At 38.9% G+C, this 72,089-nt stretch overlaps 1 long non-coding RNA gene across 1 annotated transcript; it reads left to right on the plus strand.

Moving 5' to 3' along the window:
* The first annotated feature begins 20,153 nt into the window (after positions 1-20,153).
* Positions 20,154-48,747, plus strand: LOC141580435 (uncharacterized). Its single transcript, XR_012512634.1, has 3 exons — positions 20,154-20,309; positions 28,045-28,211; positions 48,649-48,747. It is a non-coding gene; the product is annotated as an uncharacterized LOC141580435 (long non-coding RNA).
* Positions 48,748-72,089: the final 23,342 nt, after the last annotated feature.

The raw sequence follows: 72,089 nt of genomic DNA on the forward strand, positions 1-72,089 counted from the left end.
TGTTGTTGTTGTTGTTGTTGTTGTTGTTGTGGTTGTGGTTGTTGTTGTTTTTGAGACGGAGTTTCGCTCTTGTTACCCAGGCTGGAGTGCAATGGCACGATCTCGGCTCACCGCAACCTCTGCCTCCTGGGTTCAGGCAATTATCCTGCCTCAGCCTCCTCAGTAGCTGGGATTACAGGCACGCACCACCATGCCCAGCTAATTTTTTGTATTTTTAGTAGAGAGGGGATTTCACCATGTTGACCAGGATGGTCTCGATCTCTTGACCTCGTGATCCACCCGCCTCAGCCTCCCAAAGTGCTGAGATTACAGGCTTGAGACACCACGCCCGGCCGTCGTTGTTGTTTTTAAGGGAAAAAAAAAAGGAAAGAAAGAAAGAAAAAAGAATAATTAAAAAGAATGAAGGAGAGGAAGAAAGAGGAAGAGGGAGAGAGAACGGGAGTGTTGCTTTATTGCCCAGGCTAGAATGCAGTCTAAAAACGGGTATTGAAAACATCTTTTATGCCAGTAGTTTTGCTTAATAATGGAGACAGGAAAAAAATGAGGAAAGAAAATAACAAACAAGCAGCCAACCAATAATTCATTTAAACCTGTAAGTAGGTATGATGTGGTACTGATAAGAGTGTATATTTTTGTGTATTTAAAATGGAGAGTTCTATAAATGTTTATTAAGTTTACTTGTTCCGGATGTGAGTTCAAGTCCTGGATATCCTTGTTAATTTTCTGTCTCGTTGATCTGTCTAATATTGATGTTGAAGTCTCCCCCTATTATTGTGTGGGAGTCTGTCTCTTTATAAGTCTTACGTAATCTGGGTGTTCCTGTATTGGGTGCGTATATATTTAGGATCGTTAGCTCTTCTCGTTGCATTGATCCTTTGACCATTATGTAATGTCCTTCTTTGCCTCTTTTGATCTTTGTTGCTTTAAAGTTTATTTTATCAGAGGCGAGATTTGCAACTCCTGCTTTTTATTAATTAACTTATTTTTGCTCTCAAGTTGGTTGGTAAATCTTTCTCCATCCATTTATGTTGAGTCTTTGTGTATCCCTGCATGTGAGATGGGTCTGGATGCAGCATACCGATGGATTTTGCATTTCATTGTTAAAGGACACAAAAGCTCATGCTCTCTGTCATTCCCGAATGTGTAATTAGGTTTTGGCCAGGAGCAGAGGCTCATACCTGTAATCCCAGGACTTTGGAAGGCTGAGATGGGAGGATCACTTGAAGCTCAGAGTTTGAGGCCAGCCTGGCCAACATGGTGAGACCCCATCTCCACACACACACACACAAATATTAGTTGGGCATGGTAGCATTCACCTGTAATCCCAGCTACTCAGGAGGCTAAGGTGGGAGGACTGCTTGATCCTGGGAGTAAGAGGCTGCAGTGGGCTATGATTATACCACTGCACTGTAGGCTGAACAACACAGGAAGTCCCTATCTATCTCTTAAAAAAGAAAAAAAAAAAAAAAAAGGGCTGGAGTTTGAGTTTGTGTTTTTGTTGTTGTTACTGTTGTTGTTGTTGTCATCTTTTTTTTAGTCGGAGTTTCACTCTTGTTACCCAGGCTGTAGTGCAATGGCACGATCTCGGCTCACCGCAACGTCCGCCTCCTGGGTTCAGGCAATTGTCCTGCCTCAGCCTCCTGAGTAGCTGGGATTACAGGCATGTGCCACCATGCCCAGCTATTTTTTTATATTTTTTAGTAGAGACGGGGTTTCACCATGTTGACCAGGATGGTCTCAATCTCTTGACCTCGTGATCCACCCGCCTTGGCTTCCCAAAGTGCTGGGGTTACAGGCGTGAGCCACCGGGCCCAGCCTCGTTACTGTTGTTTTTTGAGATGGAGTGTCATGCTCTGCCCGGGCTGGAGTGCGGTGGTTCAATCTCAGCTCATTGCAACTCCACCTCCTGTGTTCAAGTGATTCTCCCACCTCAGCCTCCCAAGTAGCTGGGATTACAGGTGTGCACCCCCACACCTGGCTCATTTTTATATTTTCAGTAGAGATGGGATTTCACCATGTTGGCCAGGCTGGTCTCAAACTCCTGACCTCAGGAGATCCACCGGCCTCGGCCTCCCAAAGTGATGGGATTACAGGTGTGGGTCACTGCGTTCAGTCGATTTAGTGTTTTGGCTGGGTTGGGTCTGGCAGGTGTATGGTTAATAAACCAGGTCTAAATATTTCCAGGAAACTGGTGGGTCAGGCATGCACTGACAGCAATGTTGTGGATGGTGATACTGGCTGTGAACATGGAAGAAAACAAGGTCTGGTCTCCTTTTTTCACCCAGATGGTGTTGATGAGCTGACCTAGGAGATAACAGGACAGGTACATGAGACCCCGTGTACATCCTGGGAAAGGCGGTGGCAACTGCTTGGGACCCCAGCCCACCTGGCCAGTGGCTCTTCCATGTTCCTTACAGCTTTTGAGAGGTTCGCTAATCAAAGGAGGATGAATCAAGGAAAGTACAGGGCTGGGGCACAATTTTGTTAAACATGACAAGGAATATGCCTTGGTTCAAGAAAACCCATGGCTCAGCACGGTGGTTTACACCTGTAATCTCAGCACTTTAGAAGGTGGAGGTGAGAAGATCACCAGAGGTCAGGAGTTCGAGGCCATCACGGCCAACATAGAAACCCCATCTCTACTAAAAATACAGAAATTAGCCAGGTGCGGTGGCACATGCCTGTAGTCCCAGCTACTCAAGAGGCTGAGGCCTGAGAATCCCGGGAGGTGGAGGTTGCAGTGAGCCGAGACCACACCATTGTACTCCAGCCTGGGTGACAGAGTGAGACTCCATCTAAGAAATAAAATGAGAAAATCCGATCCTTCTGCCACGCATGGGGGTGCATGCCTGTAATCCCAGCACTTTGGGAGGCTGAGGTGGGCACATCACTTGAGGTCAGGAGTTCAAGATCAGCCTGGCTAACATGGCAAAACCTTGGCTCTACTAAAAATACAAAAATGAACCGGGTATGGTTGCATGTGCCTGTAATCCCAGCTAATTGGGAGACCGAGGCAGGAGAATCACTTGAACCCTGAAGGTGGAGCTAGCAGTGAGCTTAGATCACGCCACTGCACTTAAGCCTGGGGCCAGAGAAGACTCCATCTCAAAAGAAAAAAGAAAAGGCAATGCAACCCCTACTAGTCTTCTCTATAAGCAGGCTCAGAGTGATGGCCGTGGAGTTTTTGGTCAGCCAGGGGATTGAACACAATGGAATGTCTTCTTTTTTTTTTTTTTTTTTTTTTTTTTTTTTTGAGACGGAGTTTTCGCTCTTGTTTACCCAGGCTGGAGTGCAATGGCGCCATCTCAGCTCACCGCAACCTCTGCCTCCTGGGTTCAGGCAATTCTCCTGCCTCAGCCTCCTGAGTAGCTGGGATTACAGGCACGTGCCACCATGCCCAGCTAATTTTTTGTATTTTTTAGTAGAGACGGGGTTTCACCATGCTGACCAGAATGGTCTCGATCTCTTGACCTCGTGATCCACCCGCCTCAGCCTCCCAAAGTGCTGGGATTACAGGCTTGAGCCACTGCGCCCGGCTTGGAATGTCTTCTAATACAGGTAACTATTATAAGCAATAAAACAGGTTGGGTTTGGCAGCTCTCATCTGTAATCCCAGCACTTTGGGAGGCTGAGGCTGGAGGATCGTTTGAGTCCAGCTGTTTGAGATCAGCCCAGGCAGGAGGGTGAAAGCCCATCTCTACAAAAAATAAGTTAGTCTTACATGGTGGTGCACCTGTGGTCCCAGCTACTGGGAGACTGAAGCAGGAGGACTGCTTGAGCCTGAGAGGTGGAGGCTGCAGTGAGCCACAATTGCACCTGGATGCAGTGAGCCTGGATGACAGACTGAGACCCTGTCTTCAAAAAAGAAAAAAAAAAAATCGTTTGTAAGGATAATACAGACTGAGTACAGTGGCTCACCGCTATAATATCCAGACTTCCAGACTTTGGGAGGCTAAGGCAGGGGGACTGCTTGAAGCCAGGTGTTTGAGACCAGCGTGCATAACATAGAGGGACCCAGTCTCTACAAAAAACACAAAAAAATTAGCCAGGCATGTTGGCATGTTCTTGTAGCCAGCTACTCACGAGGCTGAAGGGGGAGGATCGTTTGAATCCAGGGAAGGTGGAGGCTGCAGTGAGCCATTATGTCACTTCTGCACTCCAGCCTGGGTGCAGTAGTACAGTCAGAACTCAGCACAGCCTGCACCTCCACAGAGCGAGACCCTCTCTCAAAAAAAAAAAAAAAAAAAAAAAAAAAAGCTGGGGCTCATGCCTGTAATCCCATCACTTTGGGAGGCTGCGGTGGGCAGATCATGAGGTCAGGAGATCGAGACCATCCTCCCCAACATGGTGAAACTCCATCTCTACTAATAATACAAAAAAAAAAAGGTGGGCATGGTGGTACACACCTGTAGTCCTAGCTACTTGGGAGGCTGAGGCAGGAGAACTACTTGAACCCAGGAGGCAGAGATTGCAGTGAGCCAAGACTGAACCACTGCACTATAGTCTGGGATTACAGGTGTGTGCCACCAGGCCTGGCTAATTTTTGTATTTTAGTAGAGATGGGGTTTCACCATGTTAACCAGGCTGGTCTCCAACTCCTGATCTCAGGTGATCCTCCCACTTTAGCCTCCCAAAGTGCTGGGATTGCAGGTGTGAGCCACTGTGCCCAGTCTGATTTTTTTCAAGTATTTAAAAATATAAAACCAATAAACATTCTTGGGCAGCTCATGAGCTGTATAAAAACAGATGGTGAGCTGGGCGCAGTGGCTCAAGCCTGTAATCCCAGCACTTTGGGAGGCCGAGGTGGGTGGATCACGAGGTTGAGAGATCGAGACCATCCTGGTCAACATGGTGAAACCCTGTCTCTACTAAAAATACAAAAAATTAGCTGGGCATGGTGGCACATGCCTGTAATCCCAGCTACTGAGGAGGCTGAGGCAGGAGAATTGCCTGAACCCAGGAGGCGGAGGTTGCGGTGAGCCGAGACAGCGCCATTGCACTCCAGCCTGGGTAACAAGAGTGAAACTCCGTCTCAAAAAAAAAAAAAACAAAAAAAAAAAAACAGATGGTGGGATCTCTATGTCTCCTGTGTAGATACTATATGCCATGGTTTCCAGAGCCCTGGCTAGATGTTTGTTTGTTTGAGACAGGGTCTCCCTCTGTTGGCCAGGCTGATGCAATGGTGTGATCTCAGCTCACTGCAACCTCCACCTCCAACGTTCAAGCAATTCATGTGCCTCAGCCTCCCTAGTAGCTGGGATTACAGGCACTACCACACCCAGATAATTTTTTTGTATTTTTAGTAGAGATGTGGTTTCAGTACGTTGGGCAGGTGCTCTCAAGCTCCTGGCCTCAGGTGATCATCCTACCTTGGCTTCCCAAAGTACTGGGATCACAGGTATAGGTGATTCTGGCTAAGTACATTTAAATACTAAGTACATTTAAGTACTAAGCCCTGGCTAGGTACCATTAAGGTATAATGGCATATGGAGGCTGAGGTGGGAGGATCACTGGATGCCAGGAGATCAAGGCTAGTCTGAGTAACATACCAACCAGAGAGATCTTATCTTTACAAAAAAAAAAAAATTATATTAACTGGGCATGTTGGTTATAGTGTGCACCTATAGTACTAACTACTTGGGAGGCTGAGGCAGGAGGATCCCTTGAGCCCAGCAGTTCAAGGTTTCAGTGAACTGTGATCACGCCACTGAATTCCAGCTCTGAGACAGAGCAAGACACTCTTTCTAAAAATAGTAAAAAATGTTTTATTTTCTTGAGACAGAGTCTGGCTACATCACCCAGGCTGGAGTGCAGTGGTACAATCTCAGTTCACTGCAACCTCTGCCTCTTGGGTTCAAACAGTTCTCCAGTCTCGGCCCCCTGAGGAGCTGGGATTATAGGCGTGTGCCACTGGGTTTGGCTCATTTTTGTATTTTTAGTAGACACCAGGTTTCACCACGTCAGCCAGGCTGGCCTCCAACTCCTGACCTCAAATGATACACCCATCTTGGCCTCTCAAAGTGCTGAGATTACAGGTGTGAGCCACTGCGCCTGACCTTGTGAAAATGTTAGTGGCATTTTGATTATAATTGAATACTTTTTAAAAAATCAAATGCGCATACATATGATTGTTTTTGGCAGGACTAGGGGCCAGGACTTTTTTCTAATTCCTTCACCTTGTATTCTAGGGCCTTGCAAACATTAGGTGCTTAGCAAATGCAATAGAAGGCACTCAGACAGTGATTGATGTGTAGTGCATACTTGTCTTCATTAGGAAGAAAGAGACAGACAGGAAGAACAAGGGAAAATTCAGGGCAATTGATCAGGTCGACACCATCATTGCTAAAATCAGAGGAGACCAGGCTGTGTGTGGTTGCTCATGCCTGTAATTTCAGCACTTTAGGAGTCTGAGGCAGGTGGATCACTTGATGTCAGGAGTTCAAGACCAGCCTGGACAACATGGCAAAACCTCATCTCTACTGAAAATACAAAACTTAGCCAGGCATGGTGTGGCAGGCCCCTGTAATCCCAGCTACTAAGGAGGCTGAGGCAGGAGAATCAGTTGAACCCGGGAGGTGTAAGTTGCAGTTAGATGAGATTACACCACTGCACTCCAGCCTGAGGGACATTGCAAGACTCCACCAAAAAAAAAAAAAAAAAAATCAGAGAAGACCAAGATACCTGCAGATAATGCACTGTGTCACTTTCCCTGTGCATTTTTCCTGCCTCTTGGTAGACAGCTCCTAACATCACCATGAGAGCCTGGTGAAGGAGGTGTGGATACTGGGGTTGCTACAGTTTATTGAACCATTTTTTCTCCCAGAGATGCTAATCTTCTGTCAGATTCCTTTGAGTGTTTTTCCGATCCCTGCTGCGGGCAGTTTACCCTCAGGGCACTTCTCCATGGAGCCACCAGCTGGCTCCATTGCTGCATAAGTGAAACTGACTCAAGATTAGAAAGTAGTGTTCCATTGTCTTTGAGCTGGGTGGGGTGGGTCAAACCTGTAATCCCAGTACTTAGGGAGGCTGAGATGGGTAGTTCACTTGAGGCCAGTAGTTCGAGACCAGCCTGGCAACATGGTGAAACCCTATATGGTGAAACCCTAATTTTTATACTAAAAATATAAAAAATAGCCAGGCATAATGATTCACGCCTATAATCCCAGCTACTCGGGAGGCTGAGACAGCATTGGTTGGGAAGCAGAGGTTGCAGTGAGCCAAGATCGGGACACTGCCCTTTAGCCTGGGTAACAAAGCGAGACTCCAGTTTTTTTTTAAAAAAAAAACAGTATTCCTAAGGACTGAGAGGGGAAACTGAGGCATGCAGACTGGAGTTGGGGTGGGGCTTGGGCTTGGCAAGAGAATGGGTTCAAGTAACATGTGAAGGACTCTCAGAAAGTCACAGCAACTTCAAAATCATTTATTCTACCTCCCACTTCCACATTTTCCAGATATAGAAACCAAAGCTGAGAGCGGGAGATAACTATCCCAAAAGCACCACGTCGGTGGGGAGCCGGGTTGCCAGAGAAAACATAGGACATCCAGTGAAGTGTGAGTTTTGGACTCTTCGTGTATGTCTCAAATAATGCACGAGACTTAAACTAAAACCTTATTTACTCTTTGTCTTCGAAGGTAACTGTGCATCTGTATGATGCTTTGCTAAGTCTGACAACCCTCATGAGGGTAAAATGAAGATTAGGGAAATAATTAAATGTAATAAGCAAACATGCAAAATAAAGACAACTCTGTTCCCATTGTACAGACAAGAGAATTGCACATTAGGGAGGTGGCTTGCCCCAAGGCCACACTCACAAGCGTCAGAGTCAGGATTTGAACCTGGTCCTGATTCCAGAGGTCCCAATTTCACTGTTGTGGCCAGGAACATCTCATAGTCCGCCATGTGCGTGCATGTTCTGTCTTGAATATAACCCTCTCCCCATCGTGTAAGTGGACCATTCCCCTCCCTGACATTGAAGAACCCCATATTCAGCAGGTGCCTCCTGACCCAGCAGACCCCCATGAGCCCAGATCCCTGAGACCTGGTGGCTGCCATTATGACATTCCCCGACTGCATCTTAGGACCCAAGTCTGACCCCCTGCAGGATCTGCAGCTGTGTTACAGGAAAGGGGACCCGATCCAGACCCCAAGGGAGGGTTCTTGAATCTCGTGCAAGAAACAACTCGGGGTGAGTACATAAAGTGAAAACACATTTTTTTTTTTTGTTTGTTTGGTTGGTGGTTTTTTTTGTTTGTTTGTTTTTCAGATGGAGTCTCACTCTGTTGCCCAGGCTAGATAGAGGGCAGTGGTGTGATCTTGGCTCACTACAACCTACTCCTCTGGGGTTCAAGTGATTTTTCTGCTTCAGTCTCCTAAGTAGCTGGGATCACAGGTGCTTGCCACCACACCTGGCTAATTTTTATATTTTTAGTAGAGATGGGGTTTCACCATGTTGGCCAGGCTGCTCTCAAACTCTTGACCTCAGGTGATCCGCCTCCCTCAGCCTCCCAAAGTGCTGGGGTTACAGGTGTGAGCCACAGAGCAAGTTTATGCTTTCCTAGACAAGCAAGTTTTTTAGGAAAGTAAAGATAGAATGGTTACTCCATAGAGCAGCCCAGAGGGCACTGGTGCCCATCTTTAGGGTTATTTCTTCATGACATGCTGAATGGGGGGGTAGATTATTCATGACTCCCCTTTTTTAGATCATACAGGGCAACTTTCTGATGTTGCCATGGCATTTATAAACTGTCAAGGCACTGGTGGCAATGTGGCAGCGAGGACGACCAGAGGTCACTCTCCTGGCCATCTTGGTTTTGATGGGTTTTGGATTGGCTTCTTTACTGCAGCCTGTTTTATCGACAATGTCTCTGTGACCTGTATCTTGTGCTGACCTCCTATGTCATCCTGTGACTTAGAATGCCTTCCCCGCCTGGGAACGCAGCCCAGTAGGTCTCAGCCTCCTTTTACCCATCTCCTATTCAAGATGCAGTTGCTGTGGTTCACACACCTCTGGCAGCTGGGCTCCTTGGGATCTCCTGACATTCTGTGCCCTCTGTGCCCTCCTCCCTCACTGCCATCGCTGTCTTCCTGAGCCTCCTCCTTCTGAATTTCTTCATCACCAAGAAGAGGAATCACTGTTAGGTTTGGCTTTTGGGAAAGGGATGGACCAGGCAGGCAGTAGGGAGGGAGACACAGGCCCTGGCATGGGCGATGGGGAGGGGAGAGCTGAGTGGGAGCCGGTGGGTCTGTCTTTGTTCTTGTCTCTGTGAGTTGCCCATTGTGCAGATCTGCCCCGCTCCTTCCCCATCACAATGGATGGGGACTCCTCTCTCTAGTGTTCAGGCCCCGGGCCCTGGGTCAGATCAATGCCTTTTTCTCCTGCACTCCGTTAGTCAGAAGATGTGCTTGGCATCACCTTGAAAATGCATCCAGAAGCAAGGCCCTGGCTCACTCCCTACTTCTGTCCCAGCCTCTCTGCCCTTCCAGCCACAGGAGACCTGTGTGAGCTGAATCCATTGCACCCTCCTCTGCTCAGACCCACAGCGGCCCCATTTTTCTCGATCTGAGCCAAAGGCCCCAGAGTGGCCCACCAGGCTCACCCTGGGCTGCCTCATTGCCTCCAGCCTCACCTTCCACCAGTCTCCCTCCGTTTTCCACCTACCATTCTTCCCCATCCTCACACCTGCCTGATGTTCACACATCCCTCCAGGCATCTGCTTTAGCTGTTCCCTCCACCTGGACCACCCTCCTTCCAGAAGACCATTGTCCCCTCCAGCACCCCCTGCAGTCAGGGCTGCCTCCCTCACCACCATCCAGCAAGGACATGGCCCGCCCATCCCTCTCCTCCCAGCAGCTCCCTTCCTTGGCCTGTCCTGGGTTTGTTTTTGCTTTTCCCCAGCACTTCGCACTTCCTAAAGGGCCCTGCAGGAGGCTCCTGGCAGGGGCCGATGGCCTCGCTCTCCTTAGACTGGAAGCTCCACAGCAGCACGGGCCACTCCCTGTGGCAGACTCAGTATCTAGTTAGTGCTCCTCATGCAGAAGGTGCTGGATCAGTGTTTGAGAACTACAGAAGATAGGAGGGTGGAGAGAAGGGAGGGAGAGATGAAGGGAAGAAAGGAGGGAGGGGAAAAAGGAGAGGAGGGGACGAGTGAAGAGGAGGGAGGCAAGGACACATAGGAAAGGGGAGGACAGATGGAGGGAAGGAAAGAGTTGAAGGAGGAAGAGAAGGAATGAGGGAGAGAAGGAAGAGAGGGGGGAGGGAGGAAAGGAAAAAAGGGAAGAAAGAAAGGGCGGGAGAGCAGAAGAAAGGAGTAGGGAAGAAAGGAAAGAAAGGCGGGAGAGAGGGAGGGAGGCAAGGGGCATGAAGGGAAGGAGTTTATTTCCTCTCTATGCCCAGCTGTCCCAATGTCCATCTGTCACTTGGACTGTTTCTCCAGCCTCCTGCGTGGCCTCCTTCAGGCATGGTGGCTCACACCTGTAATCCCAGCACTTTGGGAGGTGGAGGCAGGCGGATCACCTGAGATCAGGAGTTCAAAAGCAGCCTGGCCAACATGGCAAAATGCTATTTCTATTAAAAACTACAAAGATTATCTAAGCATGGTGGCAGGCACCTATCATCTCAGCTACTCCAGAATCTCAGGCAGGAGAACCGCTTGAACACAGGAGGCGGAGGTTGCAGTGAGCTGAGATTGCATCACTACACTCCAGCCTGGTAAGAGCAAGACTCCATCTCAAAAAATAAAAATTCTTCTCCAGGCAGCTGCCTTCTGATGATGCCCCCCTCACCCAGTGAAGCACAGGAGACCCCAAATTCCTGCCTGACCCGAAAGTGCCAAGTGACCCTTCCCACACACTCCTCTGGCCGCACTGTGTCCTCTGAGTCATGCTGTTCCCTGTCTCAAAGCCTCCCCTCCCTCTTCCCAGCCCCATCCTCTGCCTTCCTGGTGTCCACCTCCTGGTCATTTTATGTGTAGCTCAGGCTGTAATCCCAGCACTTTAGGAGGCCTAGGGCAGAGGATCACTTGAGCTCAAGAGCTTGAGGCCAGCCAGAGCAACATAGTGAGATCTCCCCCCTCCCCAAACCCCACCAAAAATGTGAAAGGAAGAAAAAAAGATGTAGCTCAGGCATTACTCACCTCCAGGTAGCCTTTCTGATAGTGCCATCCACAGGTGGGCTCAGGTGCAGCCTCTGTTCTCTGGGCATCAGAAGCTGCCTCCCTGGGGAAACGCTCCTGGGTCAGCTCCTGCAGGAGTCCAGACACAGGATAACGGTGGATGGATCTCTGAGGGTCAGAGATGCGGAGAGGCAGGCAGCTTTGGGACACACTTGGTGAGATCAGTGGGATTTTCTGCAGGGTGACTGTCAGGGTGCAGGGGATAATTCTGGACCAGCTGTGTCTTCATCTCTCTCTCCCCTCCAATCCCAGGAGAGCAAATGAGGCAGAAGGACTTGAGGGCCCGGCTCAGCAGCTCCATCCTCAGGAACTTGAGGACTATCAAGTTCCATGGCTGGTGAGGTCTGCTGTTCTGAGAGTTCCAGGCTTTTACCGATGTGGGGAGGAGGGTTCAGGTGCAGGTGGGCTGCAGAGGTAGAATCCAGGGTCTGAGTGGCCATATTGGCCAAGCTGGTCTTGAACTCCGAATGTTAAATGATTTGTCCGTCTCAGCCTACCAAAGTGCTGGGATTACAGGTGTGTGTCACCATGAACTGGCTAATTTGGGCATTTTCAGTAGAGAGGTGGTTTTGCTATGTCGTCCTTGCTGGTCTTGAACTCCTGGAGTCACATGATGCACCTGCATCAGCTTCCCCTTGTGCTGGGATTACAGGCATGAACCACCATGGCCATGCTTTCTTTTTTGAGACAGGATCTTATGCTGGCACCCAAGCTGGACTGAAGGTGTGTGCCACTATGAACTGGCTAATTTTTGTATTTCCAGTAGAGAGGTGGTTTTGCTTTGTCATCCTTGCTGGTCTTGAACTCCTGGAGTCACGCAATGCACCTGCCTCAGCTTCCCCTTGTGCTGGGATTACAGGCATCAACTGACGTGCCCAGCTAGTTTTTTTTTCTTTTTGAGGAATTACCGAACTATGTGAAACACAGGATGCACCGATTTTGTTCCCTGTACAGTATTTAAAGATTGTGGTTTCTCTCTCACCTTGCCAACACTTGTTAATTAACATTTGTTGGATTATATCCTTTCTAGTGTGTGTGCGGGAGTATGTCATAGTTTCAGTTTAGATGGCCATAGTCATGATAGTGATCATCTTTTTATGTGCTTGTTTTCCATTAACATGTATTTTTGGCAAAGCGTGTGTATGTCATTGTGTATGACATTGAGTATGTCATACAGTTAAGATGGCCCTAATGATAATGATATTACCCATCTCTTATGTGCCTGTTTTACATTTCAGTGTTTTATTGGCGGAGTGTGGGTTCAGCTGTTTCTCCATTTAGTAATTTGGTTGTTTTTGTTGTTGATTTATACAAATAACACATCGTGGCTAACAGACTGTTAGACATGTAATGCACAAATATTTTCTTCCTTTCTGTGGGTTGTGTTCCCCCTATCTTTTTTTTTTTTTTTTTTTTTTTTTTTTTTTTCATGAGATGGACAGAGTCTAGCTCTGTTTCCCTGGCTGGAGTGCAGTAGTGTGATCTCGGCTCATGGCAACCTCTACCTCCTGGTTTCAGATGATTCTCCTGCCTCAGCCTGCCAAGTAGCTGACATTACATACTCCCAGTACCATGCCCAGCCAATTTTCTGTATTTATTTATTGATTTTTGAGATGGTGTATTACTGTTGCTGTGTCACCCAGGCAGGAGTGCATTAGTGCAATATCGGCTCACTGCAACTTCCACCTCCAGGGTTCATGCGATTCTTCTCCCTGAGCCTTCTGACTAGCTGGGATTACAGACCTGTGCCACCACGCCCGGCAAATTTTTTGTATTTTTTATAGAGATGTTGTTTCTCCACAATGGTCAGGCTGGTCTCAAACTCTCAACCTCAGTTGATTTGCTTGCCTCAACTCCCCATAGTGCTGGGATTACAGGCGTGAGCCACTGCACCTGCCACTCCTAGGTATTTTGGTTTTCTTTCTTTTTTATTTTGAGATAGGTCTTGCTCTGTCTGCCGGGCTGGAGTGCAGTGGCCTGACAACTACTCACTGGAACCTCTGCCTCCTGGGTTCAAGCAATTCTTGTGCCTCAGCCTCCCAAGTAACTGAGATTACAGGTACCGGGGTTTCACCATGTTGGGCAAGCTGGTATCGAACTCCTGACCTCAAGCGATCTTTCTGCTTCGGCCTCCCAAAATGCTGGGATTACAGGCATGAGCTGCCATGCCCAGCCTTTCTTTTTTGAGACGGGGTCTTGTGCTGTCTCCCAGGCCGGAGTGCAGTGGTGTAATCTCGGCTTACTGCAACCTCCACATTCTGGGCTCAAGCAATCCTCCTGTGTCAGCCTCTCCAGTAGCTGTGACTACAGGTGTGTGCCACCATGCCTGGCTAATTTTTGTATTTTTAGTTGAGATGGGGTTTTGCTAAGTCGTCCTGGGTTATCGTCAACTGCTGGACTCAACGTGATTTACCTGTCTCGGCCTCCCAATGTGCTGTGGTTGCAGGCATCAGCTATTGTGCCCAGACTATTTTTCACTTGTGAGTAAATACGAAACTATGTTAAAAATAGGCTGCACCATTTTATATTCACATGTGGTATTTAAGTATGGTGATTTCTCTCTGACCTTGCTAACACTTGTTATTTTCTATTTATTTGGATTATAGCCTTTTGAGTGTGTGTTAAAGGAGTTTATCATTGTGGTTTCCATGTAGATTGCCATAATGAGAGTTATATTGATCATCCTGTTATGTGCTTGTTTTCCATTTGCATGTCATATTGTTGAAGTGTGTGTTCAGCTGTTTTTAGATTTTGTAATTTGGTTGCTTTTGTTGTTGAGTCAGACAAATTATACACTGTGGTTAACAGACTGTTGTTAGATATATAATGCACTGTGTGCTGTCTTTTCACTTTCTTTTTTTAATTTGAGATGGAGTCTTGCACTTTTACCCAGGCTAAAGTGCAGTGGTGCGATCTCGGCTCACTGCAACCTCCCACTCTTGGGTTCACATGACTCTTGTGTCTCACCTTTCGAGTAGCTGAGATTACAGGCTCCTGTTAACATGCCCAGCTAAGTTTTTGTATTTTTTTTTTTCTTTTGGAGATGGAGTCTCGCTCTGACACCCAGGCCTGGAGTGTAGTAGCACAATCGGCTTACTGCAACTTCCACCTCCCAAGTTCAAGTGATTCCTCAGGTGAGCACCACCACGCCCAGTTAATTTTTGTATTTTCAGTAGAGACGAGGTTTCTCTATGTTGGTAAGGCTGGTCTCAAACTCCCAACCTGAGGTACATGCTCGTCTCAGTCTGCCAAAGTGCTGGATTATAGGCGTGAGCCACTACACTCCTCCAGTCCCAGGCATTATGGTTTTCTTTTCTTTTCTTTCTTTTTCTTTCTTTCTTTTTTTTTTTTTTTTTTTTTTTTTTTTTGGTGCGATCTTGCCTCTCTGTTGGCCAGGCTGGAGTGCAGTGGCCTGATATCAGCTCACTGGAACCTCAGTCTCTTGGGTTCAAGCAATTCTCCTGCCTCAGCCTCCAAAGTAGCTGGGATTACAGGTGCATACCACCACACCCGGATAATTTTCATATTTTTAGTAGAGACCGGGTTTTGCCATGCTGGCCAAGGTGGTTTTTAACTGCTGACTTCAAGAGATCCTTCTGCCTCCACCCCTCAAAGTGCTGGGATTACAGGTGTGAGTCACCATGTTTGGCCTTTCCATTTTGAGATGAGGTCTTGTGCTGTCTCCTAGGCTGCAGTGCAGTGATGCAATCTCAGCTTACTGCAGCCTCCACATTCTGGGCTCACGCAATCCTCCTGTCTCAGCCTCCCATGTAGCTGGGACTACAGGTGTGTGCCACCATGCCTGGTTAATTTTTGTATTTCTAGTAGAGGTTGGGTTTTGCTGTGTCATCCTGGCTAGCTTTTAACTCCCGGGCTCATGTAATCCACCTGTCTCTGTCTCCCAGTGTGCTGTGATTATAGGCATTAGCTATCATGCCCGGCGTATTTTTAACTTTTTGAGGAATCAGCAAACTGTGTTAAAAATAGGCTGCAGTAGAGAAATGCAAATCAACACTACATTGAGATACCATCTCACGCCAGTTAGAATGGCCATCGTTAAAAAATCTAGAGACGACAGATGCTGGAGAGGATGTGGAGAAATAGGAACACTTTTACACTGTTGGTGGGAGTGCAAATTAGTTCAACCATTGTGGAAGACAGTGTGCCAATTCCTCAAGGACCTAGAAATAGAAATTCCATTTGACCTAGCAATCCCATTACTGAGTATATATCCAAAGGATTATAAATGGTTCTATTACAAGGACATGTGCACACGAATGTTCATTGCAGCATGGTTTACAATAGCAAAGACTTGGAACCAACCCAAATGCCCAACGATGATAGACTGGACAGGGAAAATGTGGCACATATACATAGAAAATGACGAGTTCGTGTCCTTTGTACGGACACGGATGAACCTGGAAAGCATCAATCTCGGCAAACTGACAGAGGAACAGAAAATCAAACACTGCATGTTCTCACTCATAGGCGGGTGTTAAACAGTGAGAACACATGGACAAAGGGAGGTGAGCATCACACACTGGGGTCTGTGGAGGGCATGTAGTGGGAGTTGGGGAGGGATATCATGGGGACAAATGCCAGATATAGGCGATAGGGAGAAAGGCAGCAAACCACATTGCCAAGTATGTACCTATGCGACAATCTTGAATATTCTTCAAATGTACCCCAAAACCTAAATCGCAGTAACATACATGTTTAAACAAAAAAGGCTGCACTATTTTATATTCCCCATACGGTATTTAAGGATGGTCATTTCTCTCAGACCTTGCTAACACTTGTTATTTTACATTTCTTTAGATTATAGCCTTTCTAGTGTGTGTCAAAGGTATATGCCATTGTGGTTTCGGTGTAGATGGTCGTAATGGTAATGATACTGATCATCTTGTTATGTGCCTGATGTCTGTTTGCATGTCTTATTAGTGCAGTGTGTGTTTAACTGTGTCTCTATTTTCCTTTGCAGATGAAGTCTTGCACTGTTGTCCAGGTTCGAGTGTAGTGGGGCGATCTCAGTTCACTGTAACCTTCATTACCTGGGTTCAAAAAAGTCCCCTGCCTCAGCCCCCTAAAGTAGTTGAGATTAGTCTCCTACTACCATGCCTAGCTATTTTTTTGTATTTTTCCTTTTTGAGACAGAGTGTAGCTCTGTTGCCAAAGGTGGAGAGCATTAGCACAATCTGTGCTCATTGCAACCTATACTTAACGTGGTTAGGCTCAGGGTTAGGGTTAGGGGTTAGGGATTAGGGGTGGGTTGGGGTTAGGGGCATGTGGTGCATCGTCCCAGCGCCGGCTTGCGTGGTGTGGCATCCAGGCCCTGGCGTGCATCACGCGGCATCCTGCCGGTCTGCGGGGTTGCAGTCTTCTCAGTATATGTCTGTTGGGAACCGTGAGTGTGGAGCTGCATGCTCCATGGCACAGGCCTAGCGGGCATAGCCTCGCTACAACTCTGGGCCACGTCTACAGTGAGTAAATTCCTTCCTGTTCGCAGCCCTTCAATGCTTAGGGTCAGAGACTGGTAAGATCTCGGTATGGAAAACTGGACACCGAAAGCTCCTCTGAATCCTTCGCACCTAGGTTCTCCCCGCCCGAGGCCCGGTGGCTGCAGTGCAAGTTTTAATAATCAACACTGACATATCAGTGCAAACGTAGAAACTAACGTATCGTTAGAGTTTAGGGTGAGGATTAGGGATAAGGGTTACGGTTAAAAGTTAGAATTTAGGGGTTAGAAGAATTTTAGGCAAATTTGAAGGAAGGAATGATGCTTGAATCGTGCCTGAAGCACCAGAGTGAGAAACAGGGCTTGGGTCTTCCAGCTCTCAGCGGTGGCTGCTGAGTGAGGTTTCTCATTGGCTCCAGTTGGGCGACCGCCGGTTGTGGGGATGGTTCCCTCAGCGTCAATAGTCATACAGCCAGCTGGCAGCTGGGTATTTTGTCATTGACTGGTTGGTTGGTTAACGTTTTTAAGTCAGTTCGCATGCCTCGAAGTTCGGTTTCGTTTGCTTAGGGAAGACCTCAGGCTAACAGCTTTCCCCTTTTTTGCTTTAACATGTCAAAACCATGATTCATATTCATTTTACTTTCCTGGCATTAATAGAAGAAAGTTTACATTTTTGTTGTCATTCAGAAAGTTGGTTTAATTGGCAGCCTATTTGTGATGTTGCATAAAATAATGTGTGTTAATTATTAGCATCTTAGATTAGGTGAAATATCTTAACTCTATTAAGCTTTGTTATTAAACCATAACAGGAGTTCAGTTGCTTTTTTTTTTTTTTTTTTCCTCCTAGGCTTTAACCATTTAAAATACACTCAAGCGTCTCCTAACAATGTGGATACTTTCTAAGAAATGTGTCCTTAGTGATTTCATCTTTGTGCACACACCATCAAGTGTCCTTGTAAAACCTGGATGGTGTAAGTGATATGGTATAGCTTCTTGCTTTCAGGCTACATACCATACCTGTATAGCTCATCTCTGTACTGAATGCTGTAGTCAAATGTCACACCATGGTGATTGTGGATTGTGATCCCTAAATATCTGAGTCAGGTCTCAGTCAAGTAGAAAGCTTATTTTGCCAAGGTTATGGACATACCCATGACACAGCCTCAGGAGGTCCTGACAACATGGGCCCAAGGTGGTCAGGGTAGAGCTTGCTTTTATATATTTTAGAGAGACATGAGACACCAATCAATATGTGCAAGATGTAAAGTCATTCGGTTCAGTGAGGTGGAACAACTGGAGGTAGGAAGGCGGGGTGGGGGGTGGTTCTAGGTAAGAAGTAGATAAAACAAAAGTTACATTCTTTTGAATTTTTTGATCAGCCTTCCACTGAATACAATTTAGTCTGGTTCAGTGAATTTGCATTTTTACACATACAGTAGGGCAGAGGAATGGTGTGATCTTGGCCCAGCACACCCACCTCCTCCCTGGTTTAAGCGATTGTCTTGCCGCATCCTCCCCAGTAGCTGGGATTACAGGCATGCACCACCAAGCCTGGGTAATTTTTGTATTTTTAGTAGAGATGGGGTTTCTCCGTGTTTGTCAGGCGGGTCTCGATCTCCCTACCTCAGATTATCCACCTGCTTTGGCCCCTCAAAGTGTTGGGATTATAGTCATGAGCCACCGTGCCTGGTCAGGAAGCTTATTTTGATTCTGATATTGTCAACTGTATTTCAGGTATAACTTATTTTCCTTGGAGCGTTAAATACTGCATTGGTATTGTATTACAGAAATAAAACACAGATCCCTTTTTATCACCTTCATTGCTAGTGATATTGACAACTAAATTTAGATGCATTCCAGAGTCTGGGTTTCCAGTCATTCTTAGCAATCCTCTAAAGGTAAATTACTTTTTCTCACGAGACACAGTGACATCTAAAGTCGCATTGATTGTCCTGCCACTTTTGTTTCTCTAGTTTCATCGATTACTTCAAAGCATCTTTGGGGGGATAACTTTGAGTAACCCTTTTAACTTTTCAGTATTAGAAAGCATCATCATGAAACATTGAATAATTGTGCTCACAAATTCCCTTTACAGTCTTTCTTTGAATATTTTTTTCCAGTGGCAAATATTTGCTTTTGTTGTATTGTAGCTAAAAGGAATGCTGGGAAACAAAACAAAGACAGGCATTCATTATAATAAGTGATTCAGTCACTATCAATTGCTATTTTAATTTTTTTTAAGTTATACTTTTGAAAACGTCCTGCTGTAAATTGAAATAGTGTCCAAAATCTGAAGTCTTTCCTTGGTTCTAAGGTGACCAGATTTCCTAGAAAGTGAACCACACCACAAGAAAAAATATATGATAAATATGTTTACATGGATGTGTTATTTTAACATAAATCTTGTAAAATAGGCATTTCTTTGAAATTACATATGTTTGCATAAATTACTTTGCAGCATCATGAATGCCCTTGTTTTGAAAAGTAGGAGTAGTTAGTGTCAATTACTGCTTCTTATTAGTACAAATAAGTAAGGAGATATTTTTAAAAATTACAATTTTTAAATAAAGGTTTTATTTTAAATTAGTTTTAGAATCACACCGAAATTGGGAGGAAAATGCAGATTTCCTGTGTAGACCCGAACTAGTTTCCCCTCGTATAAACATATCAACATGTATGAGATGTGTTGTTAACAGTATATATATATATATATATATATATATATATATATATACATACATACATATACATATATATATTTTTGAGATGGAGTCTTTCTTGCTCTGTAACCCAGGTTGGAGTGCAATGACACGATACTGGCTCATTGCACCCTCCACCTCCCATGTTTAAGCGATTCTCCTGCTTCAGCCTCCCAAGCAGCTGGGATTACAGGTGCCCACCAGCACACGTGGCTAATTTTTTGTATTTTTAGTAGAGACGGGTTTCGCCATGTTGGCCAGGCTGGTCTGGAACTCTGACCTCAGAATATTTACCCGTCTAAGCCTTCGAAAGATGTGGGGTGACAGGCATGAGCCACCATGTCCTGCCTGCTATCAGTATATTTGCTTCGGTTAGGTATCTGTTCAGATATTTACCCAGTTTTAAAATCACGTATGTGTTTTGTCATTATCTTCTCGCATCTCTCTTTTCTTTTTGTTCTCTGCATACAGTTTTGCACAGTAGAATACTTAGTTTTATGAAGTCCATTATCAATATTTTCATGAATTGGCATTTGATGTTTTGTGTTACAAGTCAACACCAAACTCAACGTCATATAGATTTTCTTTTAGATTTTTTATAGTTTTGCATTTAAAATTACAGTCTCTGGACTATTTTGAGTAGGTTTTTGTTTTTCTTAATTTGTGTATATATTCATTTGATTCTACATGGCTTCCAAAGTCTTCCATCACCGTCTTTGGGAAGGAATGGCTACAGTGGGCTTCATTTTGGTTTGAATTTCTAAAATTATTACATTGAGTAAACTCAATATTGAATTTTATAGGTATTTCAGGACAGCCAGGCGGGGGTGCACGTCTGCTGAGAAACTGAGCAAGAGTATCTGTGCTGAGCTCTGGTGCCACCAGAGGGCGCACGAACCCACCCCTGACCAACTTCCCTCTGAGGTGCCCGAAGACTTCCTCGGGGCAGCACGACGGTGGTGTCAACTAAGTCTTGTTCATTGGTGAGTAAAAAGCTTCCTTTCCACGGCCTTGAGTGCAGAGAAGAGAGTCTTTAGAGTACTCAGCAAAGGAAGAAATTCATCTAGAAAAATGAAATCCCCAAATCCCATCATTACGACTACATCCTGATATCATTGTCAATATCCAGACACAGTGGCTGCTAAGATATGTTCTCACAGTGGCCTCTAATATAATAATCACACCGTGCCCTAACATTACTATGATATCCATACCGTACCCTAACACCAACATAATATCCACACCAATATAATATTCTAACGCTAATCTGACATCCACACTGTTGCTTCCAATGCTAATGTAATACTATCCGTATGGTTCCCTGATGTTAATGTAATATCTGCACTGTTCTACAACACCAATATAATATGTACACTATGCCCTAACACTAATATCCACACTGTGCAGTAAAACTAATGTGTCCACACAGCAGCCTCTAATACTAGTAAGTATAATAATATCTACTAAGTGGAGTTGGTTGACATTGAGGCTTTTATAAGGGTTCACAGCTTTGGATGAAGAGTAGCCTCTGTAGTGGATTTTGGTGACGTCTCTGCTTTTCTGGCATAGTATTGATATGGTTGTTTTAAAAAGTAATTTACTTTTTAATAATGTCATACTTCTAGGAAACTTCCAGTAGCAGTGCAAAATATAACCTGTTTCTTTTCTTAGAGTCCCCACCAGTTATTGCTGTGCCAGATTTACAACATCCCACAAAATACTCCGGTATATTTTATCCAAAGTGTGGAAACTCTCCTAGGTTACCACCGCATAACCCCTAGATCAAGAAATCAGCATGGTTCCTACATGATAATTCAGTTCACAAACTCATTTACCTTTTACCTCTTGCCCCGCTTGGGAGTAAAATATGTTTTTTCATTCTGATCCAGTTTTCCTGACACTGTTTCCAAGACTTTCCTGCATATTTATGATCTTGACACATTTAAAGAGCATACAAGTTTTTGTTTGAACACCTGTTTTCAGGTCTTTGGGGCATATAGCTAGCAATGGAATCACCGAGTCATACGGTAAATCTACTTGCAACCATTTGAAGAAACTTCAAATTAGTTCCCAGGGCTCATCCCTCACTTCTATCACATTCACAGAGAAGGCTTCCCTGATTATCTTATCCGCCACCAACACCGCACCCCTGCTCATGCTAGTGTGCATTACACCCACATCTGATTTTGCTTTCCTTTCCTTTCCTTTCATTTTCTTTCTTCTTTCCTTTCCTTTCCTTTCTCCTTTCCTTTCCTTTCCTTTCCTTTTTCTGGTGTTTTATTTTATAAGAACACCTTATTTTATAAGGACACTAATCTCATCAGGCCAGGGCCCAACCCTATGACTTCATTTAACTTGACTGACTTCCTTAGAGACCCCATCTCTAAATACAGACACACTGTGGGGTTAGGACTTGGACATATGAATTTGTGGGAGATACCAACATTCTATCTGTAGCACATGAAAACTTTTCAGAAATGTTAAATCTTGGGATTTACCATGAAACTACTGTGTCAGAAACCCTAGGATTTGGTCTCAAATATCTCTTTCAATCAGGCTTTTCGGTGTGTCTGAGTTTGAGACACAATAAGAGTCAATACAGGAAGTGGATGGAGGGGAGATGAAAGAAGTAGATTGTCAGCAGAACGTGGAGAACTTTGAGGCTCAAGAATGCAAAGGCTGCTCTTAGTCAGTGGGACACCTAGAAGGAGAGGAGCTAAATCATTTCTTTTGCCATCTGTTTGTGGAAGGAAGGGGAGGAAAGAAAGGAGGAGAGAAGGAAAAAAGGACGGATTTAAGAGAAAGGGAAGAAAGAGAGGGAGGGAATAAGAAAGGGACAGAAGAAGGCCTTTTGGAAAACAGTTTCCCATTTCCGGTGTTTACATTCTAAATACAGTAATGGAGAAATGGATAAATATGATATATATTATGAAAATCTATAGCTCATTCCAGGGTCAAGCCAGCAAAGGAGAAAGGGGAATCAGGGTAACTTGTAGATCTGTGCAACCTCCCACTGACAAAAATGTGGACGCTCAGATAGGAAGCTGATGTGAGGCACACATTCAGTTTTATTTATTTGTGCTGATGTTAACAGGAGGACATGTAAGTGACTGTGTTTACTAAGATAGAGATATAGCTAAGAGAGCAGTCAGTTCTGAAACTACCTTCAGAAGGTGATTACTGAATCTTGTGGATTCTCTGCAAGTTTGAGGAAGGGCACACAGTGAGAGAGGATAAATAAGGTCACAGAGAAAGCGACTGTTTCAAGGAAAGCAAAGACCCAGAATGAGGGTGAAGATGAGGGCAGGGTAAATCGCAACGACATTTAACTTATTTTGCCAGTTAGCACCTCAAAAGGCATCCCGGTCTGAGCTCTGCAGAAGGGATGTGTTTGCAACTCATTGTGAGTCCTCTGGGTGAATCACTGACTGTGTCTATGAACAGGACCAACTGGCCAAAACTGTGAATTGTGATGACCACCACTGTTGTTAGGCTGAACCCTTGTTAAACAGGATGGTGGTTTTCAGTACCAGCTAAAAGAATTTTAAAATGTTGACCATTTATATTATTTAAGTAATGTGCTACCATTTATAGTCATTTATATGACATTAATATACCATTTATATCACATATGCCATTAAGTAAAATAAAGTCAACATTTATATTACTGAAGCAATGTGCTACAGAAACCCTAAAGGGGTTTCTGTAACATTAAATTGATGGCTCTCTAGTGCAGTCCAGAATCACCTGTAGGGCATGTTGGGCCACAGATTGCTGGTTTCCACTCAGAGTCTCTTATTCAGTAGGTCTGGGTGGGGTCTGAGAATCTGCATTTATAATAAGTTCTCAGACACAACTGATGCTGCTGGTTCGGGAACCACAATATGAGAACTATGGTTAAGCCTCACGCCACAGCATTCCTATAGCAAGAGCCACCTGTGCTAATTCAGGGTAACTTGTTGGCTGCAAACTGTAACCATAGGCAACTTCTTTAGCAATATAAACCTCTAGATAAAAGAAACACTCGACAGTCATAGTAGAAACATATATGGTCAATGAAATATCTTTTTTCCAAATGGGAACATGTGTCTTACAGCCTCAAAAGAATATTTTCACCTAGACTGCACTAAAGTAACAAGATCAATCTGAAACTAAAACTTAAAACGGCCTTTATGAACAGAAACACTTTGACACCTCAGGTAAAGGGCTACATATTTCCCTCTCTATTTTCATATCTTAGCTTTAAGATGAAATGACATTGTCATTTTACTTATAATAGGAGAACCTACGAATAGGAGAACTTAAATAACATTGTCATTTGACTTAAAACAGGACAACCTAGAAACTTGATTCCCGCTTATTAGTGCAAACCAAAGGGGTTACTTCCAAATATTTTCAGTTTAGTTTTTGTTCATGTGTAATATAAATGATTTAAAAGCCAGGTTTCGGGGAAAGCTGCCATAAATGTGTTTAATAGTTGCTGCCTCAGCATCCATTTTCAGACCTGACCTAAGTTGTCTGAAGCCCAGTCTCACTGTATCCCCTCCGATCTGGGTAACCCTCCCCCTCCCTGAGTGGTCGTGATGCGGCCCATCCCGCTGAGTCAGAACCCACCCATCACACAGCTGCTGGTCATGATAAAACCTAATGGTCGACACCAGAGCCCTGTAAATAAGCCCAGCTCCACGTGTTCTCTTAAATCAGCAAAGCCACACCCTCACGGGAAAGCCCGAGAAGAAAGCTTCAGGCCCTCCCTCTGCTCTCTGGTTCCTCACGGCCTTCAGACTGCCCCTCGGGCTCCAGACGCTCCCCGACCTTCTCCACGATGTGTAAGTTAGAGATTTCTTCTGTTCCTGTGTTTTGGTGTTGCCTCCTCCTTGTGCCTTACCTGAATGACACCCCAGAGCCTTCCTTTCCTCCTGGCCAGGGCTCTCCTGGAGATGGGCTGGCTTCTGGCCTCCTTTAAAGAGAGACCTCAACCAAATTAGAGAGAAACCTAAATAAATAAATCACAACAGAAAGCTTGGTTTTTTACTTAAAATCCATATTTATAACATAAAATGTGTTTATGCTAGATTTAGAACACACTAGGCCTGTTCTAGCTCTAAATTGCACTGCTATCTTGTAGTATGCAGTTATTCTTCATTTTATTTTCCACTTGAAGTCATTGTATTTCCTCAGTTTATAAACACCTTGAATTCTTGAGCTGAAAAGACAGGGTAACTTGATAGGGCATCTCCCTTAGGAACCATAACCCCCAATGCAGAACAAATTAAATGTGCAAAACTGTGAGCACCATGTCCTATGTTATTAAAGATAGAATATAATGCTGAAAGGCAAGAAAGTCTTTATGAAGAAGTTTAAAGGAGTAGAAGAATGGACAGATGAACTGGAAATGGAAAGATCAGTTCTCCTTTCCTTTAGGAGTAAGCCCCTTTGGAAACTAGCTGGTAAATGTCAGTCCCTTTAGATGGCAAGGTTAGTGAATACTAAGAAAACACTAGGGTACAAGTGTTCATCACGCAAAGCACACCTGTAATATTTCATCTGGTCTCTCAGTGACCCTAGAAGAAACAAGAGATGTTTTCAGATGAGGAGATTGGGCTTCAGGGTGAAATTAGGAGACTGGTAAGACTCACAGAGAGAGTCAGTGGTGGAACGGAGTTCAGATCCACATTCTTCCAACTGCAAGCACAGGGCATTTTCCACTAATCAGTGCACTAACCCAAGAAAACTAATTTTTCCAAACATTTAAAATGATGCTATGGCCATCTGAGAAAAACCACTTTTGGCCTCTACTTCTGATTCCTCATTACCAGCCTACCATTGTTTATCTGATATGGGCAGCAGAATTAAGATGTAATGAAGTCTAACAGAACCCCTCATTACCTGTGTAGATACAGTAGTAACAGAGATGGTGATATCGTTTGAATGTTTGGGCCCTTCAAGTCTCATGTTGAAATGTGATCCCCAGTGTTGGAGGTAGGGCCTGCTGGGAGGGAGGTGTTGGCTCATCGGGCAGATCCTTCCTGAATGGCTTGGTTCCCTCCTCACAGTAATGGCTGAATTCCTGCTCTCTTCACTCACTGAGATCTGGTTGTTAAAGTGTGATACTGCCCCCGTCTCTCTCTTGCTTCCTCTCTCACTATGTTAGATGCCAGCTCCCCTTTGCCTTCTGCCATGGTTGTAAGCTCCCTGAGGTCTCACAAGAAGCAGATGCTGGTGCCATGCTTCTTGGACAGTCTGCACAACCATGAGTCTAATCACCCTTATTTCCCTATAAATTACCCAGCCTCAGGTATCCCTTTATTACAGCAAAGCAAATTGGACTAATACAGATGAAGAGATAAAGTATTAATTTAGAAGATGTTTATATACATATATATATATATATATATATATAAATATATATATATATACATATACATATGCATATATATGTATATATGTATATATGTTTAACATTCTCACTGAGACTGGGAGGTGTTAGAGACACATAATTGAAAACGAAATCTCCCCCCAACCAAGAAAACTTCTCCACGAAGGTAGAAGAGAAAGAAATACTATTATTACACTTTAATTTCCGGGGTACATGTGCAGAACGTGCATTTTGTTACATAGGTATCCACACGTCTTGGTGCTTTGCTGCATCTGATCCTCCCATCAACTACACTAGGTATTTCTCGTGTTATCCCTTCCCAATCCCCCCACCCCTGCCTGTTCCTCCCCACCCCTCCCCCACCACCCACAAGCCCCAGTGTGTGATGTTCCCCTCCCTGTGTCCATGTGGTCTCATTGTTCACCATCCACTTATATTTTAGAAAAAAATATTATGTTTTAAGTTCTGCAATACATGTGGAGATCATGTAGGCTTGTTCAATAGGTATACACATGCCATGGTGGTTGTTACTTCATCCATTGCCCCGTCATCTACATTAGGTATTTCTCCTAATGCTATCCCTCCCCAATTCGCCCACACCCTGCTATTCCTCCCCTAGCCCCTCAGCCCCTGGGCCCCAGTGTGTGATGTTCCCCTACCTGTGTCTGTGTGTTCTCATTATTCAGCACCCACTTATGAGTGAGAACATGCAATGTTGGGTTTTCTGTTCTTGTGTCAGTTTGCTGAGAATGATGGTTTTCAGCTTCATCCATGTTCCAGCAAAGGACATGAAGTTATTTTGTATGGCTGCACAGTATTCCATGGTGTATGTGTGACATATTTTCCTTGTCCAGTCTATCTATGATGGGCATTTGGGTTAGTTCAGAGTCCTTGCTATGGTAAACAGTGCCACAATAAACATATGTGTACACGTGTCTTTATAATTGAAAGTGTTATAATCCCTTGGGTACATATCTAATAATGGGATTCCTGGGTCCAACAATATTTCTATTTCTAGATCCTGAAGGAATCACCACACTGTCTTCCACAATGGTTGAACAATTTACACTCTCAACAGCAGTGTAAAAGCATTCCTGTTTCTCCACATTGTCTCCAACATCTGTTGTCTCCAGATTTTTTAATGATTGCCATTCTAATTGGCATGAGATGGTACCTCAAAGTGGTTTTGATATGCATTTCTCTAGTTATCAGTGATGATGAGCTTTTTTTTTTTCATGTTTGTTGGCTGCATGAATGTCTTCTTTTGAAAAGTGTCTCTTCATCTCTGTCACAAAATTTTTTGCCCATTCTTTTGGTTGCCAGTTCACTCTAATGCTAATTTCTTTTGCTGTGCAGAAGTTCTTAAGTTTAGATCTCATTTGTCTGTTTTGGCTTCTGTTGCCATTGCTTTTGCTGTTTTAGTCATGAAGTCCTTGCCTATGCTTATGTCCAGAATGGTACTGCCTAGGTTTTTTACGGTGTTAGGTCTTATCTTTAAATCTTGAATCCATCCGGAGTTGATTTTTATATAAGGTGCAAGGAAGGGATCCAGTTTCAGCTTTCTGCATGTGGCTAGCCAGTTTTCCAACACCATTTGTTACCTAGGGTATCCTTTCCCCATGGCTTGTTTTTGTCAGGTTTGTCAAAGATCAGACAGTTGTAGCTGTGTGGTGTTACTTTCGAGGCCTCTGTTCTGTCCCGTATGGTCTACATTGGTACCAGTACCACGGTGTTTTTATTACTGTGGTCTTGTAGTACAGTTTGAAGTCAGGTAGTATGATGTCTCCATAATTGTGTGCTTAGGATTGTCTTGGCTATGTAGGTTCTCTTTTGGTTCCGTATAAAGCTTAAGGTGTTTATTTTCCAATTCTGTGAAGAAAGTCATTGGTAGCTTATGGGGATAGCATTGAATATGTAAATTATTTTGGGCAGTATGGTCATTTTCACAATATCGATTCCTCCTGACCATGCGTATGAAATGTTTTTATATCTGTTTCTGTCCTCTCTTATTTTCTTAAGCAGTGGTTTGTCCTTCTTTTGGAAGAGGTCCTTCACATGTTTTGTTAGTTGTATTTCTAGGTATTTTATTCTCTTTGTAGCAACTGTGAATGGGAGGTCACTCATGATTTGGCTCTCTGTGTGTCTGTTGCTGATGTACAGGAATGCTCATAATTTTTGCACATTGTTTTTGTATCCTGAGACTTTGCTGAAGTTGCTTATCAACTTAAGGAGATTTGGGCTGAGACAATGGGGTCTTTTAAATATACCATCATGTCATCTGCAAATAGAGACAATTTGACTTCCTCTTTTTCTAATTGAATAACCTTTATTTCTTTTAGCATGAAACCAAAGTGAGATGCACTTCTCAGGAAATCAGCTCAGCAGTTGCAAAGACAGAAAAAAAAAAAAAAAAAAAAAAAAAAAAAAAAAAAAAAAAAAAAAAAAAAAAACCTCTCACCTTTTTATATAAAAAGCAGATACAACCTTTAACATACAAATTCTCAAGGTAAGCAATAACTTGTCCTCAAGGGGACTTTACAGTCCCATTTGTCACACACCTTTCATTTTAAACGTTCTTAGCAATTGGGGTAACCGTCTCTGTTAGACAATTGGCTTTTCCAAAGAAAAAAATAAACTTCTTATGTCTTTATAAAAGGAGGTTGTCTTGCAACTTGGAGTAAGATACCTGCGGAACATACCCTCCCAGCCTCCTACTGAACCTGAGAAATGGAGGTGTTATCTTCCTTGATAATTTTCAAAGTGATGATTCCCAGGCTTTCAGAACAGCATCTTTGGGTCTTAAAATTAATAAGACTAAGTTATCTTTTAAGAATATTTACATACATTTCAATATGACAAAGATGTACAAGCTTTCTAAAATAAACGCCCTAAGCAAAAGGTGCTTCTTTTCTTATTTTTAACATGGAGAATATATGAGTCAGTTAGTAATTATAGGCTTCTAACAAAATACTACAGATTGGGTAAGTTAAACAACAGATATTTATTTCCTCACTGTTCTTGAGGCCGAAAGTCTAAGACGAAGGTGCCAGTGGGGTTGGCTTTTGGTGAGACTGCTCTTCCTATCTTGGAGACAGTTACCTTTTCACTCCCTCCCATGTGGCCTTTTCCCCATGCACAGGGAGAGAGATCTCTTGTGTCTCTTTCTCCTCTTAGAAGAACACCAGTCTTATCACACTGAAGCCCAATCCTTGTCATCTCATCTAACCTTAATTAACTCTTTAAAGGCCCTCTCTTCCAATAAAGTCACACTGGAGGGTAGGACTTCCACATGCAAATTTAGTGTGGGGCACAATTCAGTCCTTTACGTAGAGTCGAGCTTCTTATTTTTAGTTGGCCTTTGTCCTTATGGGAATAACAAGCCAGGCTGAGTCCTTCTCATCATGGGGCATGTATTGGAAGAAGAGATGATGAAAAGCAAGTGCATTTATCACTTGCAAGTAATAATCAAGGAAAGAAACAGTGATGAGTGAAGGCCCTTGGCTCAAGGATGAGAAGATACCTGTGAGCTCCTGGTTAGCCAGGTAGTAAATCAAGCATTCCTGATGATTTGGAAAGAATGGAGCTAGAAAAACCAATTCAGGAAAGCAGAATCATCTAGATAGTCAGTGATATAACTAAGTCGTATGTACTATTTAGGCCATCGATCAATAATTTATCAACATTCCACTTACATATTAGCTCATTTGTTGATGCACTTAACATTTAATCACCCCTAGATTCATTGTACACATCAGTATGGCTGAAAACTACCCAGATAATTTTTTCCTTCCTGCAATCACTTACTACCACTGTAGATTTTATGAAACTATTAATCAGGTTTGAACTTAGGTTTCAATTTCAAGCTGTTGTCATGTTGATTTTACACAAAGAATTATGAGGTGACATGTCAGAATTCTCTTCCTACCAGTACAGTTCACAAAACCCATGAAACATTTATATGGCTTGAAGCATCATATGTGCTCAGTTTATGGTGAGAAAACAGTTATCTGCATTTCTTCCCAGTTTTAAAAAAACAACCATCAACTAATTGAAAAAGCATAACTCACTCAAAATAACTGAAAGATGGTCTAAATAAATTTACAAGATTATGTAGTCTGATAACATCCACAGATAGATAGTAAACTTACATCGAAGGAGTTTGGGATGAGTCTTCACTCATGAAGTACTGAGTTTCAGAACTCAGTACTTCCCTATTCTCAATGTATGGCCATTCTGTTGGTAGGGTGGATTTTCATCACTGGAAGCAGATGTTACACTGCTCCTCCCCTCAGGCAATCTGGCTTAGAGGAAGGCAAGTGAAGGCCAGATGAGACTGAGCCTGCACCCAGCTCCCCATGCCCATCCAACCCTCTGATTCTCTACCCTGCGCATCTTGAAGTCAAGTTAGGTATGTTTTAATGACTGTCTGTCATAGTTTAAAGAGATGAAAGCGATGATGATTCATTGTGCATTTGTTAAACCAAGTTTCAGACATGATTAACGTGGGCCCTGGACACCAAGCATGGGTGAATTATTTTAGTCTCAGGAAGACAGGTTTTGTAATGTATTTTGTATTAGGCAGAATGAGAAAGTAGAGAGATTGGAGAGTCCTAGATAAGCTCATAGAGAATGGGTAGGACCCCACTGGCACCTTCTCACCCTTCTCCTGACCAGCAGACTGCTGGTTAATCACGGCTTTGTTCTCGCCTAGCTTCCTACGTGGTTCATCAGTGGCAGTGAGGCACAATGCATTATCTGCTGAAACACAAAGAAAATGCTGATGCATTTCACATTTATTTCCTCAAGTCAATTGAACTTTCCCCTAAAATACGGTCACATTATTAATTACTTTAAATCTTGTCTTTGCCACATATTATGTGTAACATTGAGTAAGCAATTTAACTTTTCTACGTCTCATTCCCTCATCTGTAAAATGAGGTTGACAATAGTGTCCCCTGAGGGTGGTTGGTGAGAATATTAAATAAATCAATATATGTAAACCTCTTAGAACCATGCCTAGTGCATAACAAATACTTCATAGAAAGATTCTTTGTTATTTTATTTTATTTTCCACAAGTTATTGGGGTGCAGCTGGTATTTGCTTACATGAGTAAATTCTTTAGTAATGTGTGAGATCCTAGTGCACCCATCGCCTGAGCAGTATACACGGCATTGTATTTGTTGCTTTTGTCCCTTGTGCCTCCCCCCCTCCACCAAGTCATCGAAGTCCACTGTGTCATTCTTAAGCCTTTGTGTTCTCATAGCTTAGTTCCCGCATATCAGTGAGAACATACAATATTTGGTTTTCCATTCTCGAGTCGCTTCACTTAGAATAAGTCACCAATCTCATCTAGGTTATGGCAAATGCTGCTAATTTATTCCTTTTTTGGCTGAGTAGTATTCCATCATGTATATGTATGCCAGTTTCTTTATCCACTCATATATTGATGGGTATTTGGGTTGGTCCCATGATTTTGCAGTTGTGAATTGTGTTGCTATAAACATGCATGTGCAAGTATCTTTTCTCAAATAATGACTTTTTTTCTGAGTAGATATCCAGTAGTGGTATTGCTTGATCAAATGGTAATTCTACTTTTAGTTCTTTAAGGAACTCCGCCCTGTTTTCCGTAGTGGCCGTACTAGTTTATATTTCTTCTAGCAGTGTAGAAGTGTTCCCTAATTGCCACAACCATGCCAACATCTACTGTTGTTGTTGTTGTTTTTACATTCTTTGATTATGACCATTCTTGCAGGAGTAAGGTGGTATTGCATTGTTGTTTTGATTTACATTTCCCACATCATTAGTGATGTTGAGCATTTATTAAATTATTTGCTAGCCATTTGTATGTCTTCTTTGGAGAATTGTCTATTCATGTCTTAGCCCACTTTTGGATGGGGTTGATTGATTTTTTCTTACTGATTTGTTTGAGTTTGTTGTAGATTCTGGATATGAGTCCTTTGTCAGAAGTATATATTGTGAACATTTTCTCTCACTCTGTGAGTTAACTGTTTATTCTGCTGACTGTTATTTTTGCCATGCAAAAGCTCTTTAGTTATCTCTCAGCTATTTATCTTTGTTTATATTGCAATTGCTTTTGGGTTTTTAGTCATAAAATCTTTGCCTAAGCCAATGCCTAAAAGGGTTCTTCCAGTGTTATCTTCTGGAATTTTTATAGTTTCAGGTTTTAGGTTTAAGTCTTTAATCTGTCCTGAGTTGATTTTTGTATAAGGTGAGAGATGAGGATTCAGCTTTATTCTCCTACATGTGGCTGGCCAGTTATCTCAGCACCATTTGTTGAAAAGGGTGTCCTTTCTCCACTTGATGTTTTTGCTTGCTTTACTGAAGATCAGTTGGCTGTAAGTATTTGGTTTTATTTCTGGATTTTCTATTCTGTTCCCATTGATCTATGTGCCTGTTTTTATACCAGTACCATGCTGTTTTGGTGACCATGGCCTTATAGTTTGAAATCAGGAAGTGTGATGCTCCAGATTTGTTCCTTTTACTTAGTCGTGCTTTGGCTATGTTGGCTCTTGTTTGTTTCCATATGAATTTTAGAACTGCTTTTCTTGAACTCCCGACCTCAGGTGATCCACCCGCCTTGGCCTCCAAAATGCTCGGATTACAGGCATGAGCCACCACGCCCGGCCTTAGAACTATTTTTCTAACTCTGTGAAGAATGATGGTAAAATTTTGATGGGAATTGCATCGTGTTTATACATTGCATGTATTTGTACATTGCAGTATGCTCATTTTTACAATATTGATTCTACCCATCCAGGGCCATGTGATGTGTTTTCATTTCTTTGTGTCATCTATGTTTTCTTTCATCCGTGTTATGTAGTTTGCCTACTAGAGGTCTGTCCACCCTTTTGTTAGATATATTCCTAAGTATTTTTTTTTCTTTTTTTTTTTCTTTTTTGGCGGCAATGGTGAAAGGGTTTGAGTTCTTGATTTGGTTCTCCATTTTGTCACTGTTGGTGTATAGAAGAGCTGATTTGTGTACATTAATCTCGTATTGGGAAATCTGCTAAATTATTTTATCAGTTCTGTGAGCTTTCTTGGGAAGTCCTTTGGGTTTTCAAGGTAGATGATCATATTGTTAGCAAACAGAGACAGTTTGACTTCCTCTTTATCTGTTTGGATGCCCTTTATTTCTTTCACTTGTCTGATTGCCCTGGCTAGGATTTCCAGTACTATGTGGAAGAGGAATGGTGAGAGTGGCCATCCGTGTCTTGTTTCCATTCTCAGGAGGAATGCTTTCAACTTTTCCCCATTCAGTATTCTGTTGGCTGTGGGTATGGCATAGATGGCCTTTATTACATTAAGGTATGTCCCTTGTGTACCGATTTTGCTGAAGGTTTTAATCAGAAAATGATGCTGGATTTTGTTAAATGCTTTTTCTGCATCTATTGAGATGATCATGTAATATTTGTCTTTAATTCTGTTAATGTGGTACAGCACATTTATTGACATGCTTATGTTACCCCATCCCTGCATCCCTGGTATGAGTCACTTGATCATGGTAGATTATCTGTTTGATATGTTGTTTGATTTGCTTAGCAAGTATTTTATTAAGAATTTTAGCATGTATCTTTATCAAGGACATTGCTCTGTAGTTTTCTTTTTAGTTGTCTCCTTTCCTGGCTTTGGTAATAGGGTGATGCTGGCTTCATAGAACGGATTAAGGAGGGTTCCTTCTTTCTCTGTCTTGTGGAATAGTGTCAAAAGGATTGCTGCCAATTCTTCTTTGAATATCTGGTAGGATTCTGTGGTGATTCCATCTGCTTCTGAACTTTTTATTGTTGGTAATTTTTAAATTACCATTTCAGTCTTGCTACTTGTTATTAGTTTGTTTGGGGCATCTAATTCTTTCTGATTGAAGCTAAGAGGGCTGTATTTTTCCAGGAATTCATCCATCTCTTCTAGCTTTTCTAGTTTATTTCTGTCAAGGTGTTCGTAATAGCCTTGAGTGATCTTTAGTATTTCAGTGGTGTGAGTTGTGATATCTTCCGTTGTGCTTCTCAGTGAGGTTATTGGGATGTTTCTCTCTTCTCTTGGGTAATTCTGCTAATGGTCTACCAGCTTTATTTATCTTTTCAAAGAACCAGCTTTTTGTTTCATTTATCTTTTGTATTTTTGTTCGTTTGTTTCTATTACATTTAGTCTGGTGCTGGCTATTTCCTTTCTTCTGGGTTTGGGTTTGGGTTTGGTTTATGTTTTTCCTCTCATTCCTTGAGGCACGACCTTAGATTGTCTGTTTGTGCTCTTTCAGACTTTTTGACGTAGGTGTTAAGGGCTATGCAGTTTTCTCTTAGCACCTCCTTAGTTGTAGCTCAGAGGTTTTGATAGGTTGTGTAATTTAAATATGTCATTGAGTTTGACAAATTTTTACATTTCTATCTCAATTTGCTTTGGGACCCAGTGCTCTTTCAGGAGCAGGTTATTTAATTTCCATGTATTTGTGTGGTGTTGAAGGTTCCTCTTTGAGTTTATTTCCAGTTTGATTCCACTGTTGGTATGATAGAGTGCTTGATATAATTTCAGTTGTCTGAAACTTCCTGAGGGTCGTTTTATGGCCTATCATATGGTCTATACTGGAGAAAGTTCCATGTATTGTTGAACAGAATGTGTATTCTGTGGTTGTTGGATGAAGCGTTCTGTATATATCTGTTAAGTCTATTTATTCCAAGGTATAGTTTAAATCCATTGTATCTTTCTTGACTTTCTGTCTTGATGACCTGTCTAGTGCTGTCAGTGGAGTATTGAAGTCCCCCGCTCTTATGGTGTTGCTGTCTACCTTATTTCTTAGGACCGTTCGTAATTGTTTTATAAATTTGGGAACTCCAGTGTTAGCCGCATATATGTTTAGGATCGTGGTATTTTCCTGTTGGACAAGGCCTTTTACCATTATGTACTATCTCTCTTTGTCTGTTTTAACTGCTGTTGCTTTAAAATTTGTTTTGTCTGATCTAAGAACAATTATCCCTGCTCAGTTTGGTGTCCTTTTGTATGAAATGCCTTTTTCCAGCCTTTTACTTTAAGTTTCTGTGAGTCCTCATGTGTCAGGCAAGACTCCTGAAGGCAGCAGATGGTTGGTTGGTGAGTTCTTACCCATTTTGCAGTTCCGCATCTTTTAAGTGGAGCATTTGGGCCATTTACATTCGATGTTAGTATTGAAATGTGAGGTATCATTGCAGTCATCATGCTCTTTGTTGCCTGCATAGTCTGTGTTGTTTTGTTTTCGCTTTTTACCTTGTAATTTTGTTTTATTGGTTTTGTGTGATTTATGCGTTAAAGAGATTCTGTTTGCGTGTGATTCCAGGATTTTGTTTCAAGATTTAGAGCTCCTTTTATAGCGGTTCTTGTAGTGGTGGTTTGGTAATGGTCAATTCTGTCAGTGTGTGTTTGTCTGAAAATGACTGTATCTTTCCTTCTTAAATAATGCTTAGTTTCACTGGATGCAAAATTCTTGGCCGCTAACTGTTTTGTTTGAGGAGGCTGAAGATAGGACACCAATCCCTTCTAGCTTGTAGGGTTTATGCAGGTAAATCTGCTTTTAATCGGGTGACTTTGGTTTTACAGGTTACCTGGTGCTTCTGTCTCACAGCTCTTAAGAGTCTTTCTTTCCTCTTAACTTTGGATAATTTGATGGCAATATGCCTAGGCAAAGACCTTTCTGTGATGAATTTCCCATGTCTTCTTCATGCTTCTTGTATTTACATGCCTAGGTCTCTATCTGGGCCAGGGAAGTTTTCCTCAGTTATTTCCCTAAATATGCTTTCCAAACTTTCAGAATTTTCTTCTTTCTCAGGAATACCAATTATTCTTAGGTTTAGTCATTTAACATAATCCCATAATTTGTGGAGGCTTTGTTCATAATTTCTTATTCTTTTTTCTTTGTCTTTGTTGGGTTGGGTTAATTCAAAGTCCTTATCTTTGAGCTCTGAATTTCTCTCTTCCACTTGTTCAATTCTATGGCTGAGACTTTCCAGAGCATTTTACATTTCTAAAAGTATGAACAAATTTTCCTGAATTTTGGATTTTTTTTTTTTCCTTGAAGCTGTCTGTTTCCTTTAATATTTCTCCATTCACTTCTAGTATCATTTTTTGGATTTTTTTCCCCACCCCCACAGGGCTTTGCCTTTCTCTGGACCCTCCCTGAGTAGCTTAACTAACCTCCTGAATTCTTTTTCAGGGGAATCAGGGATGTCTTCTTGGGTTGAATCCATTGCTGGTGAACTAGTGTGATTTTTGTGGGGTGTTGACACGCCTTGTTTTGCCATATTACCAGGGTTGGTTTTCTGGTTCTTTCTCATTGGGCTAGGCTGTGTTAGAGGCAAAGTCTAGGGCTGAAGGCTGTTCTGATATTTTTTGTCCCATGGGGTGTTCCCGTGGTGTAGTGTTCTCCCTGTTCTCCTGTGGATGTGGCTTCCTGTGAGCTGACTGCAGTGATTGTTGTCTCTTCTGGATCCAGCCACCCAGTGAGTCTATCTGGTTCTGGGCTGGTACTGGGGATCGTTTGCACAGAGTCCTGTGATGTGAACCATCTATGGATCTCTCAGTTGTGGATACCAGTGCCTGTTCCGGAGGAGGTGGTGTAGGGTGCAGCAAACCCATGAGGGTTCTTAACTTTGTTGATTGAGAGGTCTATGTTTGTGCTGATTGGCCTCCTGCCAGGAGGTGGCACATCCCAGAAAGCATCAGCTGTGGTATTGTGGAGAGAAACCATTGGTGGGTTTCTCTCCCAAGATTATATGCCCTTTGTCTTTCCCTACCAGGGTAGGTAGGGAAGGACCGTCATGCAGGGCAGGGCCAGGTGTGTGTGAGTTCAGACTCTCCTTGGGCAGGTCTTGCTGTGGTTGCTGTGGTGGGTGGGGATGAGACTCCCAGGTCACTGGCATTGTGTACCTAGGATTATGGCTGCCTCTGCTGGATCTTGCAGGTTGTCAGGGAAGTGGGGGAAAGCTGGCAGTCACAGGCCTCACCCAGCTCCCAGGAAACCTGAAGGGCCAGTCTCACTCCCACGATGCCCCCTGCAGCATCCCTGAGTCTGTTTCCAGGTGAATGACGAATCAGGCTCGGAAACTTGCCAGAGGGTTTCCTTCTTTCAGCTTCAGCTTCTCCATTGGGGACGTTTTCCACTTCCACAGCTGGGTCTCTCATAGTATTTGGGGTGTCTCTGGGGTCCTGAGGAAAGAGTCTGTTTCCTTCAGAGGGTCTGTCAGTCATCTCAGTATTGCTGGTTTGTTCTTGGAGTCAATCTGGAGCAAAAATTCACAGTGGAAGCCTCCACATGCTGCTCTGACTGGAGCTGCCACCTACTCCTGCCTCTCGTCTGCCTTGATCCATAAGTAGATTCCTAATTATGGAATTTGTGATTATTTTAAGTTATTTAAGGCAATTGTGTTCAGATCTTATTTTGCCACTAAAACTGCCTTGGAAATACGTTCTCTGCCACTCATGCTAACAGTGGTTATAGTGACACAATGGCATAACAGTTTCTCCAGAAATAATTCAGAATTCTCGGACAGTTTTTATTTGTGTCATTCTTTGGTTTATTTGGACAGATTCCGTTTTCCCGTGAATTACATTTGACCTTGTACAGAAATGTAACCAAATAATTGGAAAGTAATTTTCTATTCATTATACTAGTTATTTAATCTCTTAAATGATTATATAAAATAAATTTCTTCAGAGCATAAGAAATAGTGCCTATAAAAATGCCTTTAAGAACTTGAAAAAAAATGTTTTCCAGAGGAGTTTTGGTTGTCTGCTTTAGCTTGGTTTGTTTTTACTAAGCTCATCGGTAATTTCTGTCCAACACCCAGCATGACGGAGTCTAGTTGAGTTGGACAGGGTTTGTGTACTGAGTCTGAAGGTTAAAATCAAAAATACATGTTGACTTCCATCTCAGAGGAGGTTATATGAACCACAAAGTTGTATGTTTTTCATGGCGTATAATATGCTTGTCCCAAGTGTGGGTATTCTTTCTACCAAAAGCACTACATTAAAAAGGATCATTTCTATATCCCATGCCAAACATGCCTCCCTGTGAATTTTAGATGACTCATTTCCCACAAGGGAGGTGGCTATGGAGGCCAGCTTTGTTGTTTTTAGTTTCATGGGATTTTCTTCCAGGAACTGGAATGTAAAGAGTATGGCCATGATGCAAACTTAAATGATGATAAGTCCCAGGCTTGCTTTGAGGAGTTACCACTGATATGCATATGCACACACCCACGTGCAACAAAAACTTCAGAGGCCGAATGACAGCACCAGCAGCTTTATGTATGACCCTGATTGGAGGCACTGCACAGGTGTGAGAACTGGGGATATTGTTTGGATGTTTTGTCTTTTCTGACTCTCATGATGACACGTGATTCACCCAGTGTTGGAGGTGGGGTCTGGCGGGAGGTGTTTGTGTTATGGGAGCAGATCTCTCATGAATGACTTGATGCCCTCCCCAGGGAAATGAGTGATTTATTGCTCTATTAGTTTAGCTGGTTAAGAGTCTGGGACCTCCCTCTTCTCTTGCAATGTGAAACACCAGCTTCCCCTTTGCCTTCCACCACGAGTAAAAGCTCCCAGAGGTCTGACCACTAGTTGAGCAGGTGGTGGTGCCATGCTTGTATTGCCCGCAGAACTGTGAGCCAAAGAAACCTCTTTTCTGAATAAGTTACCCAGTCTCAGATATTCCTTTACAGCAATACAAAATGGACTAACACAACTGGGAAGTCCCATCCTTGGGAAGAGCTGTCCCTAATCTTTTTGACAACAGAGACTGGTTTCCGTCTTGGGCAGCTTTACCCCAAAAAACCAGTTGGGATGGTTTTTGGATGAAACTGATCCACTTCAGATCATCAGGCAATAGTTAGATTCTCATATGGAGTGCACAAGCTAGATCCCTCACATGTGCAGTTGACGACAGAGTTTACGCTCCTGTCAGAATCTAATGCTGGCTGATGTAACAGGAGGCAGGTCTCAGGTGGTAATGCTCACTTGCCTGCCACTGACCTCCTGCTGTACAGCCCAGTTCCTAGCAGGCAGCAGACCAGTCTCAGTCCACGGCCTGGGGAGTTAGGAACCCCTGCTCAGGAAGGTCAGAGCCAAAGACAATTGTAGTGCCAGCAAAGAATTCTACCAGGTGCATCAGGAGATGGCTTAACACCTTTGGAATCCAGGGTCCTCTGGTAGAAGGACATTCTACCGAACCTGCAGGCCAACGTTTCTGTGCATGTAAGGGGCTTATTTTAGGTAGCCCAGGGGTTGTGGTCCTCCACTTATGAACCCCAAATATGTCTGGGGTAACATATGGAAGGAGAGGGAAGATTGTTGGGCGTGGAGAATTGCCTCTGAGATGCTACAGAAGAGGCAAGAGAGTCACCCCTGTGTAACACATAAAAATTACGATAAAGAATTGAATTTTGATCTTTTTCATGGACTGGTAATCTACACGACACATACTAAGAATGTAAAATATTTGAGTAAATTAATTAGTAAATACTGTATTAACATAATGTAAGAGATGAGGAGACTACTAACATTAATGATAATTTCAGGCGTTAAAAAGCAAGTATGTACGTATTTTATTCTGAGGGTCTAAAAATACATTATGTCCAGCTAATAATGTAAAAAATTTTCCAGTTCTACCTAATTTTGATGGAGGACAATAATGACTTTTTTTTTTCCAAAATTGAGGCATTAAATGTGTTCCAGAAATACGGACTTTGTCTTAATATTTTACCAATGATATAATCGTTTGGGCTACCTAATGAAAGACTATGATGCCTTTTTTTTTTTTAGATGTTTACATAATAGAAGGGAGTCTAGCTTTTAGACAGGGCAAAATTGTCCATGAATATTTTGTAAGACTCCTAGAATGAGTGGAAGATTTTAACCTCTAAGGTCCTTTTGTAATTCTAAAATTCTATGATATTGAAGTGGGATTTAAAAGTTGAGTGAAAAGCTGTTCATGTACAGGGAGAGTTCGATGCTCTCCAGAGGCACATCCAGGCGCAGCACATATGATTTGGGTGGATTAAAGTTCTGTTGAATCAACCTGAGGGAAGCAACACTAGTAAGGGTTGAAGTTTTCTCAAAAGAATTCAATCGATATTGATTTAGTTCAAGCACCGTAAAATTTAAGTTGTAAAAACTGAGTCAATTTCTATTAATTTGATGTCATAACTTTTACTGAGCATTCTAAATTTTCTATCTTTTTAAAAGAAAACCTGGGCTCTTTCCATGTCAGAAAATAGTTTAAGCAAAAAGATTGAGCTCTGAGTGTTTATATGAAAATATTCATGCACTTGTTGTCTAGCCGGCACTCAGGAAATGTTAGCTGTATTGTACTGAGGCACAAACATGTATTTGACAAGAGTTTGCTTTCCTTCAGTCACTGCAGGAGTATTTGTTTTGTTTATTTCTCTACCCTGGAAACCTGGTACTCAACAAGTATTAAACGGAAAATCGGCCATTGTGCTGTGGTAAAATAATAATAATAGAGTAAAATACTATTCTAATCATATTCTACTTTCCCCACCAAATTTCCCATAATAATCATACATTTCAGTAATAGCTCACTTTACTTTAGCAAATATGTTCATATTCATGACAGCATCTGGTCGCACCTATATAGGTAGATAAGTATTCTCATTCTCATCTTATGAATGGCGGAAAAACAGAGGTTCAGGGAGATTAAATAATCCCATTAGTGACTAGGATACACATCCCTACTTCAAGATTCCCTGCTGAGGACATTTCTAATAAACATGAGGGTTTATGCCAGCTTCAGAGTACAGATCAAGAAAAGAGAAAGGCTGAACAATTTCTTCTCCATTTGATGACATTTTGCTTGCTTTTGCTTTGACTTTGTGTCTTCTATAAACCTGCAGTGTAATCTCTATTTCTTCAGTACCTACTTGCAATCATTGTTACATTTTTATGTTATTTGTGAATAAAAATGGTAAGAACGATTTCTTTCACTCCAGTAAGACTATCCAACTTTCTAAATGTAAGATATTTCCAAAGACACTTGTTCATGATGGATCTAGGGCAGGGGGAGGAGAGTCAAGAAAGCGATTGTTCCTATAGTAGTAAAATGTTCCAACGAATGGAAAGACATCGTTGTCTACGTGGTTTTTGAAATTTCCTTTAAGAAGCTTGCTTCAGTGGTTAGCTGTGCAGTGAAAAATTCTTCCCCACGTATAAACAGATTTTCTCTCAGTCTGTGTGAAGCCTATTACATCACATATTTCTGGTCTGTATGGAAACGAAGGACATCTGCTTCTTTGCTTCTTGAGTAGTACTTAGAACATTAAAAAATTGCATTCTCCTCACTCGTCTTTCCTCCGACCTCTTCCGAAGAATTGCACTTAAACTTGAAGAGAGTAGTCATTACCTAGGCCACTGAAATTAAAGATATTAGGAAGATTAAGCTCTTCTCTTGCTTTTGTAGTAATTGTTTTAAGTACTTTGTTTTTTTTAGGAAGAATTTTTTTAGGTCTAAAATAGCAAGTATATGACCATTTATTAACCTCTTATTCAACCAGGTGATTTGGAACAAAGAGAACAATGGACACCATTCTTCCTCCAGAATAGTTTATGATCTAATTTGGCAGGGCACAATAAACAAGTGTGGTACAGTGAGAGAGTCATTTCATGGTAATACATATTTGTGTGAGAACGTGGCAGGTCCGGGACTGTTTCTTGATCTTATCTAAGTGAGACCTCTCTCAATTCTGCAAGAATAGTATTGTCATCTAGGGAACACTGTGAGGAAAAGGTGTATCTAGGGAGGGATTTTAACGGAGGCATATGATTTAGGAATTAGAGGATTTTTCCATGAACATCAAAAGGTGTCACCAAAGGCAAAGACGTATGAATGAGCAAGCTGTATTCAGAGTGTAGGGAAGTGGGCCACATAAGCTGGAGTCGAAGGTCCAATTTGAGAACAAGATGAACTCAGCTAGCTTATGTTAGATTATAGGGGGCCTTTGAGATTCCTTTGCCCCTGTGGTACTGTCCTATTGCTAAATGCACACTAATTTTCAGATTTTAATGTTCCCTGTAACTCACTTTTTTGTACCTGATTTTTCAGATATTTATCGATCAATAACATGTCTGAATTATGTGCCAAATCAGTGTTTGGTTTCTATCTTTTCTATAAAAATTGTGTTTTACCTTTGAAAACAAGTCTTTTTTGCTCTGCATTGATCCCTATTTTATTTATTTATTAATTTTATTGTACTTTAAGTTCTGGGATACACGTACAGATCTTGCAGGATTGTTGTAAAGGTGCACACGTGCCATGGTGGTTTGCTGCCCCCATCCCCCCATCACCCACATCTGGCATTTCTCCCAATGTTATGCCTACCCAGCCTCCCCACTCCCTGCTGTCCCTCCCCTAACTCTGCACCCCCCAACAGAACCCAGTGTGTGATGTTCCCCTCCTGTGCCCATGTGTGCTTATTGTTCATCACTCACCTGTGAGTGAGAACATGGGGTGTTTGGTTTTCTGTTCTTGTGTCAGTTTGCTGAGAATGATGGTTTCCAGATTCATCCATGAACATATGTGTGCATGAGTATTTATAATAGAATGATTTATAATCCTTTGGGCATATACTCAATAATGGGATTGCTGGGTCAAAATGAATTTCGATTTCTAGATCCTTAAGGAATCGCCATACTGTTTTCTACAATGGTTGAACGAATTTACACTCCCACCAACAGTGTAAAAGTGTTCCTATTTCTCCACATCCTCTCCAGGATCTGTTGTCTCCAGATTTTTTAATGATCACCATTCTAACTGGCCTGAAATGGTATCTCAGTGTAGTTTTGATTTGCATTTCTCTAATGACCAGAGATGATAAGCATTTTTTCAGGTATTTATTAGTCTCATCTATGTCTTCTTTTGAAAGGTGTCTGTTTATATCCTTTGTCCACTTTTGAATAGGTTCGTTTTTTCTTGTAAACCTGTTTTAGTTCTTTGTAGATTCTGGATAGCAGTCCTTTGTCAGATGGGTAGGTTGCAAAATTCCTTTCCCATTCTGTTGGTTGCCAGTTCACCCTAGTGATTGTTTCTTTTGCTATGCAGAAACGCTTCAGTTTAATTAGATCCCATTTGTCTATTTTGGCTTTTGTTGCCAGTACTTCTGATGTCTTAGTCATGAAGTCCTTGCCTGTGCCTATGTCCTGAGTGGCTTTGCTTAGGCTTTCTTCTAGGGTTTTTATGATGTTAGGTCTTATGTTTAAATCTTTAATCTAACTGGAGTTAATTTTTGTATTAGGTGTAAGGAAGGGGTCCAGTTTCATTTTTCTGCACATGGCTAGCCAGTTTTCCCAACACCATTAAACATGGAATCCTTTCCCCATTGCTTGTTTTTGTCAAGTTTGTCAAAGATTAGATGGTTGTAGATGTGTGGCATTACTTCTGAGGTCTTGGTTCTGTTCCATTGCTCTATATCTCATTTTTGGTACCAGTACCATGCTGTTTTGATTACTGTAGCTTTGAGAATGGTTTGAAGTCAGGTAGCGTGATGCTTCCAGCTTTGTTTATTTTGCTTATGATTGTCGTTTTATGGGCTCTTTTTTTTGGTTATATATGAAGTTTAAAGTGTTTTTTTTTTTTTTTTTCCTAGTTCTGTGAAGAAGGTCAGTGGTAGATTGATGGGGATAGCACTGAATCTATAAATTACTTTGGAAAGCAGGGCCATTTTAACCATACCGATTTTTCCTGACCATAAGCATGGAATGTTTTTCCATCTGTTTGTGTCCTCCCTTATTTCCTTGAGTAGTGGTTTGTAATCCTCCTTGAAGAGGTCCTTCACAGCCTTTGCTAGTTGTATTCCTAGGCATTTTATTTTCTTTGTGGCAATCGTAAATGGGAATTTACTCATTATTTGGCTCTCTGTCTTTTACTGGTGTATAGGAATGCTTGTGATTTTTGCACATCGATTTTGTATTGTGAGACTTTGCTGAAGTTGCTTAGCAGCTTAAGGAGATTTTGGGCCGAGACAATGGGATCTTCTAAATATACAATCATGTCATCTGCAAATAGAGACAATTTAACTTCTTTTTTTCCTAATCGAATACCCTTTATGACGTTTTCTTGCCTGATTGCTCTAGCTAGAACTTCCAATACTATGTTGAATAGAAAGGGTGAGATAGAGCACCTTTGTCTAGTGCCAGTTTTCAAAGGGAATGCTTCCAGTTTTTGCTCATTAAGTTAGATGTTGGCTGTGGGTTTGTCATAAATAGCTTTTTTTAATTTTGAAATGTGTTCCATTGATACCTAGTTTATTGAGAGTTTTTTTTTAAATTTTTTTTATTTTTTTATTTTTTTTATTTATTTTTTTTTTTAGCATCAAGGGCTGTAGAAGTTTGTTGAAGGCCTTCTCTGCATCCTTTGAGATGATGTGTTTTTTTTTCTTTGTTTATGTGATGGATTACATTTATAGATTTATGTATGCTGAACCAGGCTTGCATCCCCGCGGTGAAGCCTACTTGATTGTGATGGATAAGAGTCTTGATGTGCTGTTGGATTCAGTTTGCCAGTATTTTATTGAAGATTTTTGCATCAATGTTCATCATGGCTATTGGCCTGAATTTTTTTCTTTTAGTTGTATGTCTGCCAGGTTTTGTCTGAGGATGATGATGGTCTCGTAAAATATGTTAGGGAGTATTCCTTCTTTTTGTATTGTTTCGAAGCGTTTTAGAAGGAGTGATATGAACTCCTCTTTGTACATCTGGTAGAATTCTGCTGTAAATCCATCTGGGCCTGGAATATCTTGGTTGGTAGGCTATTAATTACTGCCTCAACGTCAGTCCTTATTGTTGGTCTATTAAGGGATTAACTCCTTCTTGATTTAGTCTTGGGAAGGTGTAAGTGTCCAGGAGTTTATCCATTTCTTCCAGATTTACTGGTTTATATGCATAGAGTTGTTTGTAGTAATCTCTGATGGTAGTTTGTATTTCTTTGGAATTGGTGGTGATACCCTTTTTATCATTTTGTATTGCATCCATTTGAGTCTTCTCTCTTTTCTATGTCATTAGTATGGCTATCTTGTCTATTTTGTTGACCTTTTCAAAAAACCAGCTGCTTGATTTACCGATTTCTTGAAGAGTTTTTCTTTGCCTCTATCTCCACTTCTGCTCTCATCTTAGTTACTTCCTGTCTTCTGCTAGGTTTTGAACTTTTTTTTGATCTTGCGTCTCTAGCTCTTTCCATTTTGATGATAGGGTGACGATTTTACATCTTTCCTCACTTCCAATGTGGGCATTTATTGCTATAATTTTTCTCGTAGTCACTGCTTTAAATGTGTCTCAGAAATTTTGGTATGTCGTGTCTTTGTTCTCATTGGTTTCGAAGAACATCTTTATTTCTGCCTTCATTTCATTGTTTATCCTGTTGCTGTTCTGGAGCAAATTGTCCCGGTTCCACGTACTCGTGTCGTTTTGAGTGACTTTCTTAATCCTGAGTTCTAATTTGATTTCACAGTGTTCTGAGAGATTGTTAGGATTTTCGTTCTTTTGCATTTGCTGAGGAGCGACTTACTTCCAATTATGTGGTCAGTTTTAGACTAGGTATCATGCAGTGCTGAGAGGAATATATATTCTGTGGATTTGGGGTGGAGATTTCTGTAGATGTCTGTTAGGTCCACTTGGTCCAGATCTGCGTTCAAGTCCCGGATATCCTTGTTGATTTTCTGTCTTGTTGATCTGTCAAATAGTGACAGTGGAATGTTAGTCTCCCACTATTATTGTTTGGGAGTCTAAGTCTCTCTGTGGGTCTTTGAAAACACCACATGTTCTCACGCATAGGCGGGTGTTGAACAGTGAGAACACATGGACACAGGGAGGGGAGCACTACGCACTGGGGTCTGTCGGGGAGAAACAGGGGAGGGACAGCAGGGGGTGGGTAGTTGGGGAGAGATAGCATGGGGAGAAATGCCAGATACAGGTGAAGGGGAAGAAGGCAGCAAATCACACTGCCATATTGTAGCTATGCAACAATCTTGCATGTTCTTCACATGTACCCCAAAACCTAAAATGCAATTTAAAAAAGGGAGTATTCCTTCTTTTTGTATTGTTTCAAAGAGTTTTAGAAGGAGTGATATGCTTTACGTATCTGGGTGCTTCTGTATTGGGTGCATACATATTTAGGATACTTAGCTCTTCTTGCATTGATCCTTTTACCGTTATGTAAAAGACCTTGTCTCTTTTGATCTTTGTTGGTTGAAAGTCCATTTTATCAGACCAGGATTGCAACCCCTGCTTCTTTTTGCTCTCCATTTGCTTGGTAAATCTTCTTCCATCCCTTTATTTTGAGTCCATGTGTGTATTTGCACATGAGATGGGTCTCCTGAATACAGAACAACAAAGGATCTTGACTTTTTATCCAGTTTGTCTGTGTCTTTCAATGGGTGCATTTAGACCATTTATATGTAACATTAATATTGATACGTGCCAATTTTATCCTGCCATTTTGTCACTGGTTGGTGGTTTTGCCCGTTAGTCGATGCAGTTTATTCGTTATGTCCTTGGTCTTTACCTTTTGATACGTTTTTGTAGTGGCTGGTAGTGGTTGTTCCTTTCCGTGTTTAGTGCGTCTTTCAGGAACTCTTGTAAGGCAGGTCTGGTGGTGATAAAATCTCTCAGCAGTCGCTTGTCTGTAAAGGATTTTATTTCTCCTTCACTTATGAAGCTTAGTTTGACTGGATATGAAATTCTGTGTTGAAAGTTCTTTTCTTTAAGGGTGTTGAATATTGACCCCCACTCTCTTCCGGCCTGTAGGGTTTCTGCTGAGAGATCCACTGTAAGTCTAATGGGCTTCCGTTTGTTGATGACCCAACCTTTCTCTTTCTAGCTGCCCTTAACATTTTTTTTCCTTCATTTCAACCCCGGTCAGTCTGATGATTATGTGCCTTGGGGTTGCACTTTTTGAGAAATATCTTTGTGGTGTTCTCTGTATTTCCAGAATTTGAATGTCAGCTTGCCTTGCGAGGTTAGGGAAGTTCTCTTGGGTAATATTCTGAAGTGTGTTTTCCAGCTCGGATTCATTCTCCCTGTCACATTCAGGTACGTCGATCGTGCATAGATTTGGTTTCTTCACATAATCCCATAGGTCTTGTAGTCTTTATTCATTTTTGTTCACTCTTTTTTTCCCTCTAATGTGGCCTTCTCATTTTATTTCATAGAGTTGATCTTCAATTTCTGATATTCCTCCTTCCACTTAATTGATTAAACTACTAAAATTGGCGTGTGCTTTGTGAAGTTCTCCTGCTGTGTTTTTCAGCTCCATTAAGTCGTTTATGTTCTTCTCTAAGCTGGTTATTCTAGTCAGAATTTTGTCTAACCACATTTCAAGCTCAGCGCCTGGATTGTTGAGTAAATTTATCAATTGGAACTTTCATAAACCTACGGTTTTGAACTAATTTTATTACCTGAACTGGAAATTGACACACAAAATTGACAGTGCATGGAAAAGATGATAAGCAGTTTTCTAGAATTAAAATAGAACGTGATCTTTACTTAATCAAAGAATGCTCAACTCAAGGGGACAGAGATCACTCGTTTTGACTGCATGAGCTACGGGAGGTAGAGACAACTTTTTGAAAATACAGAGCTAAAACTGTCCGTGCTTTGAATGCTAGACAAGATTTTCAGAATACACAGCTAAAACGGTCCCCGCTTTAGCTCTGTATTTTGAAAAAGTTGTGTGCTCTTCAAAGAGAAAGCTACATTTGCTGTGACTTTGGCTTTGAGGGGAAATGGGATGATGAGTGAGAGGGTGGTCACTGAAACCAGCTCATTTCACACTGACCACTGAGGCCACATCTCTCAGGTGAGAAGCAAAGTGAGAATTTGAACCAGGCACATTCTCCTTAGAGACAATGAGCCAAAGACAGGTCCGATGGAATCTAATGTCTTTTCATGATGACATCAATCACATCAAGCTCTCGTTAAGCCATTGAAGTGTCACATTGGGTCTGGGGGAGGCGGTGCACACTGTGGAATTACACGTCCGAAGATTTGGATTTGATTTCCAGCCCTCTGCCAGTCAGTCTGCCAGGAACTTTCAAGCGACAAGCCTTAAAAGAGGCCATTTCTGTCTCTGATTCCAAATTCTTTCACAGGGATTTATGTGGGCCTTAAGGCCCACTAAAAAAAGATCCCTCTTCCGGCTTAGTGCCTACTTTCTTGATTTGATTTGTCAATCTGGACTGAATACAACTTTGGTTTTGGATTGACTCTATTACCTCTCCTAGAAATTAACACACAAAACTGACAGCTGATTGACAAGATGAGAAGCAGTTTTCCAGAATTCAAATGGAAATTAATCCTTTCTTAATAAAAGAATGTTCAATTCAAGGGGACAGAGATCACTCGTTTTGACTTCATGAGCTATGGCAGGTAGAGACAACTTTTTGAAAATACACAGCTAAAACTGTCCGTACTTTGAATGCTAGACAAGTTTTTCAGAATACTGCTGTGTATTTTTAAAAGTGGCGTGCTCTTCAAAGAGAAAGCTACTTTTTCTGTGACTTTGGGTTCGAGGGGAAATGGGAGTCCTCTTCAGTCAGCAGGGACGACACCTGAGTCCTTTGCAGTCCTTTTGTCTGCCTCTGAGAGTGAAATGAGAGTGGTCACTGTCATCATGAGCCGTGTCTGAAAGAATTATTCACATTTCCTACGAGAATAGATGGCTGAAATAGAGAAAGGCGTGTGTTTTTTTGGAGCATGGACTGGTTCAAAGCCCACCTCAAAACACTAAGTATTTTGCTGAACACGAGAAGTGGTGTGTGCGGCCTGTGTTTGGGTGTTTTTTGTGTCACTGTGTGTGTGTGTGTGTGTGTGTGTGTGTGTGTGTGTCTGTCTGAGGGTCTGTGTGTCTGTGTTTCTGTCTCCATTCCTGAGCAGCAAATCTTTTTTCCTCTTTTAGCATGTTACTCAGAATTGTGGATGAAGCCCAGCACTCCTGAAAACACTATACATGTATGGTTGAAGGAAATTTTCTTGATGATGAGTGAGAGGGTGGTGACTGAAATCAGCTCATTTCCCATTGACCACTGAGGCCACATCTCTCAGGTGAGAAGCAAAGTGAGAATTTGAACCAGGCACATTCTCCTTAGAGACAATGAGCCAAAGACAGGTCCGATGGAATCTAATGTCTCTTCATGTTGACATCCATCACTTCAAGCTCTCCTTAAGCCATTGAAGTGTCACATTGGGCCTGGGGGAGGCGGTGCACCCTGTGGAATTACACGTCCGAAGATTTGGATTTGATTTCCAGCCCTCTGCCAGTCAGTCTGCCAGGCCCTTTCAAGTGACAAGCCTTAGGCGAGTCCCTTTCTGTCTCTTTCCCGATTCCTTCACAGGGATTTATGTGGGCCTTAAGGCCTACTGGGAAAAGATACCTCTTCTGACTCAGTGCCTGCTTTCTTGATTTGACTTGTCAATCTGGAGTTGAATACACCTTTGATTTTGGATTGATTCTATTACCTCTCCTGGAAGTTAACACACAAAACTGACAGTTGATTGACAGGATGAGAAGCAGTTTTCCAGAATTCAAATAGAACTTAATCCTTTCTTACGAAAACAATGCTGAACTCAAGGGGACACAGATCACTCGTTTTGACTTCAAGAGCTATGGCATGTAGAGACAACTTTTTGAAAATACACAGCTAAAACTGTCCGTGCTTTGAATGCTAGACAAGTTGTTCAGAATACACAGGTAAAACGGTCCCCGAATTAAGTGATTTAGTATTTGTATTTTTGAAAATATCACAGCTTGGGGGTTTATTTGTATTATATTCAAAAAAACAACTAAGAGTCGTATTTGTATTTTTGAAAATAACACAACTTGGGGGTGCATTTGTATTATATTCAAAATAAAACTAAGAGTTGTATTTGTATTTTTGAAAATAACACAGCTTGGGGGTGTATTTGTATTATTTTGAAAAATACAACAGAGAGTTGTATTTGTATTTTTGAAAATAACACAGTTTGGGGGTGTATTTGTATTATTTTCAAAGATACAACTAAGGGTTGGATTTGTATTTTTGAAAATAACACAGCTTGTGGGTGTATTTGTATTGTTGCCCAAGATAGAGCTAAGGGTTGTTTTTGTCTTTTTGAAAATAACACAGCTTGGGGGTGTATTTGCATTTTTTTCCAAGTTGCAGCTAAGTGTTTTATTTGTATTTTTGAAAATAATAGAGCTTGGGGGTGTATTTGTATTATTTTCCAAGATAGAGCTAAGGGTGGTATTTGTATTTTTGAAAATAACACAGCTTGGGGGTGTTTTTGTATTATATTCCAAGATACAGCTAAGGGTTGTATTTGCATTTTTGACAACAACACAGCTTGTGGGTGTTTTTTGTATTATATTCCAAGATACAGCTAAGGGTTGTATTTGTATTTTTGAAAATAACACAATTTGGGGGTGTATTTGTATTATTTTCCAAGAAACAGCTAAGGGTTTTATTTGTATTTTTGAAAATAACACAGCTTGTGGGTGTATTTGTATTATTTTCCAACATACAGCTAAAGGTTGTATTTGTATTTTTGACAATAACACAGCTTGGGAGTGTATTTGTATTATTTTCCAATATACAGCTAATGGTTGTATTTGTATTTTTGAGAATAACACAGCATGTGGGAGTATTTGCATTATTTTCCAAGATACAGCTAAGGGTTGTATTTGTATTTTTGACAATAACACAGCTTGGGGGTGTATTTGTACTATTCTCCAAGATTCAGCTAAGGGTTGTATTTGTGTTTTTGAAAATAACACAGATTGGGGGTGTATTTGTATTATTTTCCAAGATACAGCTAAGGGATGTATTTGTATTATTGAGAATAACACAGCTTAGGGGTGTATTTGTATTATTTTCCAAGATACAGCTAAGGGTTGTATTTTTATTTTTGACTATAACTCAGCTTCGGGTTGTATTTGAATTATTTTCAAAATACAGCTAAGTGTTGTATTTGTATTTTTTATAATAACACAACTTGGGGGTGTATTTGTATTATTTTCCAAGATACAGCTAAGGGTTGTATTTGTATGTTTGAAAATAACACAGCTTGGGGGTGTATTTGTATTATTTTCCAAGATACAGCTAAGGGATATATTGGTATTTTTGAAAATAAAACAGCTTGGGGATGTATTTGTATTATTTTCCAAGATACAGCTAAGGGTTGTATTGGTATTTTGGAAAATCCCACACCTTGGGGGTCTATTTGTATTATTTTACAAGATACAGCAAAGGGTCGTATTTGTATTTTTGAAAATAACACAGCTTGTGGGTGTATTTGTATAATTTTTCTAGATACAGCGAAAAGTTTTATTTTTATTTTTGAAAATAACACAGCTTGGGGGAGTATTTTTACCATTTTCAAAGATACGGCTAAGGATTATATTTGTATTTCTGAAAATAACACAGATTGGGCATGTATTTGTATTATTTTCCAAGATATAGCTAAGAGTTTTATTTGTATTTTTTAAAATAATACAGCTTGGGGGTGTATTTGTGTTATTTTCCAAGATACAGCTACGGGTTGTATTTGTATTTTTGAAAATAACACAGCTTGGGGGTGTATTTGTATTATTTTCCAAGATCAAGCTAAGGGTTGTATTTGTATTTTTGACAATAACACAGCTTGGTGGTATATTTGTATTATTTTCAAAGATAAAGCTAAGCGATATATTTGTATTTTTGACCATAACACAGGTTGGGTGTTTATTTATGTTATTTTCAAAGATACAGCTAAGGGTTCTATTTGTATTTTTGAAAATAACACAGCTTGTGGGTGTATTGTATTATTTTCCAAGATACAGCTAAGGGTTGTATTTGTATTTTTGAAAATAAAACAGTTTTGGGTGTATTTGTTTTATTTTCCAAGATACAGCTAAGGGTTGTATTTGTACTTTTGAAAATAACACAGATTTGGGGTGTATTTGTATTATTTTCCAAGATACTTCTAAGGGTTGTATTTGTATTTTCGTCAATAACACAGCTTGGGAGTGTATTTGTATTATTTTCCAAGATACAGCTAAGGGTTGTATTTGTATTTTTGAAAATAACACAGCTTGGGGGCGTATTTGTATTATTTTCAAAGACACACCTAAGGTTTGTATTTGTATTTTTGAAAATAACACAGTCTGGGTGTGTATTTGTATTATTTTCCAAGATACAGCTAATGGTGTATTTGTATTTTTGACAATAACACAGCTTGGGGCTGTATTTGTATTATTTTCCAAGATACAGCTAAGGGTTGTATTTGCATTTTTGACAACAACACAGCTTGTGGGTGTTTTTGTATTATATTCCAAGATACAGCTAAGGGTTGTATTTGTATTTTTGAAAATAACACAGCATTTGGGTGTATATGTATTATTTTCCAAGATACAGGTAAGTGTTGTATTTTTGAAAATAACACAGATGGGCGTGTATATGTATTATTTTCCAAGATACAGCTAAGGAATGTATTTGTATTTTTGAAAATAACACAGCTTGGAGGTGTATTTGTAATATTTTCCAAGATACTGCTAAGGGTTGTATTTGTATTTTTGAAAATAACACAGCTTGCGGGTGTATTTGTATTATATTCCAAAATACAGTTAAGGGTTGTATTTGTATTTTTGACAATAACACAGCTTGGGTGTGTATTGGTGTTATTTTCCAAGATAAAGCTAAGCGTTGTATTTGTACTTTTGACAATAACACAGCTTGGGGGTGTATTTATGTTATTTTCAAAGATACAGCTAAGGGTTCTATTTGTATTTTTCAAAATAACAAAGCTTGTGGGTGTTTTGTATTATTTTCCAAGATACAGCTAAGGGTTGTATTTGTATTTTTGAAAATAACACAGCTTGGGGATGTATTTGTATCATTTTCCAAGATACTGCTAAGGGTTGTATTTGTATTTTTGAAAATAACACAGCTTGGGGGTGTATTTGTATTATCTTCCAAGATACAGCTAAGGGTTGTATTTGTGTTTTTGAAAATAACGCAGCTTTCGTGTGTTTTGTTTTATTTTCCAAGATACAGCTAAGGGTTGTATTTGTGTTTATGAAAATAACACAGATTGGGGGTGTATTTGTATTATTTTCCAAGATACTTCTAAGGGTTGTATTTGTATTTTCGTCAGTAACACAGCTTGGGGGTGTATTTGTATTATTTTCCAAGATACTGCTAATGGTTGTATTTGTATTTTTGGAAATAACACAGCTTGCGGGTGTATGTGTATTATTTTCCAAGATACAGCTAATTGTTGTATTTGTATTTTGGACAATAACACAGCTTGGGGGTGTGTTTGTATTATTTTCAAGATAGAGCTAAGGTTTGTATTTGTATTTTTGAAAACAACAGAGCTTGGGTGTGTATTTGTATGATTTTCCAAGAGACAGCTAATGGTTGTATTTGTATTTTTGACAATAACACAGCTTGGGGGTGTATTTGTATTATTTTCCAAGATACAGCTAAGGGTTGTATTTGTATTTTTGACAATAACACAGTTTGGGGGTGTATTTATGTTATTTTCAAAGATACAGCTAAAGGTTCTATTTGTATTTTTGAAAATAACACAGCGTGGGGGTGTATTGTATTATTTTCCAAGATACATCTAAGGGTTGTATTTGTATTTTTGACAATAACACAGATTGTGGGTGTATTTGTATTATATTCAAAGATACAGCTAAGTGTTGCATTTGTATTTTTGACAATAACTCAGCTTGTGTGTGTTTTTGTGTTATTTTCAAATATACAGCTAAGAATTCTATTTGTATTTTTGACAACAACACAGCTTGGGGGTGTATTTATATTATTTTCAAAGATACAGCTAAGGGTTGTATTTGTATTTTTGACAATAAAAAAGCTTAGGGGTGTATTTGTATTATTTTCCAAGATAAAGCTAAGCGTTGTATTTGTATTTTTGACAATAACACAGCTTAGGGGTGTATTTATGTTATTTTCAAAGATACAGCTAAGAGTTCTATTTGTATTTTTGAAAATAACACAGCTTGGGGGTGTATTGTACTATTTTCCAAGATACAGCAAAGGGTTGTATTTGTATTTTTGACAATAACACAGCTTGTGGGTGTTTTTGTGTTATTTTCAAAGAAACAGCAAAGAGTTCTATTTGTATTTTTGACAATAACACAGCTTGAGTGTGTATTTGAATTATTTTCAAATATACAGCTAAGGGTTGTATTTGTATTTTTGACAATAACACATCTTGAGGTTGTATTTGAATTATTTTCAAAATACAGCTAAAGGTTGTATTTTTATTTTTTAAAATAACAAAACTTGGGGGTGTATTTGTATTATTATCCAAGATACAGCTAAGAGTTGTATTTGTATTTTTGAAAATAACAAAGATTGGGTGTGTATTTGTATTATTTCCCAAGGTAGAGCTAAGGGTTTTATTTGTATTTTTGAAAATAACACAGCTTTTGGGTGTATATGTATTATTTACCAATATACAGGTTAGTGTTGTATTTTTGAAAATAACACAGTTGGGCGTGTATATGTATTATTTTCCAAGATACAGCTAAGGGATGTATTTGTATTTTTGAAAAAAACACATCTTGAAGGTGTATTTGTAATATTTTCCAAGATACAGCTAAGGGTTGTATTTGTATTTTTGAAAATTACACAGCTTGCAGGTGTATTTGTATTATATTCCAAGATACAGCTAAGGGTTGTATTTGTATTTTTGACAATAACACAGCTTGGGTGTGTATTGGTATTATTTTCCAAGATAAAGCTAAGCGTTGTATTTGTATTTTTGACAATGACACATCTTGGGTGTGTATCTATGTTATTTTCAAAGATACAGCTAAGGTTTCAATTTGTATTTTTTAAAATAACACAGCTTGTGGGTGTTTTGTATTATTTTCCAAGATACAGCTAAGGGTTGTATTTGTATTTTTGAAAATAACACAGCTTGGGGGTGTATTTGTATTATTTTCCAAGATACTGCTAAGGGTTGTATTTGTATTTTTGAAAATAACAGAGCTTGGGGTTGTATTTGTATTATTTTCAAAGATACAGGTAAGGGTTGTATTTGTATTTTTGAAAATAACACAGCTTTCGTGTGTTTTGTTTTATTTTCCAAGATACAGCTAAGGGTTGTATTTGTGTTTTTGAAAATAACACAGCTTGGGGGTGTATTTGTATTATTTTCCGAGTTAAAGCACAGGGTTGTATATGTACTTTTTAAAATAACACAGCTAGGGTGTATATTTGTATTATTTTCCGAGATAGAGCTAATTATTGTATTTTTTTTTTTGAAACTAACAGACCTTGGGGGTGTATCTGTATTATTTTCCAAGATACAGCTAAGGGTTGTATTTGTATTTTTGAAAATAACACAGCTTGGGGGTGTATTTGTATTATTTTCCGAGATACAGGTCAGGGTTGTATTTGTATTTTTTAAAATAACACAGCTTGGGGGTGTATTTGTATTATTATCCGAGTTACAGCTCAGGGTTGTATTTGTATTTTTGAAAATAACACTGCTTGGGGGTGTATTTGTATTATTTTCCGAGATACTGCTAAGGGTTGTATTTGTATTATTGAAAATAACAGAGCTTTCGGGTGTATTTGTATTATTTTCCGAGATAGAGCTAAGGGTTTTATTTGTATTTTTGAAAATAACACAGTTTGGGGGTGTTTTTGTATTATTTTCCGAGATACAGCTCAGGGTTGTATTTGTATTTTTTTAAATAACACAGCTTGGGGGTGTGTTTGTATTATTTTCCCAGTTACAGATCAGGGTTGTATACGTATTTTTGAAAATAACACAGCATGGGGGTATATTTGTATAGTTTTCCAAGATACAGCTAAGGAATATATTTGTATTTTTGAAAATAACACAGCATGGGTCTGTATTTGTATCATTTTCCGAGATACAGCTGAGGGTTGTATTTGTATTTTTGAAAATAACACAGCTTAGGGGTGTATTTGTATTATTTTCCAAGATACAGCTATGGGTGTTATTTGTATTTTTGAAAATAACACAGCTTGGGGGTGTATTTGTATTATTTTCAAAGACACAGCTAAGGGTTGTATTTGCATTTTTGAAAATAACATATCTTGTGGGTGTACTTGTATTATTTTCCGAGATACAGCTTTCGGTTGTTTTTGTATTTTTGAAAATAACACAGCTTTGGGGTGTATTTGTATTATTTTCCGAGATACAGCTGAGGGTTGTATTTGTGTTTTTGAAAACAACACAGCTTGGGGGTGTATTTCTATTATTATCCGAGATAAAGCTCCGGGTTGTATTTGTATTTTTGAAAATAACACAGCTTGGGGGTGTATTTGTATTATTTTCCGAAATACAGCGAAGGATTGTATTTGTATTTTTGAAAACAACACAGCTTGGGGGTGTATTTGAATTATTTTCCGAGATACAGGTCAGATTTGTATTTGTATTTTTGAAAATAACACAGCTTGGGGGTGTATTTGTATTATTTTCCGAGATACAGCTATGGGTTGTATTTGTATTTTTTAAAATAACCGAGCTTGGTGGTGTATTTGTATTATTTCCCGAGATACAGCTAAGGGCTGTATTTGTATTTTTGAAAATAACACAGCTTGCGGGTGTATATGTATTATTTTTCGAGATACAGCTAAGGGTTGTATTTGTATTTTTGAAAATAACACAGCTTGGGGGTGTATTTGTATTATTTTCCGAGATAAAGCTAAGGGCTGTATTTGTATTTTTGAAAATTACACAACTGGGGGGTGTATTTGAATTATTTTCCGAGATACAGCTAACGGTTGTATTTCTATTTTTGAAAATAACACAGCTTGGGGGTGTATTTGTATTATTTTCCGAGACACAGCTAAGGGTTGTATTTGTATTTTTGAAAATGACACAGCTTTTGGGTGTATTTGTATTACTTTCCGAGATACAGCTAAGGGTTGTATTTGCATTTTTGAAAATAACACAGCTTGGGGGTGTATTTGTATTATTTTCAAAGACACAGCTAAGGGTTGTATTTGCATTTTTGAAAATAACATATCTTGTGGGTGTACTTGTATTATTTTTCGAGATACAGCTATCGGTTGTTTTTGTATTTTTGAAAATAACACAGCTTTGGGGTGTATTTGTATTATTTTCCGAGATAAAGCTGAGGGTTGTATTTTTATTTTTGAAAATAACACAGCTTAGTGGTGTATTTCTATTATTATCAGAGTTACAGCTCTGGGTTGTATTTGTATTTTTGAAAATAACACAGCTTGGGGGTGTATTTGTATTATTTTCCGAAATAGAGCTAAGGATTGCATTTGTATTTTTGAAAATAACACAGCTTGGGGGTGTATTTGTATTATTTTCCGAGATACAGCTATTGGTTGTATTTGTATTTTTAAAAATAACACAGCTTGGGGGTGTATTTCTATTATTATCCAAGATACAGCTCAGGGTTGTATTTGTATTTTTGAAAATAACACAGCTTGTTGGTGTATTTGTATTATTTTCCAAGATACAGCTATGGGATTTATTTGTATTTTTGAAAATAACACAGCTTGGGGGTGTATTTATATTATTTTCCAAGATACAGCTCAGGGTTGTATTTGTATTTTTGAAAATAACACAGCTTGAGGGGGTACCTGTATTATTTTTCCAGATACAGCTAAGCTTTGTATTTGTATTTTGGAAAATAACAGAGCTTGGGGGTGTATTTGTATTATTTTCCAAGATACAGCTCAGGGTTGTATTTGTATTTTTGAAAATAACACAGCTTGGGGGTGTATTTCTATTATTATCCGAGATACAGGTCAGGGTTGTATTTGTATTTTTGAAAATATCACAGCTTGGGCGTGTATTTGTATTATTTTCCAAGATACAGCTATGCTTTGTAATTGTATTTTTGAAAATAACACATCTTGTGGGTGTATTTGTTTTATTTTCCAGGATACAGCCAAGGGTTGTATTTGTATTTTTGAAAATAACGCAGCTTTGGGGTGCTTATGTATTATTTTCCGAGGTACAGCTAAGGTTTGTATTTCCATTTTTGAAAATAACACAGATTGGGGGTGTATTTGTATTATTTTCCGAGATACACCTAAGGGTTGTATTTGTATTATTGAAAATAACACATCTTGGGGGTGTATTTGTATTATTTTCCGAGATACAGGTCAGGGTTGTATTTGTATTTTTGAAAATAACACAGCTTGGGGGTGTATTTCTATTATTATCCGAGATACAGCTCAGAGTTTTATATGTATTTTGGAAAATAACACAGCTTGGGGTGTATTTGTATTATTTTCCGAGATACAGCTAAGAGTTGTATTTGTATTTTTGAAAATAACACAGCTTGGGGGTGTATTTGTATTATTTTCCGAGTTAAAGCTCAGGGTTGTATATGTATTTTTGAAAATAAAACAGCTGGGGTGTATATTTGTATTATTTTCCGAGATACAGCTAAGGATTTTATTAGTATTTTTGAAAATAACAGACCTTGGGTGTGTATCTGTATTATTTTCTGAGATAGAGCTAAGGGTTGTGTTTGTATTTTTGAAAATAACACATCTTGCGTGTGTATTTGTATTATTTTCTGAGATACAGGTCAGGGTTGTATTTGTATTTTTGAAAATAACACAGCTTGGGGTTGTATTTGTATTATTTTTCGACATACACCTATGGGTTGTATTTGTATTTTTTTAAATAGCCGAGCTTGGTGGTGTATTTGTATTATTTTCCGAGATACAGCTAAGGGCTGTATTTGTGATTTTGAAAATAACACAACTTGGGGGTGTGTTTGTATTATTTTCCGAGATTCAGCTAACTGTTGTAATTCTATTTTTGAAAATAACACAGCTTGGGTGTGTATTTGTATTATTTTCCGAGACACAGCTAAGGGTTGTATTTGTATTTTTGAAAATAACACAGCTTGGGTGTGTATTTCTATTATTATCCGAGATACAGCTCAGGGTTGTATTTGTATTTTTTAAAATAACAGAGCTTGGGGGTGTATTTGTATTATTTTCCGAGATATAGCTCAGGGTTGTATTTTTATTTTTAAAAATAACCCAGCTTGGGGGTGTATTTCTATTATTATCCGAGATACAGCTCAGGGTTGTATTTGTATTTTTGAAAATAACACAGCTTGGGGGTGTATTTGAATTATTTTCCGAGATACAGGTCAGGTTTGTATTTGTATTTTTGAAAATAACACAGCTTGGGGTTGTATTTGTATTATTTTCCGAGATACAGCTATGGGTTTTATTTGTATTTTTTAAAACAACCGAGCTTGGTGGTGTATTTGTATTATTTTCCGAGATACAGCTAAGGGCTGTATTTGTATTTTTGAAAATAACACAGCTTGCGGGTGTATATGTATTATTTTTCGAGATACAGCTAAGGGTTGTATTTGTATTTTTGAAAATAACACAGCTTGGGGGTGTATTTGTATTATTTTCCGAATTAAAGCTAAGGGCTGTATTTGTATTTTTGAAAATTACACAACTGGGGGGTGTATTTGAATTATTTTCCGAGACACAGCTAAGGGTTGTATTTGTATTTTTGAAAATGACGCAGCTTTTGGGTGTATTTGTATTACTTTCCGAGATACAGCTAAGGGTTGTATTTGCATTTTTGAAAATAACACAGCTTGGGGGTGTATTTGTATTATTTTCAAAGACACAGCTAAGGGTTGTATTTGCATTTTTGAAAATAACATATCTTATGGGTGTACTTGTATTATTTTTCGAGATACAGCTATCGGTTGTTTTTGTATTTTTGAAAATAACACAGCTTTGGGGTGTATTTGTATTATTTTCCGACATACAGCTGAGGGTTGTATTTGTATTTTTGAAAATAACACAGCTTAGGGGTGTATTTCTATTATTATCAGAGATACAGCTCCGGGTTGTATTTGTATTTTTGAAAATAACACAGCTTGGGGGAGTATTTGTATTATTTTCCGAAATAGAGCTAAGGTTTGCATTTGTATTTTTGAAAATAACACAGCTTGGGGGTGTATTTGTATTATTTTCCGAGATACAGCTATTTGTTGTATTTGTATTATTAAAAATAACACAGCTTGGGGGTGTATTTCTATTATTATCCAAGATACAGCTCAGGGTTGTATTTGTATTTTTGAAAATAACACAGCTTGTGGGTGTATTTGTATTATTTTCCAAGATACAGCTATGGGATTTATTTGTATTTTTGAAAATAACACAGCTTGGGGGTGTATTTATATTATTTTCCAAGATACAGCTCAGGGTTGTATTTGTATTTTTGAAAATAACACAGCTTTTGGGGGTACCTGTATTATTTTTCCAGATACAGCTAAGCTTTGTATTTGTATTTTGGAAAATATCACAGCTTGGGGGTGTATTTGTATTATTTTCCAAGATACAGCTCAGGGTTGTATTTGTGTTTTTGAAAATAACACAGCTTGGGGGTGTATTTCTATTATTATCCGAGATACAGCTCAGGGTTGTATTTGTATTTTTGAAAATATCACAGCTTGGGCGTGTATTTGTATTATTTTCCAAGATACAGCTATGCTTTGTAATTGTATTTTTGAAAATAACACATCTTGGGGGTGTATTTGTATTATTTTCCAGGATACAGCCAAGGGTTTTATTTGTATTTTTGAAAATAACGCAGCTTTGGGGTGCTTATGTATTATTTTCCGAGGTACAGCTAAGGTTTGTATTTCTATTTTTGAAAATAACACAGATTGGGGGTGTATTTGTATTATTTTCTGAGATACACCTAAGGGTTTTATTTGTATTATTGAAAATAACAGAGCTTGGGGGTGTATTTGTATTATTTTCCGAGATACAGCTAAGGGTTGTATTTGTATTTTTGAAAATAACACAGCTCGGAGGTGCATTTGTATTATTTTCCGAGATACAGCTAAGGGTTGTATTTGTATTTTGGAAAATAACACAGCTCGGGGGTGTATTTGTATTATTTTCCAAGTTAGAGCCAAAGGTTGTATTTGCATTTTTGAAACTAACATATCTTGTGGGTGTACTTGTATTATTTTCCAAGATACAGCTATCGGTTATATTTGTATTTTTGAAAATAACACAGTTTGGGGGTGTATTTGTTTTATTTTCCGAGATACAGCTAAGGGTTATATTTGTATTTTTGAAAACAACACAGTTTGGGGGTGTATTTGTTTTATTTTCCGAGATACAGCTCAGGGTTGTATTTGTATTTTGGAAAATAACACAGCTTGGGGGTGTATTTGTATCATTTTTCGATATACAGCAAAGGGTTGTATTTGTATTTTTGAAAATAACACAGCTTGGGGGTGTGTTTGTATTATTTTCCGAGATACAGCTATAGGTTGTATTTGTATTTTTGAAAATAACACAGCTTGTGGGTGTATTTCTATTATTATCCGAGATACAGCTCAGAGTTTTATATGTATTTTGGAAAATAACACAGCTTGGGGTGTATTTGTATTATTTTCCGAGATACAGCTAAGGTTTGTATTTGTATTTTTGAAAATAACACAGCTTGGGGGTGTATTTGTATTATTTTCCAAGATAAAGCTAAGGGCTGTATTTTTATTTTTGAAAATAACAGAGCTTGGGGGTGTATTTGTATTATTTTCCGAGATACAACTGTGGGTTGTATTTGTATTTTTGAAAATAACACATCCTGGAGGTGTTTTTATATTATTTTCCGAGATACAGCTAAGGTGTGTATTTCTATTTTTGAAAATAACACAGATTGGGGGTGTATTTGTATTATTTTCCGAGATACAGCTAAGGGTTATATTTGAATTTTTGAAAATAACACAGCTTGGGGGTGTATTTGTATTATTTTCCGAGATACAGCTAAGGGTTGTATTTGTATTTTTGAAAATAACACAACTTGGGGGTGTATACGTATTATTTTCCTAGATACAGCAAAGAGTTGTATTTGTATTTTTGAAAATAACACAGCTTGGGGGTGTATTTATATTATTTTCCGAGATACAGCTATGGTTTGTATTTGTATTTTTGAAAATAACACAGCTTTGGCTTGTATTTGTATTATTTTCCGAGTTACAGCGCATGGTTGTATTTGTATTTTTGAAAACAACACACCTTGTGTGTGTATTTGTATTATTTTCGAGATACAGCTCAGGGTTTTATTTGTATTTTGGAAAGTAACACAGCTTGGTGTGTATTTGTATTATTTTCCGAAATACAGCTAACGGTTGTATTTGTATTTTTGAAAATAACACAGATTTGGGGTGTATTTGTATTATTTTCCGTGATAGAGCTAAGGGTTGTAATTGTATTATTGAAAATAACAGACCTTGGGGGTGTATTTGTATTATTTTCCGAGATACAGCTATGGTTTGTATTTGTATTTTTGAAAATAACACAGCTTGAGGGTGAATTTGTATTATTTTCCGAGATACAGCTAAGGGTCCTATTTGTATTTTTGAAAATAAGACAATGTGGGTTGTTTTTGTATTATTTTCCGAGATACAGCTCAGGGTTGTATTTGTATTTTTGAAAATAACACAGCTTGGGGGTGTATTTGTATTATTTTCCGAGTTACATCTCAGGGTTGTATTTGTATTTTTGAATATAACACAGCTTGGGGGTGTTTTTGTATTATTTTCCGAGATACAGCTCAGGGTTGTATTTGTATTTTTGAAAATAACACAGCTTGGGCGTGTATTTATATTATTTTCCGAGATACAGCTATGGGTTGTATTTTTATTTTGAAAATAACACAGCTTCGTGGTGTATTTCTATTATTATCCGAGTTACAGCTAAGGGTTGTATTTGTATTTTTGAAAATAACACAGCTTGGGCTGTGTATTTGTATTATATTCTAAGATACAGCTATGGGTTGTATTTGTATATTTGAAAATAACACAGCTTGGGCGTGTATTTGTATTATTTTCCGAGATACAGCTCAGGGTTATATTTGTATTTTGGTAAATAACAAAGCTTGGGGGTGTATTTGTATTATTTTCCGAGATACCGCTAACGGTTGTATTTGTATTTTGGAAAATAACACAGCTTGGGGGTGTATTTGTATTATTTCCGAGATACAGCTAAGGGTTGTATTTGTATTATTGAAAATAACAGAGCTTGGGGGTGTATTTTTATTATTTTCCGAGATACAGCTAAGGGTTGTATTTGAATTTTTGAAAATAAACGAGTTTGGGGGTGTATTTGTATTATTTTCCAAGATACAGCTAAGGGCTGTATTTGTATTTTTGAAAATAACACAGATTGGGGGTGTATTTGTATTATTTTCCGAGATACAGCTAAGGATTTTATTTGTATTTTTGAAAATAACACAGCTTGGGTGTGTATTTCTATTATTTTCCGAGATACAGCTAACGGTTGTATTTGTATTTTTGAAAATAACACAGTTTGGGGTGTATTTGTATTATTTTCCGATTTACAGCTAAGGGTTGTTTTTGTATTTTGGAAAATAACACGTCTTGGTGGTGTATTCTTATTATTTTCCGAGATACAGCTAAGGGTTGTGTTTGTATTTTTGAAAATAACACAGCTTGGGGTTGTATTTGTATTATTTTCCAAGATACAGATAAGGGCTGTATTTGTATTTTTGATAATAACACAGATTGGTGGTGTATTTGTATTATTTTCCGAGATACAGCTGTGGGTTGTATTTGTATTTTTGAAAATAACACAGCTTGGGGGTGTATTTGTATTATTTTCCGAGATACAGCTCATGGTTGTATTTGTATTTTTGAAAATAACACACCTTGGGGGTTTATTTGTATTATTTTCGAGATACAGCTCAGGGTTGTATTTGTATTTTTGAAAATAACACATCTTGGGGGTATATTTCTATTGTTTTCCGAGATACAGCTATGGGTTGTATTTGTATTTTTGAAAATAACACAGCTTGGGCGTGTATTTGTATTATTTTCCGATATTCTGCTATGGGTTGTATTTGTATTTTTGAAAATAACACAGCTTGGGCGTGTATTTGTATTATTTTCCGAGATACAGCTCATGGTTGTATTTGTATTTTTAAAAATAACACAACTTGGGGGTGTTTTTGTATTATTTTCGAGATACAGCTCAGGGTTGTATATGTATTTTGGAAAATAACACAGATTGGGGGTGTATTTTTATTATTTTCTGAAATACAGCTAAAGGTTGTATTTGAATTTTGGAAAATAAACGAGTTTGAGGGTGTATTTGTATTATTTTCCAAATACAGCTAAGGGCTCTATTTGTATTTTTGAAAATAACACAGCTTGGTGGTGTATTTGTATTATTTTCGAGATACAGCTGTGGGTTTCATTTGTATTTTTGAAAATAACAGAGCTTGAGGGTGTATCCGTATTATTTTCCAAGATACAGTTATGGGTTGTATTTGTATTTTTGAAAATAAAACAGCTTAAGGGTGTTTTTGTATTATTTTCCGAGATACAGCTAAGGTGTGTATTTCTATTTTTGAAAATAACACAGCTTGGGGGTGTATTTTTATTATTTTCCGAGATACTGCTAAGGGTTGTATTTGAATTTTTGAAAATAAACGAGTTTGTGGGTGTATTTGTATTATTTTCCTAGAAACAGCTAACGGCTGTATGTGTATTTTTGAAAATAACACAGCTTGGTGGTGTTTTTGTATTATTTTACGAGATACAGCTGGGAGTTTATTTGTATATTTGAAAATAACAGAGTTTGTGGGTGTATCTGTGTTATTTTCCAAGATACAGTTAAGGGTTGTATTTTTATTTTTGAAAATAACCCATCTTGGGGGTGTATTTGTATTATTTTCCAAGATACATCTAAGGGTTGTATTTGTATTTTTGAAAATAACACAGCTTGGGGGTGTTTTTGTATTATTTTCCGAGATACAGCTAAGGTTTGTATTTCTATTTTTGAAAATAACACAGATTGGGTGTGTATTTGTATTATTTTCCAAGATAAAGCTAAGGGCTGTATTTTTATTTTTGAAAATAACAGAGCTTGGGGGTGTATTTGTATTATTTTCTGAGATACAGCTGTGGGTTTTATTTGTATTTTTCAAAATACCAGAGCTTGTGAGTGAATTTGTATTATTTTCCGAGATACAGCTAAGGGTTGAATTTGTATTTTTGAAAATAACACATCTTGGGGGTGTATTTGTATTATTTTCCGAAATACAGCAGTGGGTTGTATTTGTATTTTTGAAAATAACACATCTTGGGGGTGTTTTTGTATTATTTTCCGAGATACAGCTAAGGTGTGTATTTCTATTTTTGAAAATAACACAGATTGGGGGTGTATTTGTATTATTTTCCGAGATACAGCTAAGGGTTTTATTTGTATTATTGAAAATAACAGAGCTTGGGGGTGTATTTGTATTATTTTCCGAGATACAGCTAAGGGTTGTATTTGTATTTTTGAAAATAACACAGCTTGGGGGTGCATTTGTATCATTTTCCGAGATACAGCTAAGGGTTGTATTTGTATTTTTGAAAATAACACAGCTTGGTGGTGTTTTTGTATTATTTTCCGAGTTTCAGCTCAGGGTTGTATTTGTATTTTTGAAAATAACCCAGCTTGGGGGTGCATTTGTATTATTTTCCGAGATAAAGCTGAGGATTGTATTTGTATTTTTGAAAATAACACACCATGGGGGTGTATTTCTATTATTATCCGAGATACAGCTCAGGGTTATATTTGTATTTTTCAAAATAACACAGTTTGGGGGTGTATTTCTATTATTTTCCGAGATACAGCTAAGGATTGTTTTTGTATTTTTGATAATAACACAGCTTGGGGGTGTATTTGTATTATTTTTCGATATACAGCTAAGGGTGGTATTTGTATTTTTGAAAATAACACAGCTAGGGGGTGTATTTGTATTATTTTCGGAGATACAGCTATGGGTTTTATTTGTATTTTTGAAAAGACCACAGCTTGGGTGTGTTTTTCTATTATTATTCGAGATAAAGCTCAGAGTTTTATTTGTATTTTGGAAAATAACACAGCCTGTGGGTGTATTTGTATTATTTTCCGAGATACAGCTAAGAGTTGTATTTGTATTTTTGAAAATAACACAGCGTGGGGGTGTATTTGTATTATTTTCCGAGATACAGCTAAGGGTTGTATTTGTGTTTTTGAAAATAACACAGCTTTGGGGTGTATTTGTATTATTTTCTGACATACTGCTATGGGTTGTATTTGTATTTTTGAAAATAACACAGGTTTGGGGTGTATTTGTATTGTTTTCCGAGATAGAGCTCAGGGTTGTATTTGTATTTTTGATTATAACACCGCTTGGGGGTGTATTTGTATTATTTACCGAAATAGAGCTAAGGGTTGTATTTTTATTTTTGAAAATAACACAGCTTTGGGGTGTATTTGTATTATTTTCCGAGATACAACTATGGGTTGTATTTGTATTTTTGAAAATACCACAGCTTGGGGGTGTATTTCTATTATTATCCGAGATACAGCTCAGGGTTGTATTTGTATTTTTGAAAATAACACAGTTTGGGGTTGTACTTGTATTATTTTCCGAGGTACAGCTAAGGATTGCATTTGAATTTTTGAAAATAACACAGATTGGGGGTGTATTTGTTTTATTTTCCGAGATACATCTATTGGATATATTTGTATTTTTGAAAATAACACAGCTTCGGGGTGTATTTCTATTACTATCCGAGATACGGCTCAGGGTTGTATTTGTATTTTTAAAAATAACCAAGCTTGGGGTTGTGTTTGTATTATTTTTCAAGATACAGCTATGGGTTTTATTTGTATTTTTGAAAATTACACAGCTTGGGGGTGTATTTGTATTATTTTCCGAGATACAGCTATGGGTTGTATTTGTATTTTTGAAAATACCACAGCTTGGGGGTGTATTTCTATTATTATCCAAGATAAAGCTCAGAGTTTCATTTTTATAATGGAAAATAACACAGCTTGGGGGTGTATTTGTATTATTTTCCGAGATACAGCTAAGAGTTGTATTTGTATTTTTGAAAATAAAACAACCTAGGAGTGTATTTGTATTATTTTCCGAGACACACCTAAGGGTTGTATTTGTATTATTGAAAATAACAGAGCTTTGGGGTGTATTTGTATTATTTTCCGAGATACAGCTAAGGGTTGTATTTGTATTTTTGAAAATACCACATCTTGGGGGTGTATTTCTATTGTTTTCCGAGATACAGCTATGGGTTGTATTTGTATTTTTGAAAATAACACAGCTTGGGCGTGTATTTGTATTATTTTCCGATATTCTGCTATGGGTTGTATTTGTATTTTTGAAAATAACACAGCTTGGGTGTGTATTTGTATTATTTTCCGAGATACAGCTCATGGTTGTATTTGTATTTTTGAAAATAACACAACTTGGGGGTGTTTTTGTATTATTTTCGAGATACAGCTCAGGGTTGTATATGTATTTTGGAAAATAACACAGCTTGGGGGTGTATTTTTATTATTTTCCGAAATACAGCTAAAGGTTGTATTTGAATTTTGGAAAATAAACGAGTTTGGGGGTGTATTTGTATTATTTTCCAAATACAGCTAAGGGCTCTATTTGCATTTTTGAAAATAACACAGCTTGGTGTTGTATTTGTATTATTTTCGAGATACAGCAATGGGTTTTATTTGTATTTTTGAAAATAACAGAGCTTGTGGGTGTATCCGTATAATTTTCCAAGATACACTTAAGGGTTGTATTTGTATTTTTGAAAAGAACACAGCTTGGGGGTGTTTATGTATTATTTTCAGAGATACAGCTAAGGTGTGTAATTCTATTTTTGAAAATAACACAGCATGGGGGTGTATTTGTATTATTTTGCTAGATACAGCTAAGGGTTGTATTTGCATTTTGGAAAATAACACAGCTTGGGGGTGTATTTTTATTATTTTCCTTGATACTGCTAAGGGTTGTATTTGAATTTTTGAAAATAAACGATTTTGGGGGTGTATTTGTATTATTTTCCTAGAAACAGCTAACGGTTGTATGTGTATTTTTGAAAATAACACAGCTTGGTGGTGTATTTGTATTATTTTACGAGATACAGATGTGGCTTTATTTGTATTTTTGAAAATAACAGAGTTTGTGGGTGTATCTGTATTATTTTCCAAGATACAGTTAAGGGTTGTATTTTTATTTTTGAAAATAACCCATCATGGGGGTTTATTTGTATTATTTTCCAAGATACATCTAAGGGTTGTATTTGTATTTTTGAAAATAACACAGCTTGGGGGTGTATTTGTATTATTTTCCGAGATACAGCTCAGGGTTTTGTATGTATTTTTGAAAATAACACAGCTTTGGGGTATATTTGTGTTATTTTCCGAGATACAGCTAAGGATTGTATTTGTATTTTTGAAAATAACACAGCTTGGATGTGTATTTGTATTATTTTCCGAGATACAACTGAGTATTGTATTTGTATTTTTGAAAATAACACAGCTTGGGGGTGTATTTCTATTATTATCCGAGATACAGCTCAGGGTTGTATTTGAATTTTTGAAAATTACACAGTTTGGGGGTGTATTTGTATTATTCTCCGAGATACAGCTAAGGATTGTATTTGTATTTTTGAAAACAACACAGCTTGGGTGTGTATTTGTATTATTTTCCGAGATACATCTATTGGTTGTATTTGTATTTTTGAAAATAACACAGCTTGGGGGTGTATTTCTATTATTATCCGAGATACAGTTCCGGGTTGTATTTGTGTTTTTGAAAATAACCCAGCTTGGGTTTGTGTTTGTATTATTTTCAAAAATACAGCTATGGGTTTTATTTGTATTTTTGAAATTAACACAGCTTGCTGGTGTATTTGTATTATTTTCTGCGATACAGCTCAGGGTTCTATAGTTATTTTTGAAAATAACACAGCTTGGGGTTGTATTTGTATTATTTTCCATAATACAGCTAGGGGTTGTATTTGTATTACTGAAAATAACAGAGCTTTGGGGTGTATTTGTATTATTTTCCGAGACACACCTAAGGGTTGTATTTGTATTATTGAAAATAACAGAGCTTTGGGGTGTATTTGTATTATTTTCCGAGATACAGCTAAGGGTTGTATTTGTATATTTGAAAATACCACATCTTGGGGGTGTATTTCTATTGTTTTCCGAGATACAGCTATGGGTTGTATTTGTATTTTTGAAAATAACACAGCTTGGGCGTGTATTTGTATTATTTTCCGATATTCTGCTATGGGTTGTATTTGTATTTTTGAAAATAACACAGCTTGGGCGTGTATTTGTATTATTTTCCGAGATACAGCTCATGGTTGTATTTGTATTTTTGAAAATAACACAACTTGGGGGTGTTTTTGTATTATTTCCGAGATACAGCTCAGGGTTGTATATGTATTTTGGAAAATAACACAGCTTGGGGGTGTATTTTTATTATTTTCCTAAATACAGCTAAAGGTTGTATTTGAATTTTGGAAAATAAACGAGTTTGGGGGTGTATTTGTATTATTTTCCAAATACAGCTAAGGGCTCTATTTATATTTTTGAAAATAACACAGCTTGGTGTTGTATTTGTATTATTTTCGAGATACAGCTGTGGGTTTTATTTGTATTTTTGAAAATAACAGAGCTTGTGGGTGTATCCGTATAATTTTCCAAGATACACTTAAGGGTTGTATTTGTATTTTTGAAAATAACACATCTTGGGGGTGTTTTTGTATTATTTTCCGAGATACAGCTAAGGTGTGTATTTCTATTTTTGAAAATAACACAGCATGGGGGTGTATTTGTATTATTTTGCTAGATACAGCTAAGGGTTGTATTTGCATTTTTGAAAATAACACAGCTTGAAGGTGTATTTTTATTATTTTCCTTGATACTGCTAAGGGTTGTATTTGAATTTTTGAAAATAAACGATTTTGGGGGTGTATTTGTATTATTTTCCTAGAAACAGCTAACGGTTGTATGTGTATTTTTGAAAATAACACAGCTTGGTCGTGTATTTGTATTATTTTACGAGATACAGCTGTGGCTTTATTTGTATTTTTGAAAATAACAGAGTTTGTGGGTGTATCTGTATTATTTTCCACGTTACAGTTAAGGGTTGTATTTTTATTTTTGAAAATAACCCATCTTGGGGGTGTATTTGTATTATTTTCCAAGATACATCTAAGGGTTGTATTTGTATTTTTGAAAATAACACAGCTTGGGGGTGTTTTTGTATTATTTTCCGAGATACAGCTAAGGTTTGTATTTCTATTTTTGAAAATAACACAGATTGGTGGTGTATTTGTATTATTTTCCAAGATAAAGCTAAGGGCTGTATTTTTATTTTTGAAAATAACAGAGCTTGGGGGTGTATTTGTATTATTTTCTGAGATACAGCTGTGGGATTTATTTGTATTTTTCAAAATAACAGAGCTTGTGAGTGAATTTGTATTATTTTCCGAGATACAGCTAAGTGTTGTATTTGTATTTTTGAAAATAACACATCTTGGGGGTGTATTTGTATTATTTTCCGAGATACAGCAGTGGGTTGTATTTGTATTTTTGAAAATAACACATCCTGGGGGTGTTTTTGTATTATTTTCCGAGATACCGCTAAGGTGTGTATTTCTATTTTTGAAAATAACAGAGATTGGGGGTGCATTTGTATTATTTTCCGAGATACAGCTAAAGGTTATATTTGAATTTTTGAAAATAACACAGCTTGGGGGTGTATTTGTATTATTTTCCGAGATACAGCTAAGGGTTGTATTTGTATTTTTGAAAATAACACAACTTGGTGGTGTATACGTATTATTTTCCTAGATACAGCAAAGAGTTGTATTTGTATTTTTGAAAATAACACAGCTTGGGGGTGTATTTATATTATTTTCCGAGATACAGCTATGATTTGTATTTGTATTTTTGAAAATAACACAGCTTTGGCTTGTATTTGTATTATTTTCCGAGTTACAGCGCATGGTTGTATTTGTATTTTTGAAAATAACACACCTTGTGTGAGTATTTGTATTATTTTCGAGATACAGCTTAGGGTTTTATTTGTATTCTGGAAAGTAACACAGCTTGGTGTGTATTTGTATTATTTTCCGAAATACAGCTAACGGTTGTATTTGTATTTTTGAAAATAACATAGATTTGGGGTGTATTTGTATTATTTTCCGTGATAGAGCTAAGGGTTGTATTTGTATTATTGAAAATAACAGACCTTGGGGGTGTATTTGTATTATTTTCCGAGATACAGCTATGGTTTGTATTTGTATTTTTGAAAATAACACAGCTTTGGCGTGTATTTGTATTATTTTCCGAGATACAGCTCATGGTTGTATTTGTATTTTGAAAATAACACACCTTGTGTGTATATTTGTATTATTTTCGAGATACAGCTCAGGGTTGTATTTGTATTTTGGAAAATAACACAACTTGGTGTGTATTTGTATTATTTTCTGAAATACAGCTAACGGTTGTATTTGTATTTTTGAAAATAACACAGATTTGGGGTGTATTTGTATCATTTTCCGTGATAGAGCTAAGGGTTGTATTTGTATTATTGAAAATAACAGACCTTGGGGGTGTATTTGTATTATTTTCGGAGATACAGCTAAGGGTTGTATTTGTATTTTTGAAAATAACACAGATTGAGGGTGAATTTGTATTATTTTCCGAGATATAGCTAAGGGTTGTATTTGTATTTTTGAAAATAAGACAATGTGGGATGTTTTTGTATTATTTTCCGAGATACAGCTCAGGGTTGTAATTGTATTTTTGAAAATAACACAGCTTGGGGGTGTATTTGTATTATTTTCCGAGTTACATCTCAGGGTTGTATTTGTATTTTTGAAAATAACACAGCTTGTGGGTGTATTTCTATTGTTATCCGAGATACAGCTCAGGGTTGTATTTGTATTTTTGAAAATAACACAGTCTGGGGGTGTATTTGTATTATTTTCAGAGGTACATCTATTGGTTGTATTTGTATTTTTGAAAATAACACACCTTCGGGGTGTATTTCTATTACTATCCGAGATAGAGCTCAGGGTTGTATTTGTATTTTTGAAAATAACCCAGCTTGGTGGTGTATTTCTATTATTATCCGAGATACAGCTAAGTGTTGTGTTTTTATTTTTGAAAATAACACAGTTTGTGGGGGTATTTGTATTATTTTCCAAGATACAGCTAAGGGCTGTATTTGTATTTTTGAAAATAACACAGATTGGTGGTGTATTTGTATTATTTTTCGAGATACAGCTTTGGGTTGTATTTGTATTTTGGAAAATAACACAGCTTGGGGGTGTATTTGTATTATTTTCTGAGATACAGCTCATGATTGTATTAGTATTTTTGAAAATAACACACCTTGGGGGTTTATTTGTCTTATTTTCGAGATACAGCTCAGGGTTGTATTTGTAGTTTGGAAAATAAAACAGCTTGTTTGTGTATTTTTATTATTTTCCGAGATACAGCT

The sequence above is a fragment of the Saimiri boliviensis genome, chromosome 11 (genome assembly GCF_048565385.1).
Source record: "Saimiri boliviensis isolate mSaiBol1 chromosome 11, mSaiBol1.pri, whole genome shotgun sequence".
Classification (NCBI taxonomy): Eukaryota; Metazoa; Chordata; class Mammalia; order Primates; family Cebidae; genus Saimiri; species Saimiri boliviensis.